Source organism: Arachis ipaensis, chromosome B3, assembly GCF_059453495.1.
Source record: "Arachis ipaensis isolate K30076 ecotype BB chromosome B3, ASM5945349v1, whole genome shotgun sequence".
Lineage (NCBI taxonomy): Eukaryota > Viridiplantae > Streptophyta > Magnoliopsida > Fabales > Fabaceae > Arachis > Arachis ipaensis.
The window spans coordinates 40,503,495-40,575,583 of record NC_142438.1 but is presented as its reverse complement, the minus strand read 5'-3'; the positions used below and the strand labels follow the sequence as shown (position 1 = coordinate 40,575,583).

At 38.8% G+C, this 72,089-nt stretch overlaps 2 protein-coding genes and 1 non-coding gene across 3 annotated transcripts; 1 reads left to right on the top strand and 2 right to left on the bottom strand.

The window, feature by feature from the left end:
- Positions 1-10,208: 10,208 nt before the first annotated feature.
- On the top strand, positions 10,209-12,503 carry LOC107634400 (uncharacterized). Its single transcript, XM_088508364.1, has 4 exons — positions 10,209-10,392; positions 11,661-11,780; positions 12,004-12,203; positions 12,366-12,503. Exons 1-4 carry the CDS (start codon positions 10,209-10,211, stop codon positions 12,501-12,503), a joined length of 642 nt encoding a protein of 213 aa, XP_088364490.1.
- Positions 12,504-50,042: 37,539 nt separating this feature from the next.
- On the bottom strand, positions 50,043-50,840 carry LOC148570383 (uncharacterized). The gene has a single exon (XM_088507016.1). It carries the CDS (start codon positions 50,838-50,840, stop codon positions 50,043-50,045), a length of 798 nt encoding a protein of 265 aa, XP_088363142.1.
- An 8,014-nt stretch (positions 50,841-58,854) lies between these two features.
- On the bottom strand, positions 58,855-58,958 carry LOC148570382 (small nucleolar RNA R71). Its single transcript, XR_015907812.1, has one exon. It is a non-coding gene; the product is annotated as a small nucleolar RNA R71 (small nucleolar RNA).
- Positions 58,959-72,089: the final 13,131 nt, after the last annotated feature.

The window sequence follows — 72,089 nt, the reverse complement described above, 5'->3', positions numbered from 1 at the left end:
AGGGATCAAGCAAGGAGATCGGGAGAGCCTCCGCAACTACATGGAAAGATTCAACAAAACATGCATGGACATACAAAGCTTACCAACAGAGGCCGCCATCATGGGACTCATCAATGGCCTACGAGAGGGACCTTTTAGCCAATCTATATCAAAGAAGTACCCTACCTCCTTAGACGAAGTACAAGAGCGAGCAGAAAAATATATCAACATGGAAGAAAATGCTCGGTTGGGAGAAACCTGAAAATCTGGGACCCCCTAGCGAGATAAAGACAAGGAATCCAAGAGGAAAGACAATCGACAAGGGGAGAAAATAAAAAAATACCATAATTACACTCCTCTCAAGGCATCCCTGGTCGACGTATATAAAGAAGTCTGCCATACAGAGAAAATTCCCCCAGCGCGGCCACTCAAAGGCAAAAGGAGAGGAGGAAACCGGAAGGAATACTGTGAATACCATCGAGTCCGAGGGCACTTCACCAACGAGTGCTTCGACTTAAAAAATATCATAGAAAAATTGGTGAGAGAAGGAAAATTAGATCGATTTCTGGCCACCCGAGATGATGACCAAAGAAAGAGACGAAGGGACGAAGATGCCGGACGAACCGAACGATCACCTCAGACACCAGAGAGACACGTCCACATGATACACGGCGGATTCGTAGGAGGTGGGATCTCCAAATCATCTCGCAAAAGATATCTCAAAGAAGTATATCATGTCGAGGGAAAGGAGGAAGCACCCAACATCCCTGCGATAACATTCACTAAAGAGGACGCATCCGGCATCATCCCGGGACACGACGATCCCATGGTCATCACTATCATACTGGCAAACGCTAATCTACGTCGCACATTAATAGACCAAGGGAGCTCCGCCGACATCTTATTCAAAACTGCCTTCGACAAGCTCGGCTTGGAAGAAAGGGAGCTTAAGGCATACCCAAACAGCTTGTTCGGACTGGGAGATACCCCAGTACAACCACTGGAATACGTATCACTGCACACAACCTTCGGAAAAAGGAACCGATCCAAGACGCTCAAGATAGACTACATTGTGGTTGACGTGAGTTCAGCCTACAATGCCCTAATAGGTCGGACCACACTAAATCAACTTGGCGCAATAGTCTCGACCCCGCATCTATGCATGAAATTCCCAACTACAGAAGGGATAGCTACAATAAAAGCAGATCAAAAGATGGCGCGTCATTGTTATAACGAAAGTCTAAACCTCAGAGGCAGAGGAGAAGAGTTTCATACAATTGAGCTTGGCGGAGTGCAGCGACGAGAGGAACTCCGTCCGCAGCCAGAAGGCGAGATAGAGAAGGTTCAGATCAGAGACACCTCGGACAAAACAACTAATATCGGAACAATCCTAAGAGGAGACTCAAAAGAATTACTGATACAATTCTTATGCGATAATGTCGATCTCTTTGCATGGAAAGCCACAGACATGCCAAGCATAGACCCCAAGCTAATGTGCCACAAGTTGGCGGTCTATCCATGATCTCGGTCGGTGCAGCAGAGACGAAGAAAACTTGGGCCAGAGCGATCCCAAGCTGTGGAAGAGCAGGTACAGGCACTACTGGAGGCAGGATTCATAAGAGAAGTCAAGTATCCACTATGGTTAGCCAACGTCGTCTTGGTGAAAAAATCAAATGGGAAGTGGCGAATGTGTACTGATTACACCGATCTCAACAAAGCCTGCCCAAAAGATCCTTACCCACTCTCAAGAATCGACGCTCTGGTAGATGATTCCTCCGGATATAGATACCTCTCGTTTATGGACGCATACTCGGGATACAACCAAATCCCCATGTATCCACCAGATCAAGAAAAGACCTCGTTTTTAACGCCAAAAGCAAATTACTGCTACATCGTGATGCCCTTCGGTCTCAAGAATATGGGTGCTACTTATCAAAGGCTGATGAACAAAGTCTTCTCAGACCACATCGGAAAAATCATGGAAGTCTATGTGGACGACATGTTGATAAAGACACAAAGTGAAGACACATTACTGTCCAACCTGACTCAAGTGTTCGACACTATAAGGAAGCACGACATGCGACTCAATCCTGTAAAATGCACCTTTGCGGTAGAAGCAGGCAAATTCCTAGGTTTTATGCTCACACAAAGAGGAATTGAAGCAAACCCGGATAAATGCCAAGCCATACTCAACATGAAGAGCCCCACCTGTGTCAAAGAAGTGCAGCAACTCAACAGGAGATTGGCCGTCCTATCCAGATTCTTAGCAGGGGCAGCGATAAGATCTCTCCCCTTCTATGCTACTTTAAGGAAGGGAAAGCAGTTCGAATGGACGACAGAATGTGAACAAGCCTTCCAAGACTTCAAGGAGTTCTTAGGACGGCCGCATATCTTATCTCGACCACGAGAAGGAGAACCGCTCATATTATATCTCGCAGTAGGAAGCCGGACAATAGCCTCAGCACTAGTCAGAGAAGACGAAAGTGGGCAACAACCCGTCTACTTCATTAGCAAAGCGCTATAGGGATCTGAGCTGAGCTACCAAAAAATAGAAAAGTTTGCCTATACTCTCATTCTAACATCTCGACGACTTCGCTCGTACTTCCAGGCTCACACCATTAAGGTTCGAACCAACCAGCCCATAAAAGGAATATTGCAGAAAACAGATTTAGCAGGCAGAATTTTACAATGGGCAGTCGAGTTATCAGAATTTGACCTCCAATATGAAGCTCAGACGGCCATTAAATCACAGTATCTGGCCGACTTTATTGCAGAATTCACAGATGCCTTGGAAACCCCCACAGAATGGAATCTCTACGTGGACGGTTCTTCAAATAAGAATGGAAGCGGCGCAGGCGTGATAATAGAAAGCAACCAAGGAACCCAAGTTGAGCTCTCCCTCAAGTTTAGGTTCTCAGCCTCAAACAACCAGGCGGAATATGAAGCGTTATTAGCCGGTTTGAAGCTGGCTACAGAGGTTGGAGCTCAAAAACTCAACATTTACAGCGATTCACAAGTAGTCACCTCGCAGATAATAGGGAGCTATCAAGCCAAAGATCCCACCATGAAAAAGTATTTGGATAAAACCAAGGAACAGCTCGGACAACTCGGGGAATATAAGATCTACCACATACCCTGCGAACAAAACGCCCGAGCTGACGCACTCTCAAAACTAGCCAGCACCAAACCAGGTGGCAACAATAGAAGCCTCATCCAGGAAATGCTACAGAACCCGTCAATCTCGGAAGCGGAAAAAATCCTAGCCATAACAAGCCAGGACCAAGGATGGATGACGCCCATAATTAACTACCTCAAAGCAGAGACGCTCCCCACAGAGGAAAAGGAGGCAAAGAGATTAAAAAGGGAGGCACAGTACTACACTATTATAAACTACATCCTGTACAAAGGGATCTCAATACCACTACTAAAATGTGTTTCGACCAACAACACAAAGGAAGTGCTAGAAGAAGTACACGGCGGCATGTGCGGCAACCATCTCGGAGCACGAGCTCTTGCCAAAAAAGTACTCCGAGCGGGATTTTATTGGCCAACCCTACAGAAAGAAGCTATAGAATTTGTAAAGACATGTCCACCATGTCAGAAACATGCCAATTTCTACATCGCTCCGCCAGAAGAGCTCATCAGTGTAACCTCGCCCTGGCCATTTGCAAAATGGGGACTTGATCTTCTCGGACCCTTTCCCCAGGGATCAGGACAAGTAAAATTTCTCATAGTTGGAGTAGACTATTTTACAAAATGGATTGAGGCAGAACCCCTAGCTAACGCCACCGCTCAAAGAAGCCAGAAATTCCTATACAGGAATATTGTCACGAGGTTCGGGGTTCCATACTCCATCACCACAGACAATGGCACTCAATTCACAGACGCAGGCTTCAGGAGACTAGTAGCCGACTTGAATATAAAGTAAAATTTCTCATAGTCGGAGTAGACTATTTTACAAAATGGATTGAGGCAGAACCCCTAGCCAACGCCACCGCTCAAAGAAGCCGGAAATTCCTATACAGGAATATTGTCACGAGGTTCGGGGTTCCATACTCCATCACCACAGACAATGGCACTCAATTCACAGACGCAGGCTTCAGGAGACTAGTAGCCGACTTGAATATAAAGCACCAGTTCACCTCCGTCGAACACCCTCAAGCCAATGGACAGGCCGAAGCTGCCAACAAAGTCATATTGGCTGGGTTGAAACGGAGACTACAAGATGCAAAGGGAGCTTGGACTGAAGAACTTCCACAAGTCCTATGGGCATATTAAACAACGCCACACTCCACGACAAATGAATCACCCTTTCGACTAGCATATGGAGTAGAGGCAATGATCCCAGTAGAGATCGAGGAAGGGTCATCCAGAGTAGTTCACTACGATGAAGAGGCCAACTCTCAACTTCAGAAGGAAGAACTCGACCTACTACCTGAAATCCAGGAAAGAGCTCGGATCAGGGAAGAAGCACTAAAACGTCGAATGGCTTCCGGATATAATCAAAGGGTAGTGCCGAGAAGTTTCATGGAGAACGATCTCATCCTAATCCGAAATGATATTGGAATAACTCGACCAGGAGAAGGAAAGTTGGCAACAAACTAGAAAGGACCCTACCGAGTTGTAAAAGTACTTGGGAAGGGCTACTACAGACTGTCTGAACTCGATGGACGAGAGCTTCCCAGATCATGGCACGCCTGCAACCTAAGAAGGTACTACAGCTAGAAAAGTAAAAGATCTCACTATTGGATGCACTCTTTTTCCTGAAAAGGTTTTTTTTAATGAGGCACCAAGTTGAGACTCAAACACTATTCGACATAAAGGGATAAAAAATTCCCACATGTATATATTTGCACTTTCCTTTGAATAAAATATATATTTTAGATATTCTACAAGTATTCAAGACGCATTAATCTGAAGCATTCATCGTCCGATTATAAAGCAACAGATTGGCAGAAAGTGAATAACAATTTCACTGCACGATCATGATAAAGACAATCGTCCGATAAAGGTGAAAACGCGATTCACCCAAAAGACGATCTAAAGATAGCAACCACCTTCTACAAATCGGCAAAGATGAATACAGAATAATGTAAGAAGTTATCGAAAGTGATCCAAAAAAGAACCTGACGAGGTCTTATGGATTGCTAAATAATAACTTAAAGACTGGCCGACGTTAAGAAGTCGGACCAAGTCAACCCAAGTTATAAGTAAACCCTGGAAAGAGGTCTGGCCAACCCTATTAAAGAGGATTACTTTAACTTAGAAGGGCCCGACATGACAAAGTCAGCCCAAAATGAAAAGTTATAAGAAGTAGTCCCTGAAAGAGACCTAACAAAGGTCCAAAAAAGAGGACTACAAAAATAACTTAGAAAGAGGACGATGCAAAGAAGTCGACCTCCTACAAACAAGTTATAGAAGTAATCCCTGAAAGAGACCTGACAAAGGTCCAAGAAAGAGGATTACAAAAATAACTTAGAAGAGATCGACCTAACGAAGTCGGTCTCCTACAAAAGTTATAGAAGTAATCCCTGAAAGAGACCTGACAAAGGTCCAAGAAAGAGGATTACAAAAATAACTTAGAAGAGATCGACCTAACGAAGTCGGTCTCCTACAAAAGTTATAGTAGTAATCCCTGAAAGAGACCTGACAAAGGTCCAAGAAAGAGGATTACAAAAAATAACTTAGAAAAGATCGATCTAATGAAGTCGGCCTCCTACAAAAACCAAGTTATAAAAGTAATCCCTGAAAGAGACCCGACAAAGGTCCAAAAAAGAGGATTACAGAAATAACTGGAAAAAGGACCAACGCAAAGAAATTGGTTATGAAGTGCTAAAAATACAAGCAAGAGCGAGAAAACCGAAGAAGCAAGTTGGACCCACAACCTCAAAGGATCCAAGCTACAAAGTATAAAGCAATCCAAAGAGGTCAAGACGCAAGATTCCAACACTCTCAGAAAACAGAAGAGATACCAAGTCAAGCGCAAAAAAGCATGATAAATCTACAAAGTTATAAAGCCTCAGAGGTCACCAAAATTTACCTAAAAAGGCTAGCAAGCTACTTTTGTTTTTCAAAAGTAAAAGTTGCTATGCAAGCAACTAGAAAATGTCAGCAATTAGCAAAACAAAGTTTAAGAGCCCACAAGCCGGGCTAACTGCATAAATATCCAGAGAGAGATCAGCAAACATCAGGAGCCTTCTTGGCAGCATCAGGACAAGGAGAAGGAGGGCGAGTTTGAATAGGCACAGCATCTACAGTCCCATCCTCCCGGTTCAGAATCTGGCAATCCGGATCAGACAAAACCGGGGGAGCAGAGGAGGTCGACACCTTGGCAGAGGACACAAGGGGGGATCAACGTCATCATCACCGTCGTCATCAGGGACAATCTTGCCATCCCTGACAACATTACCCAGGCTGAAGAGGGAAAGGTCGGCCTCGGGAGCAATGACCCGAACTTGCTCCTTCAGGTTCTCGTAAGCAGCAGTCACGCTACCAACGAGATGACCTTGAAGCTCGGAATAATCTTCCCGGGCACTCTCCAGCTCCCCCCTCAGGCGCATCACCTCCCGATAAGACGTAACGTAACTATCCTTATGCATCATAGCCGTATCCTCGGCCAGCCTCACAGAAGCCGCCAGGGAAAGGAAACTCGCCTTCTCAGTCTCCAAATCCTTCTCCAACTTGGCAACCTTTACCTCAAGCTCCTCTTTAAGGCCCTTCATCCGATCGAACTCTTGCTTTGCCTCCTCCATAAATTCTTTGGTGGCATGGAGAGGAAGATTCTGGGCAGTTCGGTACAGAGCAGCTCCCATATACGCCATCTTAATGCTGTTTTGGGTCATGAATTCCAGATGGCGAAGGATGGACACATCATCCATGGGAAGGGCACCATAGGGACCAATTTGCTGATCCACGAACTCAATTGCATTAAAGTCAGGAGCATCAAGGTTAAAAGGCTCAGCTGTTTTCTGTTTCTTATTGGGAGGAACGCCAGAAGGAGCGACAGAAGTCAGGGGAGGATCAGCCAGACGAACTCGGGGAGTGGGGATCACCTTCCTCGCCCCAGGAGAACTCGGCATGGACGGCTTCACACGCACTTGGGAAGATCCCTCCCCAGCCGCTTTGGCCGAGATGTTTTTGGCAGCAGTCGCCTTCTGTGCTCTTTTAAAAGCCTTCATAGACTCATTATTCTTCATTGCCTCTGCAAATAAAACACAACAGTAAGAAATTAAGCTGCAAGTCGGAAGGCATTTACAAGCAATATAAACAGATAATAAAGGGAACGCAAAATACCCAGCTCAGTGTGAAGAAGAGAGGGATTGGTTAAAAATTTCTTTGTATCAAGATAGGGAGGTTGACCCCAGTGTTCTTCCAAGACAGTCACAAAAGCCTGCTCAGCCTCATCCAACATTTCCCACGTGTATCTGGACACTCTCACATCTTTCTGCCATTCCAAGGGAAAGGCAGGCTCATCATTCTCATCCAGAAAAAAGGACTGAGCTCCTTCAACAGCCCGGACCTTGAAAAAGTAGTTTTTAAAATCACGAAACGATTCATCAAACATGGAAAAGACCTTCTTTCCCTGGGAAGATTGAAAGGAGACCCAAGCTGCCTTCTTTTTTACCACTCCAGGCTTCGTCAAGACAAATAGATAGAAGAAGAGAGATTGCGAGGGAGGAATACCAAAACCATGACACAACAATTGAAAATTTTTTATGAAACCCCAAGAATTAGGGTGAAGTTGAGAGAGAGCAACATTACAGGACCATAATAGGTCGGTCTCAAAATCAGTAAAAGGAAGGGTGATACCCAGCTAACCAAAGAAGAAGTCATAAGCATAGAAAAAAGGGCGATCTCTGACAACCCGAGTAGAGAAACAAACTCTCTCTTCAGAAGAAGGAGGGACAAGTTCATAATTCTTCTCATCACCAGGATTACTACAGACCCTATGAAACTGCCTAAGCTGCGCGCAAAACTCGGAATCAACCAAAGAGACACACATAAGAACCATTGAGTCCACCCAATCGGCCATGCCCTCGGGAACCTGGGAAGACATCTCTACAACGTTATTGCGAGAAGACATGAGGCCAACTAAATCCTACAATAAGAAAAGAAGATTGGATTACTAAAAAACATCCCGGACGAGGGGTGAAACAACTCGACAAACGAACAAATAGAAAAGGAAAAACCCCAAGACTCAAACCAAAGTCCTGGGGCATCCTTTGGAGGCAGTAACAAAGCAAGGTTTCAGGAAATTTCTACAGCTTATGTCCCGGCACTCATCAAACAAGAAAATAAAGGTTTCAAATGAAACAAAGGAAGTAAAAGCACAAAGTCATCTAAGTCACTACCTTTCTACAGTCTATCAGCAAAAAGCATTGTCAAACATAAAAAATGCCAAGCAGAAAACATCAAAGACGCAACCTTTTTCAGAATCAAGCAAAAACCATCGAAGGCACAAGCAGAAATGGCGACAACATGCAAAAGCCGTAAAAAAGATCCAGGCAACAAGAAAAGCAAAAGATTCACACAAAAAACGAAGAAATTCCATAACACGCAACAATCAGGCACAGTAAAAGCAGAAAGATCCAAACTTTCTTGGAGCAAAAATCAAACTTTCCAAAACCAGACATATAAAGAAACAGAGGAAGAAAAATCGAACCTGGAGAATAGAAGAAAACCTCGAAAGAAAGCTGAAGAGTAGAAGCAACAAAGCCACCCCTCGAAGCGGAAAACTGCGAAGATGGAAGGAGAAATCTGGAAATCGCCCCTCTTCCACAGAAAGCAATAGCAGAACAGACGTTGCGGGAAGGAACTACGAACTCCAGGCAAGAAACAGAAAATGAGAGAGTAAAGGGAGAAGTTACGAAGAAAAGCGAAGAAGAGAAACCGTTTTTGATTGAGAAATTCAAAATAAAAAGCCAAGAGAAAACGGGGCAATTAATACCAATTAATGAAGGTATTAAACCCTCTCACGTTCCCAAGAACAAAGCGCTGATATAAAAGCGCACGCTTTTAGAGGAAAACATTCTACATTCAAAAGATTCTACAAAAGGAAGAAATCGACAAAATGCTTGAGTTCGGCTTCGTCAGAGAAGGACCAAAGTCAAAGACTCGACCTCAACAAAAAGACCGAGCTCAAGCAGGGGCACTGTTCATACCCTGGGTCGAGCTACCCGACCTGGGATGATTGGCGACAAAGCGACCGACCTCTTCAGGTCAGACTATCCGATCTCTTTTTAAAGAGAGCTTGGCCAAACCGACAGGAAAGCCCAGTAAGGGGCCCAAATAGAGGAACACGACCCAAATCCAAAGGCAGTCCAAGCCTATAGAGATAAGGGCGGTTCCCTTGAAGATAAGCTGACCTCACTCAAAGATAAGATAAGATAAGATAACTAACTTATCTTATCTAAAAATGTCACTCTACACCACTATAAATACACTGGAGCACCCAGGTATAACTCATACTTTGATTCTACTAAAAACCTGCTTAATACCCGTGCTAACTTAAGCATCGGAGTCTCTTGCAGGTACCCCCACCCTCCGGTGGCCAAGGATCAGCAGTGCAGCAAGTCCAACAAGTCAGACACAACAGCTCCGGCCGCCACCAGCCAGCCGGACATGCCCTCTCTGACCAGTACAGAAGATCTCATCCGAGATCGACCTCCAGTTTCAGGTAACCCTCGGAACAGGTTTCCACTTACACATAAACTCCAGCATTGTCCGTATGCTTAATTATCTAGGCTTCAAGATGGCTAATCCATTTTGTATGTACTCATTAATCATTAAATCCAAATTCAAAGACATACAAGATGAGTTTCATCATTATTAATTGGTCCCTTGCTGGGTACATACACATGACTGACTCCTCCAGTAGATAACTATTTTTTTTCCTTTTTGATTTTCTAAATCAAGTCTAAATTATTATACTTAGTGCCTACAAGTACTTAAATAATAAAATACGTATATAAAAGCTAACTATTGAAGTATACTACAAGTTTTTATATTAATTTGCATAACAAGATATGTATCCCTTAGTTTTTGGTACGTACGAGATCAATGATAGATGAATTTACAGAGATATATATAATAGTATATATGAAAGAAAATGGTTTTAACACTTGTTAAGCAAGCACTTCTGATTCTGAGACTCTTTACCAGGAAGTGGTAGTTTTAATGCTAACAACCAATGGCGTGGTTTCTTCAAGCTTCTCAAGAAAGGCCCACAGATGTCATTTCAACCATTTCACCCTCTTAAGAAGGATGTTCCTAAGTTAACTAGAAGGAAGAGTAAGAAGGTTAGAGAGGATCTCATTCCTTCTTCTTTTGACTCTGAGTTTGGCAACTTCAAATCTTCACGGAAGAATTTCACTCTCTTTGAACTCCAGGATGCAACTGATGACTTCAGCCATGGTATGATTTGTCCAAAACTTATTAAAAGGCATATAATTTCTTGAAACAACATGATAGAATAAAGGCATATAATTTCTCACACCTTCTCTTTGATCCAATTTTTTCCACTTGGACCACTGAGAATGAATAAAGTTGCAGCTACATACTTGATTTGTTACCTTTCATAATAATTCACATCTCCTTTATGGTATTCTCTCTTTTTGAGACCTTTTATAATATGTAGTATCCTTCTTTCATATGCTTTCATTACTTGCTTAGGTTTATTTCTACAAACCAAAATGGACTAGTCCTCTAATATGTAACTTTTTTTGGCCCCATTTAAATCCTTTTTTTTTACTGCTGAAAGTTCCTCATTTTCTTGTCTTAGATTTTGCCATTATAGGCTTCAATTCCCATACAAGAGTTCTCCATCCCTATCTTCATACCACATACACATACCTCTTCCTAAGATTTTGTTTTGGCATTTAAATTAGGTGAATCTACAGCTTTATTTTTTTTTCCTTTCTATGATTGAAGGTGTTGAAGCAGGGCTAGGACTGCTTGAACTAAGATATTGAGGTGTGCTTTGATTCAGAGTTGAATTGTGATAAAAATTCTCTGCATAAAAATTCCTTATTTTTTCCTTTTTAAATAATTATTGTCCATTAAAGAAGGCAAGTACACGATAAGGTATAAATTATAATGCATTGTCATTGGCTTGTGATAGTCATAGCAATAGCATATATAGTTGAAGTACCATAATCAAAGCCCATCCATAAGATAAATTAGAGGGCCTTTACACTTACCATGATATGATATGAATACATTAATGGCTTTTGTAGTTACTTATTTTATTTTATTTTTCTTTGACTGTGTACCCTTTAATCCAATAGTTATAATTACTTATTTTATTTTATTTAATCCAATAGTTGTAGTAAAGCCTATCTTCTTATAAACTCTTATTTATAATAATTTTATTGATAGAAAATCAATTCACTATGTACTATTTAACTAGTAGGAGATATCATGTAGATAGATTAAGAAGAAAATACAGAAGAAATTCAGAAAACATCAAACCTTTTTTTCTTTTTTCAGGTTTTGTTGTATGTTAATTTTTCTAAAAAATTATATTAACTTATTTTAGTTGTATGTTGATTTTGCAATTTTTGGTTGTTTCTGCAAGCTTCTAAACCTTCCCCTGCCCCTTCATCATTAGAAATATTCTTTTCTTGTTCTGATAGAAAGTTTCTGCCATCCTGATTTGTCTATATTCTTTGCACTGCTTCTAGGGAGGGACAAGCGTCTAGTTAAGTCTTTGGTTGTTGGAAGGCCAATTCTTCTAGCACTAGAAGATATTGATGGAGGTCCTTCTTTCCTTGAAAAAGCTCTTCGATTTCTAGAGAAGTACAGTATGTTAGTTCTTCAAACAAGTATCTAGTGCAACCAAATTTCATTTCAGTTTTCATCGTCCTTGTCTCAAATTTTTGGATTTAGATGTTTAGTTTTGTTTCCTTAGTTAAGTTGATATTCTATGATTCATATATATTGCAAAGCCATGTTGAAAAATGGAAATGCACTTAATTGGACATTGGGAAAGAGAAAAAATGTGAACTAAACGAATCAACTTTGCAGGAACTAAAGTTAAAGGAATTCTAAAACAGTTAGCAGATGTCGAAGAGGTTGATAGGATAGTTCAAGAATATGAGCAAGGTAAGGTGGAACCATTAATATGTCGGTTGATAGTATTCAATGCTTTTGCTATGACATATGAAACTAAGGAATTATTGTTCAGGGTGAATCCTCACCCATCACGTCCATCTGAAAATAATACTGTAAGCAGCTTATTGTTCCTTACCCGATTGTAAAATTCATGGTGTGCATATCTTTATCTCTATTAATGTATTGATTTATCATCTTTATCTCTGTGACGGTTGCATATCTGGATTTTGTATGAGTTATTCTGAATTCTCAAATAGAAAATCATTGATATTCAGCATTTAGAAGATATGAAGCAACATGGTGGCTTAGAAAAGTGGTTGGAGTTATTGCGGCCAAAGATTTACCAACTAAACCCTCTAAGGAAGAGTTTAATTTACTCACTTTTCTCGGATTGTTTGTTTAATATTTACTAATGTCTACAATGTGTTCTTTATTTTAAGGTTGTGGAGAGTCCTGTTGAGTCTGCATTGATCCCGGATGGGGCACCATTATTGGCATATTAGTACTTCGAAAATGTGAGAAATTTTCTGGTTGCTGTCCAATTATATAAGAGAATGATATTACTGTAAAATTAGTATGTTAATTGGTGTTATCTTGTGCTATTAGATGACAAATAGGGAGCACTTGAATTCCTCAAGTTAATATTAGTATGAATTTTATTATTTTGTTACTTGTAAATACTTATATGTAGTCAAACTAATCTTTACTATAGGAAAAATTTATGCTATGTAAGCATGTTGAAGAAATAGGAAAATTGACTTATTGGACCAATTTTAGTATTTAAATATCTTGGGTTTAATTTGTAAAGTGGGTGTTGAATATGTAATTGAAGAAAAATATTTTAATTCAATAGTTTGTGCATTTAAATATTACTAAAGATATATTGTAATATTTTTTTATTGTTAACAAAGAAGATCTTTTGTAACATTTATTAGAATATTGCTATAGAAGATCTATTATAACATTTTTTAAAGTGTTATTAGAAAGAGTTATTGTGACATTTTTTAAGTGTTATATAAAATATATATTGTAACATTTTTTAAGTGTTATAAAAAATATCTATAGTAACATTTTTTTAAGTGTTACAAAATATATCTATTGTAACATTTCTTTAAGTGTTATCAAGAAGGGTTTATTGTAACATTTCTCATAATATTACTATAGAAATCTATTGTAACATTTATACTAAATGTTATTAAATCTTTAGAAAAATGTTAGTAAAACTCTTTAGTAACATAGGGTATATTTAACATTTGTAAAAATGTTACTACTATACATTGGTAATATTATAATATAATTTGGTAACATTTTTTAAATGTTAGTAAAAACCAAGTATGTAGTAGTGTAATCTCACTCCAAAAGTCCTAATCAACTTACTAATTGAATTAGCAAAAGATTAGCGTTAATGGAAACAATATTAGCTAACAACTCTAGATCACCAACTTGAGTTGGGTATAAATGACTCAAGATTACCCAATTTCTCTTTCCAAACAAAGAATGCTCAAAAACTCTACTCTAGAATCCTACCAAGCATTTTGTCAAACACTTGGAAGGCATAAAAGGAAGGCATAATAAATTGCAAGGAAGAATAAAATCTAACAACTACCAATTGCAAGGAAATTAATAACAACAACTCAAATCAACAACAAAGGAACATGAAACATAAATTGCATTAAAGGAAAATAAAGGGGACAAGAGTACATCAACAACAAAGTAAACAACTACAAGGAGTAAAATACTAAACTAGGAAAGAAAAGGTAAAGGAACAAGAATTTGCAAAGGAAAAGTAAATCAAAGCATGAATTAAACCTAGATCTAAGATGCAAAGTACCCTAAGAACCTTAACTCTAGAGAGAAGAGGGAGCTTCTCTCTCTAGAAACTAAACTACATGATGCTAAGCTACCACTAATTGCTCCCCCTTTGTCCAAGCTTGAATTCTGCATGAAATACCCTCAGAAACAAGCTGGATCTGGGCCTGGAAAGCTCAGAAATCGCCCCCAGCGAATTCACTTTAATAAGGTCATGTGATCAGCGTCACGCGTGCGTGTGGGTGACGCGTGCGTATCGGTGACGCGTGCGCGTTGTTGGCCAAAATTCCTCCTCATGCGTACACGTGGGTGATGTGTGCGCGTGGCTTACAAATCTTCAACTCACACATACGCATGGATGACGCGTGCACGTGGCCCTCAATTCTCCAAATGCTCATTTCTTCATGAATTCTCCACTTTGCATGCTTTTCTCTTCACTTCTTCCATCCAATACTTGCCTTATGAACCTAAATTCACTCAACAAACACATCAAGGAATCAAATGGAATTAAGGTGAATTAAAATCACCAATTTTAAGGCCTAAAAAGCATGTTTTTACATTTAAGCACAAATTAAGGGAGAATTACAAAACCATGCTATTTCATTGAGTAAATATGAGAAAAGCTGATAAAATTCCCCTAAATTAAGCACAAGATAAACCACAAAATTGGGGTTTATCACCACCACAGCTTGCCTTTCTCTGTGAGTCATCTCACTTATTTATACTAAAATTCCTACTAATTCAAATACAAATTCAAATTCTAAAACTCATCTTATCTTAACCAGAGTGGTTAAGGTAACTTCCTAATTTAAATTTAAAAAAAATCTAAATAATATCTTTTCTTCTAATTAAAATATAAATTAAATACTTGAGACTACATTGCTGAGGGCGTGGGGACTACCCTGGGTGCAGGATATGGCGCCAAACTTGAGGTCACGGCGTTTGGCACCAAGGTTGCTTTGCAGACTGGTGCTAAATGCCAATGTCACGGCTTTTAGCGCCATGATTCCAGAGAAAAAGTATGACTTATTATATATTGTTGGAAAGCTCTTAAAGTTGAATTTCTAATGCCACTAGAACTACATTATTTGGACCGCTGTATCTCATGTTATGCTCATTGGAGTGTGAAGAGATCAGAGTTGACAACATCCACGAATTCACTTTGCACTCGTCTTCAATTCTTGGTTCCTCCTTGTGCTTTTGCTTCTGTTTTCCTAAAATTTTCCTACAAGAATCATAAAACCAAAAAAATCAAATTACTAATAAAATAGTCTTAAAAATCATAATTACCAAGCAAAAGTCATGAACTTTCTATGAAAAATGCCCAAGAAAACTATTTAAGATGCTCATGCATCACAACACCAAACTTAAGATCTTGCTTGTTCTCAAGCAAGCAAAGAATCATGGCTTGATCCAAATTTCTTAAACTTATGAAATAGGGGTGAAGAATTGCAATCTAAATGAGTTTGGTTAACTGTTTCACTTATGCACAATTCAACACAATTGATTATAATCTTCAAAGCCTCTGTCCGGATTAGATTATAGAATCCTTCTAAATGTTTTGTCTCAAGCTTTGCTCGACATAAAAACACCACAAGCACTTGATTGGGGAGCTCTTTGAACTTACAATGTCCTTTTAACATTCTCCATCATTGGTGCTCGGAGCCTTTGGCTTTCTCTTCTTTTGGGGGGTGCTTTGCACCTTGAGCCTTGCTGTGACTCTAAATGCTTTGTTTTCAAGCTTTTGCTTGATACGTAAGCACCACAAGTACTTGACTATGATGCTCTTTGAGCTTATTTTTCTTTCAATTTCCTTAGTCAGTGGTGCTCAGAGCCCTTGGTTTCTCTTATAACCCCATTTTCTTACTTATTATTTCTTATATTATTGCTTCTTCAAGATTTTGTCAAGTGTAAAGATCCCATAATAGTCCTATAGACTAAAGCCTCAAGCAATGTGGCTTAGATAATGTTGAACACTCTTAGTTAGTTTGGCTTCCCAAATTCAATTTGTCATGATCTTTTAGGATCATTTCATGTTCCTTTTGTTTCTTTCTTAGTACATGATCCTTGCTCACGTTTAGGAGCAATCACAATTATAATTGTGGGTTATGATGGACATGATATGTGCTTGACAATTAGAAATCTTAAATGCATTATATAAGATAGAATAAAATGAAACACATGCATATTATTAAAAAAAAGAAAACAAGCTTAGTTCTCACTGCCTTTCTCTTCACTATCTTCTTCCTCATCACTTTTTAGGCTATGTAGAGTATAGCCTCCAACACCAAATTTAGAATGATTATTTGTCTTCAAGCATCAAAGAAAAAAAAATAATGGTGATGGAAACAGGATTATCAAGTGAAAGAATTTAATTAATGCAGAGGCTTATTTAAAAGAAAACAAATCAAAATAGAATGAAATGAAAACTAAAATAAAGTAAGACAATGAGGTTGTTAATGTGTTTTCATGGTGAATGTGGCAACACCAAACTTGGTGTGAGAACACCAAACTTAGTGTGATACCATCAATGTGAACTAAGCCAAGTTCCTAGTGAAATGCAAGTCTCCTGTTGGTGTAGAAACATCAAACTTAATTCATGAAACACATGCACAACTTTAAACAAATAAAAAGCAAGAATGAAAAGAAAATACTGAAGGTTGGGTTGCTTCCCAACAAGCGCTTCTTTAACGTCACTAGCTTGACGGTTAGTTCTCGAATTTTATTCCTCTTCTTCTAATTGGTTAAGAGAAATGACTTCAAGGGAGAAGAGGGAAAAATTGATTCCTTCTATTTTGATTGCCTTCTAACAAACTTTCTTTTGTTATTAGCTTGACACCACTTGCTTGCTGGGGTAGGGGTTGGATTGCTTTTTGTTGACCTTCTCTTTTTCATGGATATTATCTTTTGTTTCTAGATTACAATCCTTCCTTGAGTGCTTTTCTTGCTTCCCTCCACTTCTTTGATTTCAGGACTTTGGTATTGTGTAATATCTAGAGTGTTCCTTTCATCAAGAACTTCTTGGATTGATGATTCAATTAAATCAACCACCTTGCATTTTCTTGATTCATTGGAGTGTGGACTCCCTTGGTTGCTATGCTCCCTTTCCTTTGCATGATTTTGCATGGCTTCTTTTGGGAGGGATTTTTCCTGTTTATTTGTCACCTCTTGTAGCCTCTTGAGCACCATTATGCCTTGTTTAACAAGCCACTTTGGAACTAGCTTCAGGGAACCAAAGCCCATTGCTTCTATCTCATCTAGCTTTGCTTGGGCCTGGTTTGTTTCCAAATCTTTGAACAAATCTGCGATGAAGCATGGTGAGCACCTTGTCTCTAATAATTTATGTCAACATAAAACAAGACCTTCATAAACAAACAAAATGCTAAATTAGAATGAAACACAAGTTTTTGAATGATGTAATACCAGCTTTCCCATGTCTTGAAGATGATTTCTTACAACAATCCAAAAATTATGTCCAGGTACGAAGTTGTCTTTTCTTCCCCAAAGTCAACTAAGTCAGCGGTACAAGAATGTGATGAAATAAAGTTAAGTGCTAGATAATAAAACAAAATACAATTCAGCTACAAAAACACCATGTTTCAGCTTTTGTTATTTTCTAGATTAACTATGTCTCACGTACAACGATAAGAAGACATAAAGTAATTCAAAAATCACCTATATTAATCAAAGAATTACTGTAATGCTAAAGGCACAAGTAACATATAGGCGTGCACATCAATATTACCAAAATTAGAATTACAACCATAGAAATTATGTTGTTAAAGTTCAGATAAAGGAGAACTACAATACAACACTTCACCAGATAATAGCAATTGTACCACAATGCAAACATAATAAAAGAAAACTTATATCTTGAGGATGAAATCTCAAGCGTTTATTGAAAAACAAGCAAATGTGTTTTTAAAGGTAACTTGTTTGAATAATTATTCAGTGAATAATTATTTGATGCATGAAGCATTTATTAATCGGAAGGTTACTTTTATACTTCCTTTTTACTTTTGAAAAGCAAGACAATGAATACAAATTTATAAACTGAATTGATTAACATACCAACCTGCTCAAAAAAAGTAAAAAGATTTAATACTACTTACTGCTGTTGTGTGTGTTGATAACCCACAATTTTGTGATTTATCTTGTGCTAATTTGAGTGGTTTTTATCAACTCTTTACTCACTTATTCATATGATTTGCATGATTTTACAATTCCTTCCCAATTTTGTTCTATGGTTGAAAACTTGCTTCCTAAGCCTTTAAATTGTATATTTTAATTTCCCTTTATACCATTCGATGCCGTGATCTGTGTGTTCAGTGTTTTCAGGCTTTATAGGGCAGGAATGGCTTAGAAGATGGAAAGGAAGCTTGCGAAAATGGAAGGAACACAAGAAACCAAGGAGCTGACCAGTGAGGAACGACGCGTGCGCATACCTAATGCGTGCGCGTGATTTGGAGCTTTCCATGGCGACACGTACGCGTGACGTGCGCCACGTGCAGAAATCGTAGAAAATACTGTGGGCGATTTTAGGCTGAGTTTGGACCCAGTTTTCGGCCCAAAAACACAGACTAAAGCCAGGGAACAAGCAGAGACTCAACGGACATTCACACAACTTACTTCACATAACTTATGTTTTAGATGTAGTTTCTAGAGAGAGAAGTTCTCTCCTCTCTCTAGGTTTTAGGATTTCTCTTAGTTTTATGTTTATTTCTTCTCAATTCCAGGTTCAATGTTCCTTTAATTTAGTTTCTCTTCTACTTTTAATTATCTTAGCATTCTAGTTTATTTATCTTCCCAATTGAATTTATAATTCTCATGTTTAATTTGATTTCTTTATTTAATGCAATTTGAGGTATTTCATATTTATGATTTTAATTTAGTTTTTTACATTCTTAGCTTGAATTGATTAATTGGAGACTCTTGAGTTATCAAACTCCTTTGTTGATTGATAATTGAAAGTTGTTAATTGACTTGAATTCCACTAACTCTAGCCTTTCCTTGGGAGTTGACTAGGACTTGAGGATTCATATTGATTTATCCATTTGACTTACCTTCATAGTTAGAGGTTAACTAAGTGGGAGCAATGAACAATTCTCATCACAATTGATAAGGATAACTAGGATAGGACGTCCAGTTCTCATACCTTGCCAAGAGCTTTTCTTAGTTATTGATTTACTTTCTTGCAATTTACATTCCTTGTTCAACCTTTCCAAAAACCCAAAAAAGATACAATCTCATAACTAATAATAACTACACCTCCCTGCAATTTCTTGAGAGACGACCCGAGATTTAAATACTTCGGTTTATTTTTATTGGGTTTGCTTTAGTGACAAACAATTTTTTGTACGAAAGGATTCTTTGTTGGTTTAGAAACTATACTAGCAATGAGAATATATTTGTGAAATTCTTTACTATCAAAAATCCATTCGTCAAAATGGCGCCGTTGTCGGGGAAATTGCAAACGTGTGCCTTATTATTGGTTATTGTAAATATTTGCCTTTTTGTTTCTTTGTTAGTGTTTCTAGTTTTAGGAGTTTATTTTCATTAATTTTTATTAGTTTTTGTTTTTACTTGCTACTATGAATTCTCACCCCTTTGGCTATAAGTTTAGTTCAAATTATGTTGCAGGGAATGGACGCTTTAATGAGATCATGCATCAAGGTCGGAATAATCAAAGATGGGAGGAGCCACGAGGATTTGATCAACCCTTTCGGCAACAACCTCCTCCAAGGTGCCATGGGCAACGACCATTCTACGATGCATCCCAAGACAATAGTTATGGTGGACCCTTTCGTGACAACCAACCTCCACCAAATTACTATTGTCAAGAGCCGTTCTAGGGTGCGTACCAAGACGATGGATATGATGGACCCCCTTGTAGCTACCAACAAGCCCCACCATATGCCTATGAACTCCCTCCTCAACATAGTTTTGAACCACCATACTCACAAGCCCCTTTCCACCATTCACCTCCATATGACCCTAACCCTTATCCACCATACCAACCACCCTATGAACCATATGAGCCATACATAGAACCACCCCACTTCCAACCCAATTACTCCCAAGAACCACCATCTCCATACCCACCATGTCCATATTCATCAACCCAAGAGCCATATGATCCTAATCATGCTATCCGAGCAGAACAAGAATCAAAGGATCGTCTCAAGGAAACAGTGGATCAGTTCCATGCAACCCTTCATCAATTGGACCAAATGGTAAGCCGAATAGCACCCGAAGCTCTCATGGCTAAAGAATCTCAACTTGAGGACCAAGGATTGAAGTGTGATGTGCAACCAGTGGAAAAGATGGAGAGTGTTGAGCCACCACATCCTTATTATGATGAACCACCCTCATATCATAAACCTTTTCTCCCAAATAATGAACCCTCATATCCACCCCAATCTCCAATGAATGACACTCTAGGTGTTCTTCTTCAAGGGCAAAGAGAGATGCAAAAGACGACACAAGAGTTCGTAGCTACCTTGACCGAGGTAGTAGGTAATTTATCCTATCTGTGCTTCAATACTCAAAGCACTCCCATGGCTACATATGGAGAATCATTAGAAGAGCGTGGCATGAATAAGACACTAGAAAATCTGGTGGACAAGGAGGAATTTGATTTTGTATTGGAGCGAGTGGAGAAGGCCAAAATTATCAAAGAAGAGGAAGTGGTTGAAGATTTAGGAGATGTGGAACCTCCATGGGAAACTCAAGTCATAGAGCCTCCTTCCAAGATATTTGAATTTGATGTTGAGGAGGGTGTACAACCTCCAAGGCATATCATGGTTGAAGACTTTGCAGAGGTTGATCAAGAGATGGAGATTAAAAAAGAAGAAGCACAACCTCCCATGCCCTTGGTAAGTAATGAAGAAGAGAATGACTTGGAAGAAAGCTACCAAGAGGAAGAGGTTGAAATTGAAGAAGCTTGCAAAGAGGTAGAAGTTGTCACGGAAGAGCTCAAGGGAATGGAGCTAGAAATCACCTTGCCAAAGTTGTTGGAGACCTCTCCCCCAAAGCCATCACCATCCATTCCTTTATTCAAATGGGTAAATCTTTCATCTCTAAGCTTAATTAGCCCACTTGAATATGCTTTGCTTGAGATGGATGGGCAACTTAGAGCTCTTTGTGACTATAAGAGTAAGAGAGAGATAGTTAGTGGTAAGAGTTGTCATGTAAGGTTCAATACGGTTGCATACTCCAAATTGACGTACAATGGTTGGTATAATTCTCAATTGAATGGGTCTAGGAAGTTGTTTGGATGTCTCAGTAAGAATTCTGATTGCTCACCACCCAAGTGGAAAAATAATGATCAACAAGAAGACGGGTGCAAAAGCAAGATTTGGGACCCCGGAATTCATTCTTGCAATCAACACTCTTAGGGCCTTGACACTTAATTTAACTTGCTTGAAGGATTTATGCAACTAGTGTGGGATTCCGGAGGCTATTGGAATTGCAAACATTGGTGGGAATTCCTGGATGAGTTCAAGCACAAGCCACCATGGCAGGGAGCTCACCAAATGTCCAACTTAAGGACTTTAACTAAAAGTGCTAGGTGGGAGACAACCCACCATGGTATAATTGTTCTTTTTCAGTCTCAGTTTTATTTTACTTTGTTTTATTCTTGGTTTTATTTTATTCTATTTTTATTAGTGTTCATTCATAATTTTTGCATATTCATCTGCATTATGCATTTTGCATTTTGCATTCTGCATATAAAAAAAAAGAGAAGCACACTACGCGCAAGCATCGCTGACGCGTATGCGTCATATGTGTGTTCGTGAAAAAATAAAAATTGAACAGCGAGTTAGGCGAGAGTGATGCTGGTGGCGTGCCTTGCGCACAAGCAAGTTCACGCGTACGCGTCGCTTGCGTTTTCACCAGTCCACGCGTACGCGTCTCCCACGCGTACGCGTGACCCTGCAAATAAGCGTAAATGGGTGTATGGCCAGAGAGTTATGATGGTGTGGGGCTGGAACTGTACTGGGAGCACCAGCCCCACCACGTGTACGCGTCCCTGATGCGTGCGCATAGTTTTCCCACAATGGCCATCCACGCGTGCGCGTCCTTGACGCGCACGCGTCATATGCAATTTTGGCTCTCGTGCGTATCTGAACAGAGAGTTGTGCGTGCGCGGGGATACCCTCGCGCCATTCGCACAACCAATATCACGCATACGCGTCACTTGAAATTCGCGCGATCCACGCGTACGCGTGCCTTACGCGTACGCGTCGCATGCGACGCCCAATTAAACCACCTCAGCGCCTGCTTTCAAATCACCCTCCCCCAATCCTAATTCTTTTCAATCCTAATTATTTCTTCCTTTTTCTTTCTTTCTTCTTCCTTATTCTTTGTTTCTTTCTAGTACCTTCTTCTTTCCTTTTTCATCCTCTTCATCAGGTTTCTTTCTTTCTTCCCCTTTTACTCTTTCATTATTACTTTAATTTTTGTTTCTTTCTTCTTTATTTTTCTTTTAGTTTCATTATCCATGATTTCTTTTTCTTTTCTTTTTCATGTATTTTTATGTTGGTGTTGGAACTTTATTTGGGTCTTATATTATTATACTCGAGCTTGTGGATATATTAGGGAGTGATTTGACAATTAATATTAATTTTTGGGTTGCATGCATGTTTGGAGTTCTTACTTTCCCTAACATGTTTTACATGCATACCAAGTATTTGCGAAAAGTCCGTATGGCATTGTGAATTCTTAATTATTCTATTCTTCTACTCTACTGCCTGTTTTTCACAAAACCCTTGCAATCTTTTATTGATTAAATATAATTGTCAACACAAACGTGATTGTTAGTTTGTTAAATTTGATAATCAAATTGAGCTATTAATGCTTGATCTATGCTACTCATGCCCTTGCCGCCATGCTGATAAACATCTTGCATCTAATTGCCTTAATATATCATGCTATATTTCCATTGATGTCCTAATTACATGGAGTCACGACAATGTGTTTACGAAATTCTTCTTTACCTTGGGATTGATTATCACTTGTATTTTCCTCCTCCTGGTTCTAGCTATTTGATTTCATGCCCCTTTCTTTTCTCCCTTTTCAAGATGACCACCAGGAAGGGTACAGAAAAAGCCTCTAACGACCCACCGGCGAGGAGAGGAACGAAAAGAGCACTGGCTGCGGAACCATCCTCAACATCAGTCAAGCCATCCACAAGGTGGGTCAAGAGGATCATCAAGGTCGATAAAACTGAGAACGCCTTTTCAGCAAGGGACACTGCGCGGTTCACTAACCGCTACTGTGAGCACCAAGGATATGATCCCCAGAGCTGATCAGTATGTCCCCAACGAAAAGTATATCAGACCTCCAGCATCTACTACAAGTTGAACTGCAGACCCGGCCGGAGATATTCCTTCTCCTTCCACATCACAAGCACCTTCAACAAATCAGCTGCTCCTTCAGATACTTCAGAGGTTGGACCGGCTAGACCGGCAGGCAAAGTGAATAGAGCGCCGTAACAAGTGCCGATTTACATACATCAAGGAGCTGATTGTTGGCAACCACCCACCTGAGGAAGAACCAGACACTCCGGACTCCACCTCACCTACCAGCACCGGGAGCCATGACGACCCCGACTGTGGAGATGTTGTTACCAGCCCCCCTTTGTTCCTGACTGATGGCACCGAGGACTGTGCCAAGCTTTAAGTGTAGGGAGGTCGGTCAGTACCTGACTCCCGGAGGTAATTTCTTTTTCTTAACACCAATAGGTTATATTTTTTTCTTTCTTTTGTTAGATAGGATAGATTGCATAATAATAAGTGTTTGCATATATGTTCTACTCGGTTGAAAAATAATAAGTTTCTTTTCAAGACCCTATTTTTGAAAATTTCACTAATTCAAATTAAAATTCTATGTTAAACTTGTATGAAGATTGTAACTTGGAACATGGTTTAGAGCTAGAACACACAACCCAGTGAGATTTTGAGCCTAATTTTATGGTTACATGATTTAACCATTATTTTTATTCTTGTGTGTTTCCTCTCCTCTATGATTGCAATCTATGGTTTGTTCCATTCTATATGTCCATTGTTTTTAATGTATTCATGCATATGGATGATTGAGGCCATCATTTGTTATTAGCTCACTATCCCAAATGGCCTACCATTCTAATTACCTTTGTTCGCCACTTTGAGTCTTCTCTATCCCCTTTTGTTCTTTATGTTACCCCAATTGAATCTTTGGCTAGCTTAAGATAGGGATTGTGTGTCAAATTAAGTATGGAAAACTATGAGAACTCTGGTTAATAAGAATGTGTATTGCTTAATTGATGAATATTAAGAATTTGAATGCTACTCATGTGAAATTATGAAAACCAAATGCATTGATGCTATAATGCTTTCAAAAAAAAGATCCAAATTTAGGGGAATGAAAGCACCCCAATGTTAAGTTCAATAAAAAGATCAATGCATGTGAGATAAAATAGAAGAACATTTAAATACATGAGTAAGTGAAAAGCACAAAAGTGAGACTATGGGTAGTTAGGCATGATTTTAGAAGCATAGGGAATGTGTGTGCGTTAGATGAGAACTTAGGTTAATCAAGGATTCAATTCTTAGCTCACTTGGCCATACATGTATCCTCACCCTTACCTAAGCCCCGTTACAACCTTGAAAAAGAGCTCATGATGTTTGCATGTATGCACTAAATATTTGTTGATTGGTTATATGAAGAACAAATTTTAGAACGCATGAATAGAGGAGACTAGAGTGGATTACCCTATACACTTGAGTGATTAGAGTGCGTATACACTTCCAGTGAGGGTTCAATGCTTGACTCTATGTTCCCAGCTCTTATGAGCTATCTTCTCACAAGTTTACTTATCTTTTATTGTGTGATTTGAGTTAGTGAAATCTGAATTTTATTTGTCTTGGAGAACTTGTTCATTTCCTTAACCAAGTAGGTATAGACATTTCATCATATAGTTGCATTCATATGTATAGGTTACATTGCATTGCATGAGTCCTGTTGTGCCTATTCATTCTTTCTATCTCCTTGAGCTTAGCATGAGGACATGCTAATGTTTAAGTGTGGGAAGATTGATAACCCACTATTTTGTGGTTTTTCTTGTGCTAATTTAAGTAGTTTTTATCAATTCTTTACTCACTTATTCATATGATTTGCATGATTTTATAATTCCTTCCCAATTTTGTTCTATGGTTGAAAACTTGCTTCCTAAGCCTTTAAATTATATATTTTAATTCCCCTTTATACCATTCGAGGCCGTGATCTATGTGTTCAGTGTTTCAGGCTTTATAGGGCAAGAATGGCTTAGAGGATGGAAAGGAAGCTTGCGAAAATGGAAGAAACACAAGAAACCAAGGAGCTGACCAGCGAGGAACGACGCGTGCGCGTACCTGACGCGTGCGCGTGATTTGGAGCTTTCCATGGTAACGTGTACGCGTGACTGGCGCGTACGCATGACATGCACCACGTGCAGAAATCGTAGAAAATGCTGGGGGCGATTTTGGGCTGAGTTTGGACCCAATTTTCGGCCCAGAAATACAGACTAAAGCCAGGGAACAAGTAGAGACTCAACAGACATTCACACAACTTTCATTCACATAATTTAGGTTTTAGATGTAGTTTCTAGAGAGAGAGGTTCTCTCCTCTCTCTAGGTTTTAGAATTTCTCTTAGTTTTAGGTTTATTTCTTCTCAATTCCAGGTTCAATGTTCCTTTAATTTAGTTTCTCTTCTACTTTTAATTATCTTAGCATTCTAGTTTATTTATCTTCCCAATTGAATTTATGAATTCTCATGTTTAATTTGATTTCTTTATTTAATGCAATTTGAGGTATTTCATATTTATGATTTTAATTTAGCTTTTTACATTCTTAGCTTGAATTGATTAATTGGAGACTCTTGAGTTATCAAACTCCTTTGTTGATTGATAATTGAAAGTTGTTAATTGACTTGAATTTCACTAACTCTAGTCTTTTCTTGGGAGTTGACTAGGACTTGAGGATTCATATTGATTTATCCATTTGACTTACCTTCATAGTTAGAGGTTAACTAAGTGGGAGCAATGAATAATTCTCATCACAATTGATAAGGATAACTAGTGTTCCGAGGGTTACCTGAAACTGTAGGTCGATCTCGGACGAGATCTTCTGTACTGGTCGGAGATGACGTGTCTGGCTAGTGGGTAGCGGTCGGAGCTGTCGTGTCCGACTTGTTGGACTGGCTGCACTGCTGATCCTGGGTCACCGGAGGGTGGGGGGTACCTGCAAGAGACTCCGATGCTTAAGTTAGCATGGGCATTAGACAGGTTTTTAGCAGAATCAGAGTATGAGTTATACCTGGGTGCTCCAGTGTATTTATAGTAGTGTGGGCTGACCTTTCTGATAAGATAAGTTAGTTATCTTATCTTATCTTATCCTGTTTTGGATGAAGTCAGCTTATCTTCAAGGGAACCGCCTTTATCTCTATAGGCTGGGGTTGCCTTTGGATTTGGGTCGTGTTCCTCTATTTGGGCCCTTTATTGGGCTTTCCTGTCGATTTGGCCGAGCTCTTTAGAAGAGGTCGGGCAGTCTGACCTGAAGAGGTCGGTCGCTTTATCGCCAATCATCCCGGGCCGGGTAGCTCGACCCAGGGTATGAACAGTGCCCCTGCTTGAGCTCGGTCTTCTTTTTTGAGGTCGAGTCCTTTTGACTTCGATCTTTAGTGAAACCGAGTTCAAGCATTTTGTCGATTTCTTCTTTTTTGTAGATTCTTTTTGAATGTAGAACGTTTTCCTCTAAAGGCGCGTGCTTTTATATCAGCGCTTTTTTGGGAACGCAAGCGATTTTAATATCTGCTTTTAATTGGCATTTAATTGCCCCATTCTCTCTTTGGCTTTTATTTTGAATTTCTCGATCAAAAAACGGTTTCTCTTCTTCGCTTCTTCTTTGTAACTTCTTTCTCACCTTCAACTTTTTCCTTTGATTTTTCTGAAGCCTCCGCCTGTAGCTTTCGCGTTTCAGCCGAGCGACGTTGCTTCGTGACTTTGCTTTTTCGTGGGGGAAGGGGTGATTCTGGATTTTGCCTTCCGCTTTTCTGCTTTTCTTTGTAGCTTTCTCATTTCCAGGTTTGATTCTTCTTTCTTTTCTCCCTCTACACTATTTTTGTGTCTGCTTTGGGAAAGTTTTTATCTTAGTTGGGAAAAGTTTAGATCTTTCTTCTTTCTGCTGTGCCTGATCACTGTGCGTTTCGTAGTTTCTTCGTCTTTTGCATGGTCTTTTTCGCTTTTCCTGTTGCTTGATACCTTTAGGGTTTTTTCATGTTGTGAAATGCTTTTGATTTTGAAGCTTTGGAATGATAATTTTGTTTGATTCTAAAAAAAGTTTGCATCTTTGACCATTTTTGCCTGGTATGTTTGCTGTTGTTTCTTGCTGATAGACTGTAGGAAGATGATTTTCTGTTTTGTTTGTGTTTTGTCTTTCTCCTATGAAAAATGCTTACTGTTTGAGGTCTTCTATTCTTTTTTGCGAGATGCCGGGACGTAAGTAGATTTTCCTTGATACCTCGCTTTGTTACTGCCTCCAAAGGATGCCCCAGGAGTTTTAGTTTGAGTCTTGGGGTTTCCTTTTCTGTGTATTCGCCCGCCGAGATGTTTTTGAGTAATCCATTCTTCTTTTCTTTTGTAGGGTTTAGTTGGCCTCATGTCTTCCCGAAATAACGTTGTAGAGATGCCTTCCCGGGTCCCTGAGGGTATAGCCGATTGGGTGGACTCGATGGTTCTTATGTGTGTCTCTCTGGTTGATTCTGAGTTTTGTGCACAACTTATACAGTTTCATAGTGTTTGTAGTAATTCCAGTGATGAAAAGAACTATGAGCTTGTCCCTCCCTCTTCTGATGAGAGAGTCTGCTTTTCTACTCGGGTTGTTGATGATCGCCCCTTCTTTTATGTTTATGATTTTTTCTTCGGTCCGCTGGGTATCACCCTTCCTTTTACTCAATTTGAAACCAACCTGTTATGGTCCTGTAATGTTGCCCCCTCTCAACTTCACCCCAATTCCTGGGGTTTCATAAAAATTTTCCAATTGTTGTGCAATGGTTTTGGTATTCCTGCTTCCCAATCTCTCTTTTTCTATCTGTTTGTCTTGACTAAGCCCGATGTGGTAAAAAAGAAGTCAGCTTGGGTCTCCTTTCGTTCCACCCAGGGACAGAAGGTCTTTTCCATGTTTGACGAGTCGTTCCGTGATTTTAAAAACTACTTTTTCAAAGTCCAGGCTGTTGAAGGAGCTCGCCCCTTTTTTCTGGATGAAAATGACGAACCTGCTTTTCCCTTGGAATGACAAAAAGATGTGAGGGTCTCCAGATATGCGTGGGAAATGTTGGATGAGGCTGAACGAGCCTTTGTGACTGTCTTGGAAGAACGCTGGGGTCATCTTCCCCATCTCGACACAAAGAAATTTCTAACCAATCCTACTCTTCTTCAAACTGAACTGGGTATCTTGTGTTTATCTGTTTATGTTGCCTGTAGCTGTCTTTCTGACTTATCCGACTTGTAGCTTAATTTCTGTTTTATTTGCAGAGGCAATGAAGAATAATGAATCTATGAAAGCTTTTAAGAGGGCACAGAGGGCGACTGCTGCCAGGAATATTGCGGCCAAGGCGGCTGGGGAGGGGTCCTCCCAAATGCGCGAGAAGCCATCAGTGCCGAGTTCTCCTGGGGTGAAGAAGGTGGTCCCTACACCCCGAGTCCGTTTGGTGGATCCTCACCCCACTTCTGCCGCTCCATCTGTTGCTCCTCCGAATAAAAAACAAAAAACAGCTGAGCCCTTCGACCTCGATGCTCCTGATTTTAATGCCATTGAATTTGTAGATCAGCAAATCGGTCCCTATGGCTCCCTCTCCATGGATGATGTGTCCATCCTCCATCACTTAGAATTTATGGCCCGAAATCACGTAAAGATGGCGTATATGGCGGCTGCCATATATCGAACTGCTCAGAATCTCCCTCTCCATGCCACTAAAGCGTTTATGGAGGAGGCAAAACAAGAGTTTGATCAGATGAGGGAGTTGAAGGAGGAACTTGAAATAAAGGTAGCCAAGCTGGAGAAGCACTTAAAGAACGAGAAGGCGAGTTCTCAAGCATTGGCAGCTTCTTTGAGGTTGGTTGAGGACACAGCCCTGATGCACAAGGATAGTTACGTTACATCCTATCGGGAGATGATGCGCCTGAGGGGGGAGCTCGACAATGTCCGGAAAGATTATTCTGAGCTCCAAAGTCATCTCGTTGGCAGCGTGACTGCTGCTTACGAGAACTTGAAGGAGCAAGTTCGGGTCATTACTCCCGAGGCCGATCTCACCCTCTTTAGCCTGGACAACATTGTCAGGGATAGCAAGATTGTCCCTGATGATGAGGATGATGATGATGAGGTCGATCCCCTCCCTGTGTCTTCTGCCAAGGTGCCAGCGCCTACTGTTCCTCCTGCCAAGGTCGACCCTCCCGCTTCTGATCCTGACTGTCAGATCTTAAACCGGGACGATGGTACTGTGGATGCTGTTCCTCTCCAGGCTTGCCCTCCTTCTCCTCAGACTGATGCTGCTAAGAAGTCTTCTAACCTTTAGCTGATTTATTTTGGATATTTTTGTAGTTGGCCCGGCTTGTGGGCTTTAAAACTCTTTGGTTTATTTTGTTGACACTCTTTCTGGTTGCTTGTTTAGCAATCATTATTTAAAAACACAACGAATAGCTTTTGAGCTTTTGGGTCTGACCCTGAGGCTTTGTTATTTTATGTCACGCTTGCTTGCGCCTGTCTTAGCTTCTTTGAGGCCTTGTTGCTTAGCTTCTTTGAACTGGTTTGTGGATCCGATTTAGCAATCCATGCCCGACTTCTTTGTCCTTTTCCAAGTAGTTGACCGATGTCAATCTTTTTCAATTATTTGAAGTAATTTTCTTTTTTGGACCTTGGTTAGGTCTCTTTTAGAGATTACTTTTATAACCTGTTTGTAGGAGACCGACTTCTTTATGTCGGTTTCTTCTAAGTTACTTCATAATCCTCTTTCTTGGACATTTGTCAGGTCTCTTTCAGGGATTACTTTTATAACTTTTTGTAGGAGACCGACTTCTTTATGTCGATCTCTTCTAAGTTACTTCGTAATCCTCTTTTTTGGACCTTTGTCAGGTCTCTTTCAGGGATTACTTTTATAACTTTCCGTTGTAGGAGACTGACAAACCCCATTTGTAGGGTTTATCTTGTATTGATTTTTTGGGATTTTATCACCTTTTACCCATATTTATTCAAGAAATAGCATGGTTTTGTATATTCTCCTTTAATTGTGCTTGAATGTGAAAACATGCTTTTTAGGACTCAAAATAGCTAAATTTAATTCACCTTGATTCTATTAGATACCTTGATATGTTTGTTAAGTGATTTAAGGTTTAGGAGGCAAAGATTGGATCAAGGGAATGAAGAAAGAAAGCATGAAAAGTTGGAGAACCCATGAAGAAATGGAAGAACCGGAAAGCTGTCAAGCCGACCTCTTCGCACTTAATCGGCCATAACTTGAGCTACAGAGGTCCAAATGATGCGGTTCCAGTTGGGTTGGAAAGCTAACATCTGGGGCTTCGAAACGATATAAGATTTGCTATGGTTGAACCGCGCATGGTGACGCGTACGCGCATAGTACGCGCACGCGCCGTTGCTGCCACCTGGTTCACTTAAAACAAAACGTGGCCAGCGATTTTAGAAGCCTTGTGGGCCCAATCCAACTCATTTCTGATGCTATTTAAGCCAAGGATTGAAGGGGAATCAGGAGACTTTTTAGATACTTTTCATACTTTAGAAGTTAGTTACCATTAGTTTAGTTTTAGCTTAGTTTAGTAGTGAGAATTAGTTTCTAGAGAGAGAAGCTCTCACTTCTCTCTAGAATTAGGATTAGGTTTAGTTCAATAATCTTAGATCTAGATTTTAATTCATGCTTTCATCTCCTTCTACCTCTCAATTCTTTGTTGTTACATTCATTCTTCTTCCATTCTTTTGTTGTAATTTCCTTTATGTTGTTCTTATGTTTTGTTGTAGATCTACTATTGTTCATTCCATTTTCTTTCAATTCAATAAGAGGTAATTCATGTAGATCTTGTTTCCTTTAATTGTTGTTGTTAATTCTTTACATTTGATTGTAGTTAGAATTAATTCTTGTTGTTGATTTACTATGTTTTTCTTTTGTGCCTTCCAAGTGTTTGATGAAATGCTTGGTTGGATTTTAGAGTAGAGTTTTATGTTCTTGGCTTGGAAAGGTAACTTAAGAACTCTTGAGTTACTAATGTCCAAGTAATTGATGATTGGGATTCATTGACTCTAGTTCTCACTAATTGAATTAGTGGAGAGTTAGGACTTATGGACTAGGATTGATATAGCTCATTTGACTTTCCTTTACTACTAGTTAGAGGATTATTTAATGAGATTAATCCTTGCCAATTCTCATATTGTGGTTAGTGATTAGGATAGAGATCTTTGACCACCAACCCTTGCCAAGACCTTTTTAGCCATTAGTTTACTTTCTTACCATTTATCTTTCATGCTTCATATCAAAACCCCAAATATAACTCACAACCGATAACAAGACACTTCATTACAATTCCTAGGGAGAACGACCCGAGGTTTGAATACTTCGGTTTATAAATTTTAGGGGTTTGTACTAGTGACAAACAACTTTTTGTATGAAAGGATTAGTGATTGGTTTAGAAACTATACTTGCAACGAGAATTCATTTGTGAAATTCTATACCATCAAAAATCTATTCGTCAAAATGGCGCCGTTGCCGGGGAATTGCAATGGTGTTATGTTATTGGTTATTGTATATATGTGAATATTTTGAATATGTTTGCCTTTTGATTCTTTGTTAGTTCTTACTAGTTTTTAGGATTTAATTTTCTTGCTTCTTATTTGATTTTATTTTTATTTTCTCTTGCTATCATGAATTCTCACTTTGGCTATGAGTGTGATTACAACTATGTTGTAGGTAATGGGGGCTACAATGAAGATGTGTATCAAGAATGGGATAACCAAAGGTGGGAAGAGCCACATGCACATGATCAATCTTCATGGCAACAACCTCCACCAATACACTATGAAGAAGAGCCATTCTTTGATGCATATCAATCTAATGGCTATGGTGAACTCCCTTGTGACTTTCAAGAGCCACCACCATATGCCTATGAGCCATACCCTCAACATAACCCTCAACCATACTCAAAAGCCACTTTTCACCAACCACCTTCATATGACCCTCATCCATATCCACTATTACAACAACCGTATGAGCCATATGAACCACATATAGAGCCACCACCATCTCAACATCACCACTTCCAAGAGCCACCCCCTCCATGTTATTACCAAGATGAACCACCTCAATTGTATGAAAATTTTCAACCACAAGATGAATACCACTTTCCACCACAACCTCCCATGGAAGAATATTCATGTCCATCAATCCAAGAGCCATATGATCCTAATCATATTATCCAAGAGGAACAAGAGTCAAGGGATCATCTCAAGGAAACATTGGATCAACTTCAAGCAACCATGGAGCGTGTTGTGCAACAAGTGGAAAGAGTGGAAATTATTGAACCACCACAACTCTACCAAGAAGAACCACCTTCCTACTATGAACCCTTCCCCCAAATTGATGAACCCTTCCATCCACCCCAACCTCCAATGGATGACATCCTTGATGTTCTCGTTCAAGGACAAGAGGAAATGAAAAGGGATGTGCAACAATTCACGGCCGCCTTGGATGAGGTGGTAAACCGGTTAGCATTCCAATGCTTGAACTCTCAAGGAACTCCCATGGCTACATGTGGGGAATCAAATGAAGAGCATAACATAAAAGAGAGATTGGTGGAGAATGAGGGAAGTTGCTTTGTATTGGAACAATTGGAGGAAGCTATGATTATTGAAGAAAGGGAAGAATTGGTTGAAGACTTAGGAGATGCGGAGCCTCCATGGGAATCTAGAATTGAAGAAAACCCCTCCAAGATGATTGAAATTGATGCTAGGGAAGAAAGTGCACACCTTCCAAGACATATTCCATATGAAGATTTGGATGGGATAGAGCAAGAAGTGAGTTCCCTTGGTGATGAAGATCAAGCATCAAACCTTAGTGGTGAAGAATCCTTTGAGCATGAAGAACCTTCTCCCAACAAGATGGAAAGCAATGTGGAGGTAAATTTTCTTACCCTCCCATTTATGGCTTGAGTAGGAGAAAAGGTTTATATAAAATTGTTGAACAAAGGATTATAATTGAGAAGTCTTGTGAAGAGGTGGAAATCCTTAGAAAAAGGAGGATGGGAATTGAATACGCTTTATCAAAACTCTTGGAGTTGTCTTTGCCTAGGTTGCCATCTACTCCTTCATTTGAGTGGGTGAAATTTATTTCTATTAGCTTTATTATCCCACTTGAATATGGTTTGCTTGAAACGGATGGCCAACTTAGGGAGCTTTGTGGGATGAAGCGTAAACGAAAAAGGTTTTGTGGTTGGCGTTGCAAATCAAGGCTCATTATGGTTGATGCATCAAACATGAGATATAAAGGTTGGAGTAGTGCTCACATAGATGGGTCTAGGAGGATTGTTGGCCACTATATAGAGAATTCACCTTACTCACCACCCGGTTGGACTAATAATGATGATCAACCTCAAGACGGGTATGAAAATAAAGTGTGGGATCCCGGATTACAAGAAGAGGATCAACATTGGGAGCCCCAAGCTTGTGAAGAACTCCATCAAGACTTGGCTCAATCCATGAAGAATCTTGGGGCACAATGGAGAACCAAGCATTGGTGGGAGTTCCAAGATGAATACAAGCACAAGCCACCTTGATGAGGAGCTCCCCATAAGTCCAACTTAAGGACAATAAACAAAAGTGCTAGGTGGGAGACAACCCACCATGGTAAAATCCTTTCATTTTCTCTTTTGTATATATTGGTAGAATTAGCTTAATTTCATGTTTTGTTTAGTTAGTTGAGTATGTTTGGTAGTTTAAGTATGCTAAATAAGGTTTTATGGTGTTTTGGTAGCTGTTTGGAGGTTTGGAATGCTTGGATTGGTGCAAAAACATAGAAAAAAAAATTTTGAAAAACAGAGCACCATCCACGCGTACGCGTACATGGCGCGTACGCGCACTTCCAGCATTTTCGACCATCCACGCGCGCGCGCCATGCGTGCGTACGCATGGATTGAGAAGTTCCAACCTCCATACATTTTCCAGAGAGTTGTGCCTGCGCCGCGCCAACGTTGTGCCTCTGGCACAAACCCCACTTGCGCACACGCGCACATGACGCGTACGCGCCACTCTTAAAATAAGCCAACGACGCGCGCGCGCCATGCGTGCGTACGCGTGGATACCCTTTCTCCCATCCACTTCTTTTCTTCTCCTCTTTCCAATTCTTTCCTTCCCCTTTTTTCTTCCCTTCTCCTACCCCTCATCCAACACTTCCAAACACCATGGATAACCATTTATTTTAGTTAGTTAATTAGTTAGTCGGTTAGTTAATTAGTTAGTTTTAGTTTAGTTTTCATTTTATTTTCTCTCTTTTCATCATAAGTGTTGGATTATTAACTTTGTTTATTATACGTTGCTGCCCTTATTGCCTAAATGCTATTTTAGCATGAATGTTTTTAGATAATCTTTGTTGGATTCTATGATTGAGGTTATATTTTGTTACTTGGTTTTGAGTTCTTCATGCTTACCTTTTGAAAAATACCAAGTGATGAGAATTGTCTTCGAGCTTATAACTCTTTTGAATTGCATGTTGTAGCTAGACGTCATGTGATTTGAACAGTATTCTGTGATTAGGCAACCTCTTGATGGATGATGTTGTGCATTTACCTTGATGTATTGTGTTTATGATTATATCCATCCATATGTTTGACTTGAATACTTTCATGCTTCTCTAATGCTTGTCTTACCTTACAAGCTTACTTGAAGCATCTCAAGCACACTAGAATGAGTACAGTGCATGCTTCTTTTGTGACATAGCTCTTTATACTAATGTGTGTTCTAAACCGCGCAATTTAAAATTCACACACTTATTTGTCATTCATGTCACACTAATTCACTCACTCATTTCTAGTGATCTACCTCATTCCAACAATGTATGCTTCTTTGCTTTTATATCTTCTCATCTTATGGTGTTATATTTTTGTTTTTCATAACGAATGCACCACAAGCAACCATGGAAGCGGAAGAAAGAACACATAGCAATCCGGAGAGTCGCCGTACCCCCTTGCTCATCTTTGAGTGCACCGAGGACGGTGCAAACTTTTAAGTGTGGGGAGGTCGTCCGACCGATCGGCGATCTTAGGTGACAAATTTCTAATCCCAACACTTTTGCATTTCATTTTAGGTTTTTTTGGATTTTTGTTGCATTTTCTTATTTTTGCATATATATACACAATAAGCTTAGTCAAAATAATGAAATTTTCCAAGGATTTCTATCTATAGGGCACCAATTGATTTGAGTGGAAAACTTTTCATAGAACTTGCTTGAATTATATATTTTGTGGAACATGATTTATGAGCTAAGAACACAAGCTTGTGAGATTTGAGCCTAACGGTGTGGTTACATCTTATAACCACTTATTTTTCCTTCTTGTGTGCATTATTCTCTTTCTATGATTGTAATCTTTGATTTGTTTGATTCTTTATGTCCATTATTTTGTGTATTCATGCATTTATGTGATTGAGGCCATCATTTTATTGAGCTCACTTACCCAAATAGCCTACCTTTTATCTTCCATTGTTAGCCAAATTTGAGCCTACGATTAACCCACTTGTTCTTAATTTAGCACATTACAAGCCTTAAAGCGAAAAACAATAAATGTCCTTATTTGGATCTTTGATTAGCTTAGGCTAGAGTGTGTGTATCATTCAAGTGTGGGAACCTTGGGACATTGGGTGAATAAAAGGGTAGTTTTGTATTATTATTGTAAATATTGGGAATTGGGTACATGCTCATGTATTGATTAAATGTATAGACCTTATGTATTGGTACTCTTGTATATAGTTTGAAAGAAAGGAAAAAATGAGAAAAACAAAAAAAAATATATGAAAAGTATAGAAAAAAATGGAAAAAGAAAGAAAACGAAAAAGAAAGAAATAAAAAGGGGACAAAATGCCCCAAGGTGAAGCTCAATAAGATCAATGCATATGAGTTGTGAAATGAAAAGAAAATGCATGAGTATGTGAAAGGGTGAAAAATGGGTAGCTAGATTAGAACTTAATTATATAGGATGTCATAGGTTAGGTGGGAAGTTTAAGCTTATCAAAGATTCAAATTTCAAGCTCACTTGACCAAATATGCATCCTACCTTGACCCTAGCCCCATTACAACCAATGAAAAGACCTCATGATACTTGTATGCACGCATGAAATAAATGTTGATTGTTAGAAGAAAAACAAATCTTGGAAAGCATGAAATAGAGGAGAATTGAGTGAATCAACCCTAAACACTTGAGCGAATAGAGTGCAAACACATCCGGTGAGGGTTTGATGCTCAATTACATGTTTTCACCTATGATCATAATTTTCATGCAAGTTTATAAAAATATTTAATAACTCAATTCAATTGTGGATTAGACTTGCTAGTCCTTAGCCCTTGTGCATATATGTTTCTTGAGAATTGATTTATTTTGACCAAGCACTTGCATTCATTTAGATAGTTGCATATAGGTAGATTGCATTTAGTTAGTTTCCATTGAATAAATGTTGATACCCTTTGTTTCTCTCTTGGCTTAAGCATGAAGACATGCTTGGTTTAAGTGTGGGGAGGTTGACAAACCCCATTTGTAGGGTTTATCTTGTATTGATTTTTTGGGATTTTATCACCTTTTACCCATATTTATTCAAGAAATAGCATGGTTTTGTATATTCTCCTTTAATTGTGCTTGAATGTGAAAACATGCTTTTTAGGACTCAAAATAGCTAAATTTAATTCACCTTGATTCTATTAGATGCCTTGATATGTTTGTTAAGTGATTTAAGGTTTAGGAGGCAAAGATTGGATCAAGGGAATGAAGAAAGAAAGCATGAAAAGTTGGAGAACCCATGAAGAAATGGAAGAACCGGAAAGCTGTCAAGCCGACCTCTTCGCACTTAATCGGCCATAACTTGAGCTACAGAGGTCCAAATGATGCGGTTCCAGTTGGGTTGGAAAGCTAACATCCGGGGCTTCGAAACGATATAAGATTTGCTATGGTTGAACTGCGCATGGTGACGCGTACGCGCATAGTACGCGCACGCGCCGTTGCTGCCACCTGGTTCACTTAAAACAAAACGTGGCCAGCGATTTTAGAAGCCTTGTGGGCCCAATCCAACTCATTTCTGATGCTATTTAAGCCAAGGATTGAAGGGGAATCAGGAGACTTTTTAGATACTTTTCATACTTTAGAAGTTAGTTACCATTAGTTTAGTTTTAGCTTAGTTTAGTAGTGAGAATTAGTTTCTAGAGAGAGAAGCTCTCACTTCTCTCTAGAATTAGGATTAGGTTTAGTTCAATAATCTTAGATCTAGATTTTAATTCATGCTTTCATCTCCTTCTACCTCTCAATTCTTTGTTGTTACATTCATTCTTCTTCCATTCTTTTGTTGTAATTTCCTTTATGTTGTTCTTATGTTTTGTTGTAGATCTACTATTGTTCATTCCATTTTCTTTCAATTCAATAAGAGGTAATTCATGTAGATCTTGTTTCCTTTAATTGTTGTTGTTAATTCTTTACATTTGATTGTAGTTAGAATTAATTCTTGTTGTTGATTTACTATGTTTTTCTTTTGTGCCTTCCAAGTGTTTGATGAAATGCTTGGTTGGATTTTAGAGTAGAGTTTTATGTTCTTGGCTTGGAAAGGTAACTTAGGAACTCTTGAGTTACTAATGTCCAAGTAATTGATGATTGGGATTCATTGACTCTAGTTCTCACTAATTGAATTAGTGGAGAGTTAGGACATATGGACTAGGATTGATATAGCTCATTTGACTTTCCTTTACTACTAGTTAGAGGATGATTTAATGAGATTAATCCTTGCCAATTCTCATATTGTGGTTAGTGATTAGGATAGAGATCTTTGACCACCAACCCTTGCCAAGACCTTTTTAGCCATTAGTTTACTTTCTTACCATTTATCTTTCATGCTTCATATCAAAACCCCAAATATAACTCACAACCGATAACAAGACACTTCATTACAATTCCTAGGGAGAACGACCCGAGGTTTGAATACTTCGGTTTATAAATTTTAGGGGTTTGTACTAGTGACAAACAACTTTTTGTATGAAAGGATTAGTGATTGGTTTAGAAACTATACTTGCAACGAGAATTCATTTGTGAAATTCTATACCATCAAAAATCTATTCGTCAGAGACCGACTTCTTTATGTCGGTTTCTTCTAAGTTACTTCGTAATCCTCTTTTTTGGACCTTTGTCAGGTCTCTTTCAGGGATTACTTTTATAACTTTTCGTATTTTGTAGGAGACCGACTTCGTTAGGTCGATCTCTTTCCAGGTTATTTTTGTAATCCTCTTTCTTGGACCTTTGTCAGGTCTCTTTCAGGGATTACTTTTATAACCTTTTTATTTTGGGCTAACTTTGTTAGGTCGAGCCCTTCTAAGTTAAAGTAATCCTCTTTAATAGGGTTGGCCAGACCTCTTTCCAGGGTTTACTTATAACTTTGGTTGACTTGGTCCGACTTCTGGACGTCGGCCAGTCTTTAAGTTATTATTTTAGCTATCTGTAAGACCTCGTCAGGTTATTTTTTGAATTGCTTTCGATAACTTCTTACATTATTCTGTGTTCATCTTTGCCGATTTGTAGAAAGTGGTTGGCATCTTTGGATCGTCCTTTGGGTGAATCGCGTTTTCACCTTTATCGGACGGTTTATCTTTATCGTGGACGTGCAGTGAAATTGTTTTTCACTTTCTGCCGACCTGTCGCTTTATAATCGGACGATGAATTCTTCAGATTAATGCGTCTTGAATTCTTTGTAGAATATCTAAATAAACTTTATTCAAAGTAAAAGTGCAAATATATACATGTGGGAATTTTTTCATCCTTTTAAGTCGGATAGTGTCTGGGTCTCAACTTGGTGCCTCATTAAAAAACCTTTTCAGGAAAAAGAGTGCATCCAATAATGAGATCTGTTACCTTCCTAACTGTAGAACCTTCTTAGGTTGCAAGCGTGCCATGATCTGGGAAGCTCTCGTCCATCGAGATCGGACAGTCTGTAGTAGCCCTTCCCAAGTACTTCTACAACTCGGTAGGGTCCCTTCCAGTTTGCTGCCAGCTTTCCTTCTCCTGGTCGAGTTGTTCCAATATCATGTCGAATTAGGATGAGATCGTTTTCTGCGAAACTTCTCGGTACTACCCTTTGATTATATCTGGAAGCCATTCGGCGCTTTAGAGCTTCTTCCCTGATCCGAGCTCTTTCTTGGATTTCAGGTAGTAGGTTGAGCTCTTCCCTCTGAAGTTAGGAGTTTGCTCCCTCATTGTAATGAACTAATCTAGGCGATCCTTCCTCAATTTCTACTGGAATCATTGCCTCTATTCCGTATGCTAACCGGAAGGGGGATTCCTTCGTGGTGGAGTGTGACGTCGTTCGATATGCCCATAGGACCTGTGGAAGCTCTTCTGCCCAAGCTCCCTTTGCATCTTGTAATCTCTGTTTTAATCCGGCCAATATGACTTTGTTGGCAGCTTTGGCCTGTCCATTGGCTTGTGGATGTTCCACGGAGGTGTACTAATGCTTTATATTTAAGTCGGCTACTAATTTTCTGAAGCCTGCATCTGTGAATTGAGTGCCATTGTCTGTGGTTATTGAATATGGAACCCCGAACCTTGTGATAATGTTTCTATATAGGAATTTCCGGCTTCTTTGAGCGGTGGCATTGGCTAGGGGCTCTGCCTCGATCCACTTTGTGAAATAGTCTACCCCTACTATGAGAAATTTAACTTGTCTTGACCCCTGGGGGAAGGGGCCAAGAAGGTCGAGCCCCCACCTTGCAAACGGCCAATGCGAAGTTACGCTGATGAGCTCTTCTGGCGGGGCGATGTGAAAGTTGGCATGTTTCTGACATGGTGGGCATGTCTTTACAAATTCTGTAGCTTCTTTCTGTAGAGTTGGCCAATAAAACCTCGCCCGGAGTACTTTTTTGGCGAGAGCTCGTGCTCCGAGATGATTGCCACAAATGCCGCCGTGTACTTCTTCTAACACTTCCTTTGTGTGGGAGGTCGGTACGCATCTCAGTAATGGTACTGAGATTCTTCTTTTGTACAGGATGTTGTTTATAATGGTGTAGTATTGTGCCTCCCTTTTTAGCCTCTTTGCCTCCTTTTCTTCTGTGGGGAGTGTTCCTGCTCTGAGGTAGTTGATTATGGGAGTCATCCATCCTTGGTCCTGGCTTGTTATGGCTAGGACTTTTTCCTCTTCCGAGATTGACGGGTTCTGTAACATTTCCTGGATGAGGCTTCTATTGTTGCCCCCTGGTTTGGTGCTGGCTAGTTTCGAGAGTGCGTCAGCTCGGGCATTTTATTCTCAGGGTATGTGGTATATCTTATATTCCCCGATTTGTCCGAGCTGTTGCTTGGTCTTATCCAAATACCTTTTTATGGTGGGATCTTTGGCTTGGTAGCTCCCTGTTATTTGTGATGTGACAACTTGCGAATCGCTGTAGATGTTGAGTTTCCGAGCTCCAACCTCTTCAGCCAGCTTCAAACCAGCTAGCAGTGCTTCATATTCTGCCTGGTTATTTGAAGCCGGGAACCCGAACTTGAGGGAGAGCTCAACTTGGGTTCTCTATTATCACTCCCGCGCCGCTTCCAATTTTATTTGAAGAACTGTCCACATAGAGATTCCACTCTGTGAGGGTTTCCAGGACATCATTGAATTCTGCGATAAAGTCGGACAGATATTGTGACTTAATGGCCGTCCGAGCTTCATATTGGAGGTCGAACTCTGACAGCTCGACTGCCCATTGTAGAATTCTACCTGCTAAATCTATTTTCTGCAATATTCCTTTCAAGGGCTGGTTAGTGCGAACTTTGATGCTGTGGGCCTGGAAGTAAGGGCGGAGTCGTCTAGATGTTAGAATGAGAGTATATGCAAATTTTTCTATTTTCTGATAGTTCAGCTCGGATCCCTGTAGTGCTTTACTAATGAAGTAGACGGGTTGTTGTCCGTTTTCGTCTTCTCTGACTAGTGCTGACGCTACTGCCCAGCTTCCTACTGCGAGACATAATATGAGTGGTTCTCCTTTTCGTGGTCGGGAGAGGATAGGTGGTTGTCCTAAGAACTTTTTAAAGTCTTGGAAGGCTTGCTCACATTCTGTCGTCCATTCGAACTGCCTTCCCTTTCTTAAAGTAGCATAGAAGGGGAGAGATGTAGCTCCTACTAAGAATCGGGATAGGGCGGCCAATCTCCCGTTGAGTTGCTGTACTTCTTTGACACAGGTTGGGCTCTTCATGTTGATTATGGCCTGACATTTGTTTGGATTTGCTTCAATTCCTCTTTGTGTGAGCATGAAACCTAAGAATTAGCCTGCTTCTACTGCAAAGGTGCATTTCGCGGGATTGAGTCGCATGTCATGCTTCCTTATGGTGTCGAATACTTGGGCCAGGTCGGACAATAATGTCTCTTCATTTTGTGTTTTTATTAGCATGTCGTCCACGTAGACTTCCATGATCTTTCCGATGTGATCCGAGAAGACTTTATTCATTAGCCTTTGATAAGTAGCTCCTGCATTTTTGAGACCGAAAGGCATCACAATGTAGTAGTAGTTTGCTTTCGGTGTTAGGAACAAGGTCTTTTCTTGATCTGGTGGATACATGAGGATCTGGTTGTATCCTGAGTATGCGTCCATAAACGAGAGATATTTATATCTGGAGGAAGCGTCTACCAGAGCGTCGATATTTGGGAGTGGGTAAGGATCTTTTGGACAAGCCTTGTTGAGATCGGTGTAATCGGTGCACATTCGCCACTTCCCATTTGATTTTTTCACCAAGACAACGTTGGCTAGCCATAGTGGATATTTGATTTCTCTTATGAATCCTGCTTCCAGTAGTGCCTGTACTTGTTCTTCCACAGCCTGGGATCGCTCTGGCCCAAGTTTTCTTCGTCTCTCCTGTACCGGCCGAGATCCTGGATAGACCGCCAACTTATGACACATCAGCTTTGGGTCTATGCCTGGCATATCTGCGGCTTTCCATGCGAAGAGATCGACGTTATCTCGCAAGAATTGTATTAGTAATTCCTTTGAATCTCCTTTTAGGATTGTGCCGATATTAGTTATTTTTTCGAGGTGTCCCCGATCTGAATCTTTTCTATCTCACCCTCTGGCTGGGGGCGAAGTTCTTCTCGTCGTTGAACTCCGCCCAGCTCGATTGTGTGGAACTCTTCTCCTTTGCCTCTGAGGTTTAGGCTTTCGTTGTAACAGCGACGTGCCATTTTTTGATCTGCTTTTATCGTGGCTATCCCTTTTGGTGTTGGGAATTTCATACATAAGTGTGGGGTCGAGACTATCGTGCCGAGTTGGTTGAGTGTTGTCCGACCTATAAGAGCATTGTAAGCTGAACTTACGTCGACCACGATGTAGTCTATTTTGAGGGTCCTGGATTGGTTTCCTTTTCCGAAGGTTGTATGTAGTGGTATGTATCCTAGTGGTCGAACCGGGGTGTCTCCTAGTCCAAACAGACTGTTTGGATATGCTTGAGGTTCTTTTTCTTCTAAGTCGAGTTTATCGAAGGCTGTTTTGAATAAGATGTCGGCAGAACTCCCTTGGTCTATTAATGTGCGGTGTAGGTTGGCGTTTGCTAATATGATGGTGATGACCATGGGATCGTCGTGTCCTGCGATGATGCCGGATGCGTCCTCTTTAGTGAATGTTATTGCCGGGATGTTGAGTGCTTCCTCCTTTCCTTCGACATGATATACTTCTTTGAGATATCTTTTGCGAGAGGATTTGGAGATCCCACCTGCTGTGAATCCGCCATGTATCATGTGGACATGTCTTTCTGGTGTCCGAGGTGATCGTTCTGTTCGTTCGGTATCTTCATCCCTTCGTCTCTTTCTTTGATCATCATCTCGGGTGGCCAGGAATCGATCTAACTTTCCTTCTCTCACCAATTTTTCTATGATATTTTTTAAGTCGAAACATTCGTTTGTGGAGTGTCCTCGGACTCGATGGTATTCGCAATATTCCTTCCGGTTTCCTCCTCCCTTTTTTCCTTTGAGTGGCCGTGCTGGGGGATTTTTTCTGTATGGCAGACTTCTTTGTATATCTCGACCAAGGATGCCCTGAGAGGAGTGTAATTATGGTATTTTTTGGTTTTCTCCCCTTGTTGATCTTCTTTTCTCTTGGATTCCTTGTCTCTATCTCGATAAGAGGCCCCTGATTTTGAGGTCTCTCCTAACCGAGCATTTTCTTCCATGTTGATGTATTTTTCTGCTCGTTCCTGCACTTCATCCAAGGAGGTCGGGTACTTTTTTGATATAGATTGGCTGAAAGGTCCTTCTCATAGGCCATTGATGAGTCTCATGATGGCGGCCTCTGTGGGTAAACTTTGTATGTCCATGCATGTTTTGTTGAATCTCTCCATATAGTTGCGGAGGCTCTCCCGATCTCCTTGTTTGATCCCTAGTAAACTGGGGGCATGCTTGGCTTTATCTTTCTGAATGGAGAATCTGGCTAGGAATTTTTTAGCTAGGTCATCAAAGCTTGAGATGGACTTTGGGGGTAGGTTGTCGAACCATCGAATGGCTGTCTTTGTGAGAGTTGTTGGAAAGGCTTTGCAGCGAACAGCATCTGGGGCGTCGGTGAGGTACATTCTACTTCTGAAGTTACTGAGGTGGTGGTTGGGATCCGTGGTGCCATCATACAGGGTCATATCCGGGAGTTTGAAGTCTTTTGGAATTTTGGTTTTCATGATTTCCCTGGTGAACGGGTCTTGCTCTTTGCGTGAATTTTCTTCGAGATTGGCCCGAGGGGCTTTTGATTTGAGATCAGCTTCTAATTACTGTAGCTTTTCTTCCAACTCCCGACGTCGTCGCACCTCTCTTTGTAGATCCCTTCCGATTTCCCATTGTTGTTGAGTTTCTTTTTCCAGTTGTTCTAGGCGATCTAGGAGCGCTTCTATTGCCCCTGAATTTGGTGAGTCTTTGTCTTTGTTGGTTTCCGGAGTATCTTGTAGCGTGACATCCGCGTTCTTGTGCGGTGTTCTCTCTTCCAAACCTGAATCGTGGTCGTTGTTATGGTTGTCCGCCATGGTGATGGGATGACTTCCAGGTTCCCCGGCAACGGCCCCAATGTTCCGAGGGTTACCTGAAACTGTAGGTCGATCTCGGACGAGATCTTCTGTACTGGTCGGAGATGACGTGTCCGGCTGGTGGGTAGCGGTCGGAGCTGTCGTGTCCGACTTGTTGGACTGGCTGCACTGCTGATCCTGGGTCACCAGAGGGTGGGGGGTACCTGCAAGAGACTCCGATGCTTAAGTTAGCATGGGTATTAGACAGGTTTTTAGTAGAATCAGAGTATGAGTTATACTTGGGTGCTCCAGTGTATTTATAGTAGTGTGGGCTGACCTTTCTGATAAGATAAGTTAGTTATCTTATCTTATCTTATCCTGTTTTGGATGAAGTCAGCTTATCTTCAAGGGAATCGCCTTTATCTCTATAGGCTGGGGTTGCCTTTGGATTTGGGTCGTGTTCCTCTATTTGAGCCCTTTATTGGGCTTTCTTGTCAATTTGGCCGAGCTCTTTAGAAGAGGTCGGGCAGTCTGACCTGAAGAGGTCGGTCGCTTTATCGCCAATCATCCCAGGCCGGGTAGCTCGACCCAGGGTATGAACAACTAGGATAGGACGTCTAGTTCTCATAACTTGCCAAGAGCTTTTCTTAGTTATTGATTTACTTTCTTGCAATTTATATTCCTTATTCAACCTTTCCAAAAACCCAAAAAGATACAATCTCATAACCAATAATAACTACACCTCCCTATAATTCCTTGAGAGACGACCCGAGGTTTAAATACTTCGGTTTATTTTTATTGGGTTTGCTTTAGTGACAAACAATTTTTTGTACGAAAGGATTCTTTGTTGGTTTAGAAACTACTAGCAACGAGAATATATTTGTGAAATTCTTTACTAGTAAAAATCCGTTCGACATGTGTCATAATAAAATTTAGCACAAGACACAATAACCTATGCAAATTGTTCAGACTTCAAACCTGTATTTATTATATCTAGATCTAGCTTATTGATAAAAAATGCTAAATAATGGTAGAAAGTAAACTAAACAAATAAATAACTGAGATATGCCTACAGTTCAAGTTAAGTTGTAATTTTAAAAAAGGTTGTGAAGACACATCTGAGGTAAAGTTTCCTAAATTAAAGTGACGAGGCTCACAGTGGCATGTTAATGCATGAAAGATAGGCTATACATAGCTAGATATAGAAGAGAAAAATGTAACATATCAAAAGGAATCGTAGTAAGGCTCATCATCACTGTTTTAATTTGTTATTTTTTCATGGATGGTGAATAATTTAACAGCGATAGGCTCCACAAATTAAATTGTTGATGGGGTTGTGAGACATATATACTAAACTAAATATATTACTAAATTATTCAAAAGAATATTAAAACCAAAAGATGGAGAAAAGGCAATAAATAGGTTGAGAATGGCAACAATATTGTATAGAAGGGGACCACAACTATGTTCCAAATTACTTAACACAGTCAAAATGCGTCAAAAAGAAACCATTTCAACATAAGAGCACTTAAGTAATTGATAACAGCATAAGAATCCTGATAACATCATTTTTGTCAAATAATTGATAAGAGCATAAGAAACCATCTTAGTGCAGGAAACTATGTCAACAAAAAAGCTCTTAATTCACCATTTTTCATTTTCTAAAATATACAACAAACTCAGAACCATGCTAAATCAATCTCAACCCCAATGTAATTCTCACAAATGAAACCCAGTACCAACAACTAGTGTAAATCTTGAAGACACACTTACCTCTTACTGCTGCGCCGGTTCCGGAGGAAAGACACGCTGCGAGGTGGGCTCGGACGTAAGATAGGGGGCGGTGCTGGGTGGGGGATTAAAAGAGGATAGATGTCGGTTAGGAATTTTCACAAAATAATTTTGTTGATAGTATAGTTCCAAACCTACAAACAACCTTCAATCAAAGTTTAATTTTTTGTGGTCACAAGTTCAACTAAATAAAAATAACCGAGAGTATTAGTCTCGGGTCATTCTCCCTAAGAATTACAATCGAGTGCTCAATTATTGGTTATGAGTTTCACAAGGTAGGGTTGATAAAACAAGAAATTAAAAAGGCAAGAAATTAAAGCAAAACAACTAAAGATAACAATTACTAAAAAGAGGCATTCATGGCAAGGATTGAGAATCAAGGTTTTTTATCCTAGTCATTAATCATAACACATTAATTATCAAGAGTTAAACCTATTTAGTCATCTCTAACATCAGGAGAAAGTTAAATAAGTCTAGTTAATCTCAATCCAAAAGTCCTAATTAACTAACAACTCTAGATCACCAATATAAGTTGGGTATTAATGACTCAAGAGCACCTAATTTCTCTTTCCAAGCCAAGAATGCTCAAAAAGCTACTCTAAATCCTAACCAAGTATTTTGTCAAACACTTGGAAGGCATAAAAGAAAAACATGATAAAATGGTAAGGAATAATGAATTCTACAACTACCAAGTGCAAGAAAATAACAATAACAACTCAATTAAACATCAAAGAAACATAAAACATCAAATTGCATTGAAGAGAATCCAAATCCAAGAATAGTGCATGAACATAAAAGTAACCAAAATGAGAAATTAATAAGAGAAACTAAGAGAACAAAGATGTAATAACAAGAAATTGCAAGAGAAACTAATTGAAAATAAGAAATTAAGCCTAGATCTAAGAGAGTTTGACCTAATTCTACCCTAATTCTAGAGAAAAGAGGGAGCTTCTCTCTTTAGAAAACTACCTAAAGTTATGATCATAAGCTACCCTAGTTGCTCCCCCCTTGATCCATCTTGAATTCAGCCTCTAATAGCTTCAGAAATGAGTTGGATTTGGGCCTGGAAGGCTTAGATATTGCCCCAGCGTATTCACTTTAATGAGGTCATGTGACCAGCATCACGCGTGCGAGTGGTTGACGCGTGCGCGTGACCTTGAGTTCAGCAAATCCTCATTTCTTCATGAATTCTCCACTTTGCATGCTTTTTCTTCACTTCTTCCATCCAATCCTTGTCTTATAAACCCGGAGATCACTCAACAAATATATCAAGGCATCGAATGGAATTAAAGTGAATTAAGATTAACAATTTTAAGGCTTAAAAAGCATGTTTTCACTCTCAAGCACAAATTAGGGAGAATTATAAAACCATACTATTTCATTGAATAAATTTGAGATAAGTTGATAAAACCCACCAAATTCAACACAAGATAAATCACCAAATTGGAGTTTATCAGGGATGCAGAGGCCAAATAGTTGCGGGGTTGCTAGTGACTCTATGAGGCCAGAAGAGTTCAGTCGCGACGTGTGTTGAGGCGGAGCTAGGATGCGGCATCGGGTTGAAGACCGGACGACTGGATGCATCTTCAAAGCACTTCTGATGGCGACATACAGTAGCAACAGTGATGCTTGGGCGACTGTGGGAACGTACTCGTAAGTGGCGCTGTTTGGTGTTCTAGCGGCGTTAACTCCCGTTGACGGCGGCGACCGGCGAAGACGGCAAGGCGGATGGCTATGCGGCACTGAAAGTGGAAATGGGTGTTGGGGGAGTGATTCAATGGTAAGAACATATGGGTAAAGGGTAAATTAGGGTTAGAGTAGTAAACTAGTGACATTAGGATTAACCTAGGTTAATTTGGGATGTGGCTTTTTGAATTAAGTGGGATTTGGGGTCCACCCCAATGAAAGTTGATAGAAATTGGCAGGATCCCTATTGGCAACGTAGTGGAATTGTTAAATAAAAAATTAAAATTGACTATTTATTTCAATTTTTTTTTAAAAAGTTGACATTATCGTCGGATTTATCGAGGGAATAATCCAACAGTAATAGTGCGGGGAACGATATATCTTAACGTCAAAATTATCGTCGAAAAAATTTGCCAATAACCAAGTGGTTTTTTGAAAAGGTAATCCGTCGCAGAATCCTATGTGTATCCTAAGTTGGTTAAGACTCATAAGAAAATCCAGATGATCTTCAAGAAAAACACAGTGGCTGCCACTCCAAATTACTTAGATGGATAATCTGAGAACGATGGTAATTTTGTCAATGTTGTTAACACGTGTTTTATGTCTGACTATGAGTCATACCAGGAAATAACAACTTTTGAACCTGGTCTTTCCTTTTTTGAACTAAAAATTATTTACAAAAATCTTTTGTAAAATTCTCAGAAATTATCCAAATCATGTCTTAAGTTAAAGACAGCTCAAAAATTTTAAACTTATGAAAATAGAGACCTGAAAACCAAATTTGAGTATTTTTAGAAGGAAAATAAAATCTTAAAAAGTGAAAATGAACCATTGCTTTTTAAAGTAATTCTTTTTAAAGAAGAATACTCAAATTTGACCATTATCAATCAGTCTATCAATAACAAGAAAATAGAAATAAGAAAATAGAAGATATATATTAAAGTTGTTGTTTACATGATAGAGTCATGCTATTTATAAGGATATTTCAAACTAACCTCATAAATATTTAGCTACCAACTACTAACTCTCAACTACTTATCATTACTCTAACACAACTAATTATTTTTTTCTAATACGCCCCACAAGCTGGAGAATGAAAAATATCAAGAACTTAGAGTTTTAAGAGATTAATATGAAAGGGATGAGAAGACGATGGCTTAGTAAAGATGTCAGCCAATTATCCTGAAGAAGAGACAGTAAGAAGTTTCATCATTCTAACTTGAGCCTTTTGACGGACCACATCACAATCAACTTCTAAGTGTTTAGTTTGCTCATGAAAAATAGGATTTGCTGCAATGTGTAAAGTGCTTTGATTATCGCAGAAAAGAATAGGAGTGCGACCAGTTAAAATTTGAAGAAAATGCAGCATATTGATCAACCATTGGAGCTCATAGGTGGTGTTTGTAAGAGCTCTATATTCTGCTTCTGTTAAAGACCTGGCAATAGTGGATTGCTTCTTTGTTTTCCAAGAGATCAAAGACTTTCCCAAAAAAAAAAAGCAATAATCAGTTAAAGAACGACGAGTATCTAGACAACCTGCCTAGTCAAAATCAATGAATCCATATATATGAAGAGAAGAGTCACGGGAAAAGAAAAGACCTCTGCCTGGATTAGACTTCAAGTATCTCAAAACCTGATTTGCTGCAGGAAAATGGGATTCTGTAGGAGAAGCCATGAATTAGCTAAGCTATTGCGTAGCGTATGTAATGTCAGGCCGGGTAGAAGTAAGGTACAGGAGGCGGCCAACAAGACGACGATAAATTAAAGGATCAAGAAGTAAAGGGCTACTATCCTTATGCAACTTTGTAGAATTGTCCATGGGAACAGATACTGATTTAGCACCCAACAAACCAGAATGAGCAACTTCAGTACTTTCTGAGATAAAGAAATTCCTTGAGCTGAATGAGCAACTTCAATATCCAAAAAATATTTAAGAATACCCAAATCTTTGATTTTGAAATGCTGATTCAAAATAGATTTAATGGTAGCCATCTCAAAAATAGAATTTCCAATGAGAACAATATCATCAACATACACCAATAAGACAGAAACTTCAGTACCAATAAATTTGACAAAAAAACTGTAATAAGAGAGAATCTGGTGGTACCTACAAGAAATTAAAAGTTTGGATAATTTTCATACCACATACGACTTGATTGTCGCAAACGATATAGTGATTTTAGCAGTTTACACACTGATTTGGATGACTAGAACTGATTCTAGGAAGCAAGGTCATGTATACATCTTCAGATAAATCTCTGTGCAAAAAAGCATTGTTAACATCTAGTTGATGGATACGCCACTTCTTCATGGAAGTCAGAGCTAATACAAGTCAAACGGTAGCTAGTTTCACTACAAGAGAAAAAGTCTCTAAGAAATCCACCCCTTCTGTTTGAGTGAATCCTTTTGCTACGAGACAAGCCTTATATAGCATTCCACAGAACCATCAGAGCGATGCTTGATCCGATACACCCATCTATAGCCAATGGGTTTTACACTAGGAGGACAATCCATAACGGACCAAGTTTGGTTCAAATCCCGAGCAACAAGTTCAGCTTTCATAGCACTGCGCCAATGAGAATATTTATTGGCATCTTGAAAAGACTTTGGCTCAATTTCAGAATGTAAGGATAAAATGAATTTTTGATGAAAAGGGAAAAGAGAGGTCAGAGACAGAACATAAGAAATAGGATACCTATAAGTTGAAGATGGTGGAGTTGGAGTAGTGAGAAAAGAGCCGCAAATGTAGTCAGCGAGACGGTTTGGGGGATGTCTTTGACGAAGGCTGTGACGGATGGTAGGATGAATGGTTGAGGACGGTGTAGGAGAGATTATGTCTGATTGGGAAGCAGGAGACGTGGTTAAGGACTGTGAAGGAGGGGAAGAGATGAACTGAGGTGTATTAGGTTGATGATGAATTATAGGTGGGTCAATGGGTAATGGTTCAGGCCCAATGGGAAGGGAAATGGGTTTTTTGGTTGGTGTTTCATGGAATTGTTTTGTTTTGGACATGTGTGGGTTTGGTATGTTTAAAGGTGATTTAGTACTAATGGCAAAAGGCATTACCATTTCATAGAAAACAATGTTTCTGGAAATTTCAAACTTTTTGTTTTTCAAAGTGTAAACAATGTATCCTTTAGTTCCATTTTTAAAACCAAGAAAAACAGCTTTCTTTGCTCTTGGATCAAATTTAGAATGATTAGTCATGAGAGTAGATACATAGCATAAACAACCAAAAACATTATATTATTGTAGTTAGGAGGTTTATTAAATAAAATTTCAAAAGGAATTTTAAAATTATTTATAGAAGAAGGGACTCGGTTAATTAGATAAACTGCATGATTGATAGCGTAGGACCAAAATGATAGAGGTAAATTAGATTGGAATATGAGAGCACGAGCCACATTTAAAATATGTTAGTGCTTACGTTCCACTTTTCCATTTTGTTCGGGTGTTTCAACACAACTACATTGATGAATTTTGCCCTTTGAAGAAAAGAAATCATGTAAAAGAAATTCCAATCCATTGTCGAAACGTATATACTTAACTTTGGAGTTAAATTGTGTTTCAACCAATGCAATAAAATTCTTGACATGATCTTGTACTTCGCTTTTTTATTGCAATAAAACTACCCAAGTGAAACAGCTAAAATCATCAATAATAGTTAAAAAAATATTTATGATTATGGATTGAATTTTGTCGAAACAGCCCCCATATATCAAAATGCAATAATTCAAAAACTACATTAGCTTTATTAAAACTTGGAGAGAATGAAAGCTTCTTTTGCTTGGAAAAATGGCAAACATCACAAGGCTCATGATGGGACATAGAAATAAAGGAAAATTTTCTATGTAAAAATTTTAATCTTTGTCCAGAGAGATGTCCTAAACAAAAATACCATAAATTGAAAGATGTAATGGGTGTTGAATGAGTGGTGTTTATTGTATGAGTAGGAAATGGATTATTTGTTGTGATGGAGGTTTCAAGGACATACAAACCTTCTTTCATGCTACCCAAACCAATCATCTTCGAATTGTTGTCCTGTAAGAAACAAGAAGAATTTGAAAAAGTGAGTTGGCAATTGATCATTGGAGTTATTTTTGAAATAGAAATAATATTAAAATGAAAGTGGGGTAGGTAAAGAACATCATGAAGAGTTAATGAAGTTGAAAATTTAACAACACCTTTATAAAAAGAAGTAACTTTAGAACCATTAGGCATATGAACAGTAACTGGATTAATTTTAGAAAAAGATATGAACCGAGATAAATTATAGGTAATATGATCCGTGACACCAGAATCAATGATCCAAGTGTCTGTAAATTTATTTTGTGTAGTAAAATTATTTAAAATAGAATAAGTATGGAATGAGCGCAAATAATGGGTACCCAAAGTTGGGTTAGGAAAAAGTCCAATTTGGTTGGAGGGTGAGAGGCTTTTATCCTTGTTGTCTGAGGATTGAGATTCAACCTTTTTTAGAAATGCTAGAAGGATGTTGTGTTGGGCTGGAGTGAGACTCAAAGCATGCTCTGTGTGCGTTCTCTGATGAGGAGCCCTTTCTTCATGAACTAGGACATGATAGGGAACTGGCAGCGTGGGAGAACCAAGAGGCGGTATCGGCACAACGACGGCATTAACGGAGGTAAAGGCACGGTCAAGGAATTGTGGTCTCCTTGGGTGTCATGGGTGGCCAGGAGGGTAGCCATGTTTGTTGCAACAAACATCCATGGTGTGCCCCCCTTGACCACAATAAGAGCAAATTTTCGAGGAACTACCGCTGCCGTGTCTTGGGTTTGAAGAGGCATACCCACAACCACGGCCAAGAGGAGGACGACGAGCTTCTACAACAGCAGCAATGGTTCGTTGATCGTCCAAAATTCCAGATGCGTTTAGAAGTTGACGTTCGTGTTGAACAACAAGAGCGAAGACCCTAGTGACGAGCGGAAGAGGATCAAGAAGAAGAACTTGTGACCGAACTACAGAAAAACGCTCATTAAGACTTTTAAAAAATCGAATGATGAAATCTTGTGAGTGATATGTTTTGGCTGGGCAATTACAGACGAGAAGAAGATGTGAGTTATCAAGCTTTTCCTACAATGTCTTCAAAGAGGTATAAAATTCTATTACTTGCTGATTTCCTTGTCTAAGAGCATAAATTTCTTCTTCTAATTCTGCAATACGAAGAAGATCATTTTGGGAAAAATGCTCTTCAAAGTCAGTCCATATAGAAGAGGAAGTAGAAAAATAAACAACACTTTGGGTAATAGAGAGAGAGAGATGGGGAATGAAATAGCCAAGACAACACCAAATTATTACAATGCTCCCATATTGAAAACAGAGAATCATCAGTTAGAGCAGAAGGAATAGAACTAGTGAGAAAGCCATGTTTGTTTTTGGAGATGATGGCCACAGAAAAGGATCGACACTAAGAGTGATAGCTACTGCCAGTAAGAACAAATGTTGAATTTTCACTAGGATGAATATAGAAAGGACTAGTGGGATCTTGTGCTACGTTAGAAGATGATTCTGCTATGAGAGGAGAAGAAGACAATGGGGATTGATTATTTGGGTTTAAAGTTTCACAATGGGTAACAACAGAGCTCTGTTAGAGCTCTGATACCATAACAAGAAAATAGAGATAAGAAAATAGAATATATATATTAAAGTTGTTGTTTATATAATAACGAGTCATACTATTTATAAAAATATTTCAAACTAACCTCATAAATATTTAGCTACCAACTACTAATTCTTAATTACTTATCATTACTCTAACACAACTACTTATTATTGTTCTAATAATAAAAAAAATTACATATTTATATATCTTAAAAGGTAAAACCTCAGAAGATAAAATCTCAGAATAAAAAATCTCAGAAACTATCACAAAAAGATAGTCAAACCGAAAGAAAGGGGATATCTCATTTGATGAGTTAATAGAATTCTCGCTTTTGATCCTCGGAAATAGATAAATGTCAGTAAAAATCTGGATCTAATGCTTGGCTGTCAGAAATCACGTACCTTCTTATGTTTGGCTTGGGCTATATATGGAGAACACAAATGAGAAATCACGTACCTTCTATTTGTTTAAAAAATAGAATAGTGGAGGAATAATTGCATCACTTCTTTATCTTACTATTAGCTTGCATGATATCAAGATAAATTTAGGTATTTATTCAAGATTTTAGTCCAATCCTTAGAGTTTCATCTTACTGTTGTGAAAACAGATTCTGTAGTACTTGAAAATCATTACCATTCTTGTATATATGGATCAATTTTTGTTACAACAATTTAATACATTCAGTTTTTTAATTTTATTTTAGTAAAAAAATCCATGCTTATACTAATTAGTTTTAGATAATTTACACTTATATTTCTCTTACGTCATATCTATATAAAAATAAATTCAATTCTATTAAAGAGCCAACATTTTTTAACTAGTAACACTACAAAAAAATTTGGTAAAAAGAGTAATTTTTTAGGTATTTACGGCGGTTTGAACCGCCATTATCATCAAGTATGGCATTTTCGAAAAGCACCGTAATTCAGAGCGCCATTTTGGTTATTACGGCGATTTTCTGAAAACTGCCACAATTTTTCTAGGTTAAAACGGTAGTTTTCTGGTGAGTTAAAATGACGGTTCAAACCGCCATTATTTTTGGATAAAGGCATTTTCTTGGTGGTTAAAACGGTGGTCTAAACTGCCGTTATTTCCAGGTTAACTTGGCGATTTTTGGATAGGTTAAAACGGCGGTTTAAACCGCCATTATTACCATCACAGGTGGCGTTTTGGTCGGTTAAAACGGCATTTTTGAACCACCATTTTTACCCTGATAGTGGCATTTTGGTCGATTAAAATGGCGTTTTTGAACCGCCGTTTTTATCCTGACAGAGTGGCTTTTGGTTGGTTAAAATGTCATTTTTGAACTGCCATTTTAACCCTGACAGTGACATTTTTTATCGTTTAAAAATTCAGTTTTTACCCTCGTTTTAATTTTTATTATTGGAAATCGTAATCCATAAACAAAATATTATATAACTCATAAACAAAGTATTAAACATAATATATGATTTTTTAGTATTGGAAATCAAAAGTAATAACTCTTATACAAAGTATCAAACATAACATAATTTTTTAACTATCAATGTCTTAACATGTAGCTCTTAACACATAAAATCTCCATCATATTTCACGCTGCTCTATTGCTTGCTCCAAAAGACCTACGATAGAATCTCACTCTCTTGATTCAATTCTGACAACAAAAATATAATTTGAAAACATAATAAAAAAGAATAAAGTAAGACAATTTGCATATTATCCAGAAAGCTTATGATAGTATCCAAAATATAAGCATAAAATGATCATTGCTCAATTCCAATTATAAAAGAGATTATTACCTAACAGGGAGTTAGTTACATTAGAAATATCCAAAATAAAAGTCAGTTAAATTCTGTTAATATACACTAGTTAGTTACATTGTGTTCTGAATTCTGGCATGACAGTTTGTATATATATACATAAGGGATCTTAGAACTCGTCTTGTCTAACTACACTCAATGAGAGCAAAAATCAGTATTCCTTTTCTTACTATTGTTTTCCTAAGTTCTTTCCCTAAGGCCGATATCTAAGATTTCATTTAAAAAATATATAAGATATTAATTTATATATAAATCAAATTTATCATAGTAAAGTAATTAAATTTACAATTAATAAATAATAAACTTATTATTGTAGTATAATAAATTTTGAGAATAGCAATAAGTGGTAATTATTTATTGAAAATGATGCAATTTTAATTTTAAATAAAATAATGAAAGTTGTATTTTTACCTGTGAAACTTGTTGATTAAGAATCATTGCAGTCAATTACTTTGGAATCTAAACCTCCTTCTTTAGAAGCAATGTAGAAAATTAGTGCTTGCAATTGTGCCTTAACAGTATCCAACTCTTCTTGCACATTGAAACCACAAGTGGATGATGTGCCAGCATCATTTGAAGAACCTAAGTTCATATGAGTAATCCTTGTAGTAGTGTTCTTGAAAGCCACTGTTGGGACAGCCCCCATACCTAAACTTCGAATACGACCAGGATGTTCTTTTTCAAGAACTACTCCAAGAGCATCAAGTGGAGAGTTACCAGTTAAATCCATTGATTGTTGAGTGTTATGTACTTCAATTTTCTCATATATATATATATATATATATATATATATATATATATATATATATATATATATATATATATATATATATATAAACAAAGAAAAAAATCAAAGAGTTAACAATTAATAGTTAAACTGGTTAAACCATTAACTTGGACAATACAAAATAAATTTAACCAAATAACTTATTACACTTTAGTCTTACCACTATCTCTTTAGCCTCATCATTCACATAACTTCCATCTTTTTAGTAAATAGAGAGAAATTGTATGTATAATTCGTTAGAACATTAACAAATGCATAATTTTTCAGTATATATAAAAATGTATTTTATGTTTTCAGATTTTTTTATTTTTTATTGATCATATTTAATACCAAAAATTAAAAGTGTATGCAATCCTTTTTTTTTTGGTCTAGATGCTTTGCACCTTAATTAGACCCCAATTCTCAACAATCATCAAACAAAAATGCATTATTAAAAGGCAAACAAAAAATTAATACTGCAATTAGCATCAAGTTGGATTTTACCAGTTGGTATTGAGCTTCTGCAAGTAATTAAGTTACTTTTGATATAAGATTTCAATTTACAGTCCATATCCAAATCCTCCACTCCACCAGCACTTAAATTACATGTATGATATAGCAAACTATTAACCAACGTTGACATATATGATCATCAAAGAAAGAGTAATAATTAATGTAAAAATTTGAACTGCATTTGTGACAAGAACATAAAGACTAGTAATTATTATTATCAACTCAAGTTAATTAGTTCAAGAAACTGACATGAAGTATAAGAATTGTAACTGATAAACCACTATTTTATGGTTTATCTTGTGTTTAATTGAGTGGTTTCATCAAGTCTTTACCTACTTATTCATATGATTTGCATGATTTTACAATCCCTTCCTAGTTTTATCCTATGGTTGAAAACTTGCTTCCTAGAGATCTTTAATTAGTATATTTTAATTCTCTTTTATACCATTCGATGCCGTGATCCGTGTGTTAAGTGTTTCAGGCTTCATAGGGCATGAATGGCTTAGAAAATGGAGAGAAAGCTTGCAAAAATGGAAGGAACACAAGAAACTAATGAGATGACCAGCGAGCACCGACGCGCACGCATGGTTCACGCGAGCGCGCGGAATGGAGAAATTTGCAGTGACGCGTGCGCGTGCCTGACGCGTACGCGTGGATTGGAGTCTGCACAAAGGACGTGCACGCATGGATAACGCATACGCGTGACAAGGAAATTCGCCAAATGACACGCACGCGTGACTGACGCGTACGCGTGATCTGCGCGATCTACAAAAATAACAGAAAATGTTGGGGGCGATTTCGGGCCGAGTTTTGACCCAATTTCTGGCCCAGAAACACAGACTAAAGCCAGGGAACCTGCAGAAACTCAACATACATTCACACATTCTCATTAGCATAGTTTTTTAGGTTTTTAGATTTGAATCTAGAGAGAATTTACTCTTCCTCTAAGTTTTGTTACATTCATAGTTTATTGCTTTTGTTTTTGGATATTGAAGAGTCATCACCTCCGTTGAAGATACTATTCTAGTTTGTTTTCTTACTCTTTTATTTATTTATTCCATATTCTTAATTCTTGTTTAGAGTGGTAATTGGATTATTTTCATGGATTGTTAATGCAAAGGATTACTTTTACTTTTAATTAATTTTGAATCTCTATTTTATTTAAATTATTATGTCTCTTTTTTATTCCAAACTCCCAATAACGAAGATGGTATCCATGTCAATAGAGTAGATTCCCTACTTGACATGGGGGTTGATTAAGAGGAGACACTTGAGTTGGAATGCTCAAGTGGTTAGTTAAATTAGAAGTTGTTGGCTAATTCTGTATTTACTAACGCTAGACCTTCCCAAGTGAGAGGACTAGGATTTGCGAATAAGACTTAGCTCAATCACTTGACTTTCCTTTATTTAGTAAGGGTTAACTAAGTGAAATAACAACCTCTTTATACTACACTTGAGAGAATTCCAACAAGGACAGAACTTCCAATTAATCATTCCCCCAGTCAAGGCTTTTTATTTTGAATAATATAAATTCCTTTTAATTTTCATTGCACTTAATTACAATTGTTTATTTTCTGTTATTCAACTCTCAAAATTCTCGAAAAACTCTTGATTAATAAATTAACACCCTTTCTAGCAACTCGTTGGGAGACAACCTGGGACTCATACTTTCAGTATTTTTATTCTAAATTTTTGTGACAACATTTTCTAAATTGGTGAGGCGGATTTTTGCTGGTTAAGAGCTATACTCGCAACGCTGTTCTTATATTATAATCTCTTAATTGGTATAACTTCTGCCACGCAACCAATTTTTGGCGCCGTTGCCAGGGAGTTGTAATTATGTGCTAAATTATTAATTAGTGTACATATTTCTATTTTATTTGCATTTTTTATTTTATTTTATTACCATGAGCTGTATGTTTCTTTCATTGAATGACGTGTTCACTGCCTGATCCGAGCTTAGCTGCATTTGATCCTGAAATTGAAAGAACTCTTTCACGTATTAGGCGAGCTCGACGTAGGTTAGCCTCTGAGGGTGGTGACGTGATTGTTATCGATTCACCAGTCTCATCTGAGGGCAAATCTGAACTGCCATCCGAGGAAGATACAAGCTCCTTTACTACTGATTCAGTTGATTCACATGCAGATAACATGGCAGCACCTAGGAGGATTACTCTCCAGGAAGCTGGAGCTCCAGATTTTACATTGCAGCCGTATCAAGTGCATCATCCAACTCTGGCTGCAGATTTTGAACTGAAGAATGCACTAATCAACTTGATGCCCAAGTTTCATGGCTTACCTGCTCAAGAGCCTATCAAGCACCTAAGAGATTTTCAGATAGCCTGTTCTACTGTAAGGCGTCATGGTGCAAATGAAACTTCTATTCTGTTAACCGCCTTCACATTTTCTCTTGAAGGAAAGGCGATGGAGTGGTACTACTCCCAACCTAAAGCAAATGTTACCAACTGGGATACACTCAGGAGAGAATTCCTGGAAAAATACTTTCCAGCTGAAGTTATAGATAGATTGAGAAAAGAGATTTCCTGCATTGTTCAAGGAGAATCAGAGACTCTCTATGAGTACTGGGAGCGCTTTAAGAACCTTCTGAACGCATGCCCCCATCACATGATTGACAGGTTAGTGTTGATCAGCTACTTCACTCAAGGCATGAAGCCTCGGGATAAAACTACACTGGATGGTGCTAGTAATGGTTCTCTGAAGAAGTACAAGACCGCAGATGAAGCATGACAACTGATCAGCGACTTAGCTGAGTCCACTAGAAATCATAGGCACAGGAACAACCACTCAAAGACTGTTGCAGAGGTTTCCTCTAGCAGTGAGACTACTGCTCTTACACAAAATATATGTGAAATAACCAACCTACTGAAGCAGATGCAGTTGAATCAACAACAAACTCAGCCTTCCCCACCACAACAAAGCCAACAGTTAGTCCCCCAAAGAGTATGCAGAATCTGTGCTGATTATAGTCATTATACTGATGAATGCCCACAGCTCCAACAAGAAGACAACACTGTGGCAGCTACTCATAACTTCTATGACCACCCGAATAAAGGATACAATCAACAAGGCGACAACTACAACCAAGGTGGAAACTAAAATCAGGGATGGTAGGACAACTCCAACCAAGGTTGGAGAGATAATTCCAACCATGGCTGGAGGGACAACTATAACAGAGAAGGCAGAGACAACAATAGAAATCAAAGGTGGAATAACAACAACAGACAGCAAAATTAGAACCAGCTTTACAGAGCACCTCACCTTAGGCAATCACAAATACACCAGCACAACCAACAACAGGCCCCTCAGATCACTTATCCTACTTCCTCATCAAATGACGAGATGCTTCATTCTCTTGCACAAGGACAACAAGACATGCAGACTACACTGAACTCTACTCTAAATGGTTTGAATGCCACTTTACAAGCTCTCGTCTCCTGGATAGATTCATTACCTGCTTTCACCAACCAGCCTTCAAGCTCCAGTAGAATTCCTTCTCAACCCTTACCTAACCCAAAGGGTGGCATCAATGCCATCACTCTGAGGTATGGAACCACACTGCCAGAGAGAAATCAAGAGGAGCCAAGCTCACTAGAACACGACCCAATTGAAGACTCAGTGGAAGTGGAAGATGTTGAAGAGGAAGATGAAGTACAAGACAAGGTTTAAGAAGAAGTAGCTCAGCAAGGAAATGGAGCACCAAAGGATGCAGAGGCTGCAAGTGGTGCCATTCCTATCCCATTTGAACACCTTGCACGGAAGTCCAGAAAGCAGATGGAACTTGATCCCAAAATGGTAGAAATTTTCAAAAAGGTTGAAGTAACTATTCCCCCTTTTTTATGTTATTCAGCAGGTACCTAAATATGCAAAGTTTCTGAAAGATCTATGCATACATAAAGACAAAATTAATAAATTAGAAACTATTCCTTTAGGTAGTTCTATATCTGCTTTAATGGGAGGTATACCTGAAAAATGTAGTGATCCAGGTCCATGTGTGGTTAACTGTACTATTTAGGAGTGTGTGTTAGTATAATGCCATTGTCTATATATGATGCTTTGAGGCTCCCTCCCTTAAAAAGGTCGGCAGCTCGTTTTGTGTTAGCAGATAAAAGCATTATTACAGTAGTTGGAATTGTTGAAGATGTATTAGTGAGCATTAAGGGGCTCACATTTTCCATTGACTTCTATATCCTGGAAATGCCCCCTAATGACTCAGGAAGACCATCATCAATCCTGCTTGGAAGACCATTCCTGAAGACTTCGAATTTCAAGCTGGATGCATTCTCAAGAACTTACTCCTTTGAGATAGATGGCAGAGCAGTGAGTTTCGGTTTAAATGAAGCTATGAAGCACCCTCCAGAAGATCATTCTATCTTCCAGTGCGACATCATCGATGAAACAGTAGCTGAAGTTCACCAAGAAGAAGTAGAAGAGAAGCACATGGAGCAAGGTCAAAGTGTGGGGACACCCTCTGAACATAATGAAGACACCTTGCCATTATCACTAGTTCCAGATAATCCAGAACCTAGCCATGAGCAGAAATTAGAATTAAAGCCACTTCCTCCACACCTCGAGTATGCTTACCATGAGGATAATCAGAAGTTCCCAGTTATCATTGCAAGGGAACTCACTTCCCAACAAGAGGAGCAACTGCTTAGTGTGTTGAGAAAACATAAGAAAGCAATTGGGTGGAGCTTGGTGGATATAGTCAGCATCAGCCCTCAGGTTTGTGAGCACAGAATATATTTAGAAGAGGGATCAAAGCCTATCCATCAACCCCAGAGAAGATTGAATCCCACTATCTTAGAAGTTGTTAAGAAGGAAGAGACCAGGCTACTTGAAGCAGATATCATTTACCCCATCTCAGACAGTGAATGGGTCAGTCCAGTACAAGTGGTGCCCAAGAAGTCTGGAGTCACAACAGTAAAGAATAAGCATGGAGAGCTCCTGACAACTAGAGTGCAGAATTCATGGAGAGTTTGCATTGACTAGAGGCGTCTCAACCAAGCTACTCACAAGGATCATTATCCCTTGCCATTTATTGATCAGATGCTTGATCACCTATCAGGTAAATCCCATTACTGTTTTTTAGATGGTTATACAGGATATTTTCAAATTCATATAGCTCCTGAAGATCAAGAGAAGACTACTTTCACATGTCCCTTTGGAACGTATGCATATAAGAGGATGCCTTTTGGCTTATGTAATGCACCGGCTACTTTTCAAAGATGCATGATGAGTATCTTTTCAGATCTTATTGAGAACTGTATGGAAGTATTCATGGATGATTTTAGCGTATATGGTGATTCCTTTAACCTTTGCTTGGATAGTTTAGCTAGAGTATTAGACAGGTGTGTCAGTTCAAACCTTGTATTAAATTTCAAAAAATGTCACTTTATGGTAAAACAAGGTATTGTACTGGGACATGTTGTCTCTAATATTGGTATTTCTGTAGATCCAGCAAAGGTAGATGTCATTTCTAGTTTACCTTACCCCTCCTCTATGAGGGAAGTCCGTTCGTTCCTTGGCCATGCAGGTTTCTACAGGAGATTCATCAAGGACTTCAGTAAGGTAGCATTACCTTTATCCAGACTACTGCAGAAAGATATTGAGTTCGAGTTCAGTGAGGATTGCATGCAAGCATTTGATAAGCTGAAGATCGCCCTGACTCAAGCTCCGATTGTGAGAGGACCAGAATGGAGCCAGCCTTTTGAGATTATGTGTGATGCCTCCAACCATGCAATAGGAGCGGCGCTGGCTCAGCGCGAAGGTAATGATCATTTCATAATTGCTTATGCGTCTAAGACCTTAGACGCTGCTCAGTCTAATTACACTACTACTGAAAAAGAGCTTCTTGCTATTATTTTTGCTCTGGATAAATTCCAAGCTTATTTACTTTGTACTAAGGTAGTAGTGTACTCAGACCATGCAGCTCTAAAATATTTACTAGCTAAAAAAGAGTCTAAACCAAGGCTAATATGTTGGATACTGCTGCTGTAAGAATTTGATCTAGAAATTAAGGATAGGAGTGGTAACCAAAATTCAGTGGCAGACCACTTGAGTCGCCTTGAGCACATTAAGGATGACTCCACTCCTATCAATGATACTTTTCCATTTGATAGCTTGCATGCAGTATCTGAAGTAGTTCCTTGGTATGCACCTGTAGCTAATTATCTAGTTAGCCATACTTTCCCTCCCAATTTTACTAAGCATCAGAGAGACAAGCTGAAAAGTGAGTCCAAATATTATATATGGGATGACTCATACTTATGGAGGTGTGGTGCTGACCAGGTAATTAGAAGGTGTGTGCCCTAATCAGAATTCCAATCCATTTTAGAGGCCTACCACTCTTCTGAGAGTGAAGGGCATTTTGGCCCTCAAAGAACAGCTAGAAAAATCTTAGACTGTGGATTCTGGTAGCCTACTCTTTTTAAAAATGCTGCTATTTTTTGTAAATCTTGTTCCCCATGCCAAAGGTTTAGTAATATATCCAAGAGGGATGAGATGCCTCAACAGATTATGCTTTTCTGTGAAATTTTTTATGTTTGGGGTATTAACTTCATGGGTCCATTTCCAAACTCTAGTGGTTACCTTTATATACTGTTAGCTGTGGATTATGTCTCTAAATGGGTAGAAGCAATTCCTACCTGTACTGATGATGCTAACACTATTGTTTCCTTTGTTAGAAACTATATTATCTGTCGCTTTGGATCACCACGAGCAATCGTGAGTGATCAAGGCACTCATTTTTGTAACAGGAGATTAACAGGATTACCGAAGAAGAATGGGATTGTTCACAAAGTAGCAACAGCTTATCATCCCCAGACCAATGGACAAGCAAAAGTATCTAATAGATAAATAAAGCGTATTCTGGAGAAGATAGTAAAGCCTCATAGGAAAGACTGGAGTGCTAGGTGATGAGCGGATAATTTATACGCTTTTTGACATTGTTTTTAGTATGTTTTTAGTAGGATCTAGTTACTTTTAGGGATGTTTTCATTAGTTTTTATGTTAAATTCACATTTCTGGACTTTACTATGAGTTTATGTATTTTTCTGTGATTTCAGGTATTTTCTGGCTGAAATTGAGGGACTTGAGCAAAAATCAGATTCAGAGGTTGAAGAAGGACTGCTGATGTTGTTGGATTCTGACCTCCCTGCACTCAAAGTGGATTTTTTGGAGCTACAGAACTCGAAATGGCGCGCTTCCAATTGTGTTGGAAAGTAGACATCCAGGGCTTTCCAGCAATATATAATAGTCCATACTTTGGCCAAGAATAGATGACGTAAACTGACGTTCAACACCAGCTTTCTACCCAAATCTGGCGTCCAGCGCCAGAAAAGGAGCCAAAACCAGAGTTGAACGCCCAAACTGGCACAAAAGCTGGCGTTCAACTCCAAGAAGGACCTCTACACGTGCAACACTCAGGCTCAGCCCAAACACACACCAAGTGGGCCCAGGAAGTGGATTTATGCATCAATTACTTACTCATGTAAACCCTAGTAGCTAGTTTATTATAAATAGGACCTTTTACTATTGTATTAGGCATCTTTGGATCTTTGGATTACCTTATGATCCTTTGATCACGTTTTAGGGGGCTGGCCATCTCGGCCATGCCTGGACCTTCACTTATGTATTTTTAACGGTAGAGTTTCTACACTCCATAGATTAAGGTGTGGAGCTCTGCTGTTCCTCAAAGATTAATGCAAAGTACTACTGTTTTCTATTCAATTCTTCTTATTTCGCTTCTAAGATATCCATTCGCACCCAAGAACGTGATGAAGGTGATGATTATGTGTGACGCTCATCATCCTTCTCCCTTATGAACGCGTGCCTGACAAACACTTCCGTTCTACATGAAATAAGCTAGAATGAATATCTCTTAAATCTCCCAACCAGAATCTTCGTGGCGTAAGCTAGAATGATGGCGGCATTCAAGAGAATCCGGAAGGTCTAAACCTTGTCTGTGGTATTCCAAGTAGGATTCAATGATTGAATGACTGTGACGAGCTCCTAACTCGCAATTGCAGGGCGTTAGTGACAGACGCAAAAGGATAGTAAATCCTATTCCAGCATGATCGAGAACCGACAGATGAATAGCCGTGCCGTGACAGGGTGCGTGAGCATATTATTCACTGAGAGGATAAGATGAAGCCATTGACAAGGGTGATGCCTCCAGACGATTAGCCGTGCTGTGACAGGGCATTGGATCATTTTCCTGAGAGATGACCGAAAGTAGCCATTGACAGTGGTGATGTATCACATAAAGCCAGCCATGGAAAGGAGTAAGACTGATTGGATGAAGATAGCAAGAAAGCAGAGGTTCAGAGGAACGGAAGCATCTCCATTCGCTTATCTGAAATTCCTACCAATGATTTACATAAGTACCTCTATCCTTTATTCTATGTTTATTCAATTAATTATTCGAAAACTCCATAAGACTTTTATATCTGCCTGACTGAGATTTACAAGGTGACCATAGCTTGCTTCATACCAACAATCTCCGTGGGATTCGACCCTTACTCACGTAAGGTATTACTTGGACGACCCAGTGCACTTGCTGGTTAGTTGTATCGAAGTTGTGAACCATGGTATTGGCACCATGATCTTGGCGCCATTGCCAGAGAAAGAAAGAGCCATGAATTTTACATAATTAAAGTGTAATCATGATTACGCGTACCAAGTTGCTCACGTTGCCAGGGATTGTTCGAGCCTGGACATCACAATTTCGTGCACCACTAGGCTACAAGATGCACTCTGGGCATATAGAACAGCGTACAAGACACCCATTGGGATGAGCCCCTTCCGCTTAGTGTACGGAAAGGCTTGCCACCTTCCAGTAGAGGTGGAACACAAGGCTTTGTGGGCTGTGAGGGAGTGCAACATGAATTTTGAGGAAGCTGGTGTTGAAAGGAAGCTGCAACTGGCAGAATTAGAGAACCTTCGTCTAGAAGCATATGACACCTCCAGGCGATACAAAGAGAAGATGAAGGCTGTCCATGACAAGCACATAAAAAGGAGAGAATTTAGACCAGGGGAGTTAGTTCTTCTTTATAACTCCAGACTGAGACTCATGCCAGGCAAGCTGAGATCAAGATGGGAAGGTCCCTGCAGAGTAGAAAAAGCAGAGCCATATGGAATTTTTCACCTGCGTCATCCTTCTAGCTCTAAATTCATTAAGGTCAATGGACATCGCCTAAAGCTTTATCACGGAGAGAAGATGAAGGATCACAAAGAGTTAGAGATTTTCCTCTTGGAAGACCCACCAACAGAAGCAGAATGAGCTTGAAGAACGTCCAACTTAAGGACGTAAAAGCAAAGTGCTAGGTGGGAGACAACCCACCATGGTATGATCATTCCGTTTCACTCTTAGTTTTATTTTATATTATTTAACTTTATTTATCTTAAATGATTCTTCTCATAATCTCTGCATATAGTCTGCATTTGCATTTGCATTTTGTATATAAAAAAAAAAGCACGCGACGCGCGAGCGTCGCTGACGCGTCCGCGTCATATGTGCATTTGAGACAAAGAAGAAAAGAAGCAGAGAGTCACGCGGGAGCATGGCTGGAGGCGTGCCTCAGGCACAAATACTCCCATGCGAACGCGTCGCCGACGCGTCCGCGTCACTTGAAAAATCAGCCTCCCACGCGTCCGCGTCACCCACGCGTGCGCGTCACCCACGCGCACGCGTGACCCTGCAAAATCGACGTAAAGATGTTTATGGCAGAAAGTTATGATGGAGTGGGTCTGGAATGGTACTGGAAGCACAAAACCCTATCACGCTTACGCGTCCCCCATGCGTACGCATCATTTTTCAAAGTAAGACCATTCACGCGTGCGCATCACCCACGCGCACGCGTCACCTTAAATTTTGGCAATGTGCATATGAAACAGAGAGTTGTGCGTGTGCGAGGCTGCACTCGTGCCAATAGCACAAATCAGGTCATGCGTCCGCATCCCTGACGCGTCCGCGTCACCTGAAAATAGCGCCAACCACGCGAACGCGTGCTCCACGCGTTTGCGTCACATGCAACGTACAGTTTAACTAGACCTGTGCCAGAATACCTATCTTTTCTTCCCTAATCCTAATTTTTTCTTTTCCCTTCTTATTTCTTTCTTCTTCCTTCTTTCTTCTTTATTCTTTCACACTTTTTACTTTCTCCCCCCTTCCTTTTCACATCCATTATCAAGTTTTTTTTTCTTTTCTTCTTCCCTTTTTACTTTTCCATTATTATTTTTATTCATATTTTCTTCTTCTTTTTCTTTTTACTTTCATTATCTATGTTTTATTTTTCTTTCTTTTTCTTTTTTACATCCTTTTAATTGGTGTTAGAAATTTGTTTGGGTGATTGTTTTCTTCTATAATTGCTTGTGGATTATTAAGGAATTGTTTGACAATTAATATTACTTCTTAAGGATTGTTTGCATGTTAAAATCTAATACTTTCAATAACACATTTACCATGCATGCTAAGTGTTTGTGAAAAAGCCCGTATGGCATTGTGCTTACTTAAATCATTCTATTCTTCTACTCTAATGCCTGTTTTTCACAAAACTCCTTAAATATTTTATTAAATAAATATAATTGTCAATACAAACATGATGGCTAGTTTGTTACGAGTGATAATACATTTAAGCAATTAATGATTGATCTATGCTACTCATGCCTTTGCCAACATGCCAATAAACATCTTGCATCTACTTGCCACTATATGCACTTGCTATATTTCTATTGATGAACTTCTCACATGTAGTCGCGACCATGTGTTAACGACATCCTTCTTTACCGTGCATTGATTATCACTTGTACCATCCCCTTCCTTGCTCTAACCCTTAGCTTTAAAAGTTACTTTCCTTTTCCCTTTTCAGGATGGCCACCAAGAAAGGTAAAGAGAAAGCTACTCCCAAACTACCAGCAAGAAAAGGAACAAAACGAGCACTAGCTGCGGAGCCTTCTTCAACAGTAGTAAAGCCCTCAACAAAGAGAATCAAGAGGATCATCAAGGTCGATAAAAAAGAGAAAGCCTTTCCAGCAAAGGACACTGCGCGGTTCACTAACCGCTACTGTAAGCAGATGTTCTCCATCCTGGCTAAGCGGAACTATAATAATGAATACCTTCTCATCTTTCTGAACAACATTGTTGAATTTGTTGAGCTCCGAATTGAACGAAGACAATGAGGATTCCTACGGAGACAGCCACGGTAAGTCAATCTTTCATGGGTAGTCGAATTCTACTCAAACTTTCACATGCCAACCCTGCAGTCTGCCTATGTCCGTCAGAAGCAAGTCCCCATAACAGACGAATCCATTCAGCGAGCTTTAGATCTTCCCCCTGCTTCAGAAGGATTGGACGCATTCCAAAAAGCCTCATTCAAACGCCAGACATACCAATTTGACTGGGACGTCGTTCTTAGAGTTATAGCATAACCTGGCAGCAGATGAACCTATGGATACCATTGATCCCGCCCTAAGGGAATATTGACTTCAACACTCACCTTGGAGGCTCGAGTATGGGCACAGATTATGTCCTACTACGTCTTTCCGAGCACTCACGAGTCCTCCTTCACTGCAGACATGGCTGTTTTACTCTGGTGTATCCTTACAGACCAGCCTCTCAATTTACCAAGACACATCCGGAATGCTATGGAACACATACAAATTGCGGACAACCTACCTTTTCCCGCCTTAGTTTCAGATCTAGTATCAGTAGCCGGAGTCTCCTACAGAGCTGGGGACACCAATACTATGATTCCACGGGATGATCAGATCGTCCCTAATGGGAAGTACATCAGACCTCCAGCAGCCACTATCAACCGGAGCACAGAACCAGCAGAAGATATCCCTTCTCCTTCCACATCACAAGCACCTTCAACAAACCAACTGTTCCATCAGATACTTGAGAAATTGGACCGGCTTGACCGGCAAGGAAAGCAAAGAGAGCGCCATAACAAGCGCAGATTTACATACCTCAAGGAGCTACTTGTTGGAAACCACCCACCTGAAGAAAACCCAGACACCCCGGACTCCACGTCATTTACCAACACAGGGAGCCATGACGGTCCCGATTGTGGAGATGCTGCTACCAGCCCCCCGTTGTTCCTAACTGATGGCACCAAGGACGGTGCCAAGCTTTAAGTGTGGGGAGGTCGGTCAGTACCTGATTTACGGAGGTAATTTCTCTTTCTTAGCACCAACAAATTAGTTATTTTTCTTTTGTTAGGATAGGATAAATTGCATAGTAATAGGTATTTGCATGCATGTGCTATTTGGTTGAAAAATAATAAGTTTCTTTTTAAGACCCTATTTTTGAAAATTTTCACTAATTTAAATCAGAAACTTTTGTGTTAAACTCATTTGAAGATTGTATTTGGAACATACATGATAGCTAAAGAACACACAACCTGTGAGAATTGAGCTTAATTACATGGTTACATTATTTAACCATTAAAATTTTTATTCTTGTGTGTTTTCTTCTCTATGATTGTAATTTTTACTTTGTTCCATCCTATATGTCCAATGTTTAATGTGTTATATGCATGCATATGAATAAGGCCATTATTTTATTAGCTCACTTATCCCAAATAGCCTACCTTTTCAATTACCTTTGATTAGCCACTTTGAACCTTTTAAATCCCATTTGTTCTATATTTTACCACATCACTAGCCTTAAGCAGAAAAACAAGTAATACCCCAAATTGAATCTTTGGTTAGCTTAAGATAGAGATTGTGCATCAATTAAGTATGGAAAAACTGTGAAAACATGGGTTAATAAGGGAATATGTTATGTTTTTACAATTAATAAAATATTGGAAATTTGGGTACCTACTCATGTAAGACCAGAAAATTAAAAATCTATGTGCATTAATAATGTTATGTTTACTTAAAAAAAAACCAAAAATATTCAATTGAGTAAAATAAATAAATGAATAAGGGGATAAAATTACCCCAATGCTAAGTCAAGTTAATAAAAGATCAATGCATGTGTGGTACAAGTTAAAAGAAAAGTTGATGCATGAGTATGTGATACAAAAGTGGGAAAATTTTGGGTAGCTAGGCATGATTTTAAAAGTAAAGAGTGTATGTATAGGTAAGAGCTTAGGTTAATCAATGATTCAATTTATAGCTCACTTGGCCATATATATATATATATATATATATATATATATATACCGTCACCTTTACCTTAGCCCCATTACAACCTTGAAAAGACCTCATGATGTTTGCATTGGTACATTAAATACTTGTTGATTGGTTAGGTGAGGAACAAAGCTTAGAAATCATGACTAGAGAAGAGTAGAGTGATTACCCTATACACTTGAGCAATTAGAGTGTACAAATACTATCAGTAAGGGTTCAATGCTTGATTCTATGTTCCTTGCTTTCATGAGCTGTCTTCTTACAAGTTTACTTATTTTTACTGTGTGAATTTTAATTAGTGATATTTGATTCATATTTGTCTTGAAGAACTTATTTACTTTTAACCAAGTAGGCAAAATCATTTTAGCATATAGTTGCATTCACATACATAGATTGCATTGCATTGCATAAGTCTTACTTTTCCCCACTCATTTATTTTATCTCCTTGAGCTAAGCATGAGGACATGCTAATGTTTAAGTGTGGGGAGGTTGATAAACCACTATTTTATGGTTTATCTTGTGTTTAATTGAGTGGTTTCATCAAGTCTTTACCTACTTATTCATATGATTTGCATGATTTTACAATCCCTTCCTAGTTTTATCCTATGGTTGAAAACTTGCTTCCTAGTGATCTTTAATTAGTATATTTTAATTCTCTTTTATACCATTCGATGCCATGATCCGTGTGTTAAGTGTTTCAGGCTTCATAGGGCAGGAATGGCTTAGAAAATGGAGAGGAAGCTTGCAAAAATAGAAGGAACATAAGAAACTAATGAGATGACAGAACTTCCAATTAATCATTCCCCCAGTAAGGGTTAACTAAGTGAAAATAACAACCTCTTTATACTACACTTGAGAGAATTCCAACAAGGACAGAACTTCCAATTAATCATTCCCCCAGTCAAGGCTTTTTATTTTGAATAATATAAATTCATTTTAATTTTCATTGCACTTAATTACAATTGTTTATTTTCTGTTATTCAACTCTCAAAATTCTCGAAAAACTCTTGATTAATAAATTAGCACCCTTTCTAGCAACTCGTTGGGAGACGACCTGGGACTCATACTTCCAGTATTTTTATTTTAAATTTTTGTGACAACCTTTTCTAAATTGGTGAGGCGGATTTTTGCTGGTTAAGAGCTATACTCGCAACGCTGTTCTTATATTATAATCTCTTAATTGGTCTAACTTCTGCCACGCAACCAGTAACTAATTTCACATTCCAAAACTAATAAATTTGGCATTAAAATGACATATTCACTTTTGAAATTCATAAATAGATGTAATGTAACATATTTCTGTCATTAATCACACGATTTAACCATCAATTTGATCACATTCTCTGTCTCCCTCTCTATCAACTTTATTATGTTAATTATGCTTTTAACAATAAACCAAACAAGAGAATCCCTCCATTCACAATAGATAAAACAAAAAGCAAGAAATGAAAAAAAGAAAAGAAAAATCCTAAAGCTTGAAATGAAGATCCAAATCAGAGCATTGCAAGAAAAAAATTTAGGATTTTTCTTTTCTATTGTATAAAGAATAATTGGCATATAATAGTAACATCCACAAAAGTTTCCTATGCCACCAAGTAGCTAAATGAATTATTCAATACCATGTATGTAACCATGTTCCTCTATCAAAAACTGACATTTTTAGTAAAACCATTTTAGAGTATTAGCAACTTTTAAATGGTTCTTCCAAATGTTTATGTTTGTCTTCCATTGCCCCTTTTTGAGAAGACTATATCTTCTATTTGATTCATTTTTATCAACGGAGTATCTATCATTGTTCTTCTTCTCACGTGATAGGTATTACTTCAAATCTTCAATAATCTCTTACTATTTTTTTATTGTAAACCAGAATTCAGAATAATATGTAAATCTTGTATTCTCTCTCTCAAACTATTTAAGGAACTATTAGCCACATCATAACCAATCTAATATTCCATTTTCACACAACATAGACAGAAAATGAGGGAAATAAATCAATAACAAATGAACATTGATTAAAGTATTAAACAACAAGTGCAGACCACATATATTTACATAGTAACTCAAGTTTCATGAAAATCTTTACAATAATAATTGACTTGCTATATAAGTCGACATCAGAGCAAAACCAGCAGATTCTACATAAATCACATCAAAATCTTCTCTATATCTACCAGCTAACTTTCAATTAACTTATAATCCTCTTTGATTCTCCTTGATATCTCTTTGATATCTTGTTTGATATCCGATATCCGTAATATTATTAAAAGCAAAAGCAAAGTATAACTAAGCATGCAGCAATTTGAAAGATTTAAGCTATAATTTACAAACCGAAGCTGAAAAAAGAAGAAATAACACTCACATATATGAAAGCTATTCTCTTGCGCTAGGTTTCCATCATCAAACACTGTCCTTATCAAAATTCATATCACATTTTCACCGTTATGACAAATTGTTAAGCAAGAAGCGAACGCAAAAAGAAAGAGAGATAGAGAGAGAGAATGACCATCAATGGAAGGAAAAGGAGAATGAAAGGGAGGCACTAAGAATTTCGGCGGAGAAGAAGGGCAGCAAGAAGCTAGAGGAGACGTCACCGGAGGAGA

What these genes read in the sequence shown, in the direction of transcription:
- LOC107634400 (XM_088508364.1), top strand. Translation starts at nt 10,209, where the DNA reads ATGTCATTTCAACCATTTCACCCTCTTAAGAAGGATGTTCCTAAGTTA. An exon ending in AACTGATGACTTCAGCCATG is followed by an intron (nt 10,393 to 11,660) that starts GTATGATTTGTC and finishes CACTGCTTCTAG; the next exon opens with GGAGGGACAAGCGTCTAGTT. An exon ending in GTCCATCTGAAAATAATACT is followed by an intron (nt 12,204 to 12,365) that starts GTAAGCAGCTTA and finishes ATTGATATTCAG; the next exon opens with CATTTAGAAGATATGAAGCA.
- LOC148570383 (XM_088507016.1), bottom strand. Translation starts at nt 50,840, where the DNA reads ATGACTAATCATTCTAAATTTGATCCAAGAGCAAAGAAAGCTGTTTTT.